Source organism: Rutilus rutilus (genome assembly GCF_951802725.1).
Source record: "Rutilus rutilus genome assembly, chromosome: 11".
In the NCBI taxonomy this organism is placed as follows: domain Eukaryota; kingdom Metazoa; phylum Chordata; class Actinopteri; order Cypriniformes; family Leuciscidae; genus Rutilus; species Rutilus rutilus.
Genome location: NC_140216.1, coordinates 12,021,561 through 12,087,465, shown reverse-complemented (window position 1 = coordinate 12,087,465; position 65,905 = coordinate 12,021,561). Strand labels below are relative to the sequence as shown.

At 37.4% G+C, this 65,905-nt stretch overlaps 3 protein-coding genes across 12 annotated transcripts; 1 reads left to right on the top strand and 2 right to left on the bottom strand.

Moving 5' to 3' along the window:
* Window positions 1–5,207: 5,207 nt before the first annotated feature.
* On the bottom strand, window positions 5,208–27,469 carry tent4a (terminal nucleotidyltransferase 4A). 9 transcript variants are annotated; one of them, XM_084423813.1, is made up of 14 exons: window positions 27,073–27,426; window positions 26,478–26,957; window positions 23,211–23,334; window positions 23,053–23,099; window positions 22,131–22,251; window positions 21,906–22,013; window positions 18,893–19,021; window positions 18,430–18,643; window positions 17,044–17,170; window positions 16,847–16,953; window positions 15,346–15,527; window positions 13,566–13,712; window positions 13,310–13,465; window positions 5,208–7,706 (listed from the first exon to the last, which is right to left on the bottom strand). In XM_084423813.1, exons 2-14 carry the CDS (start codon window positions 26,891–26,893, stop codon window positions 7,557–7,559), a joined length of 2,028 nt encoding a protein of 675 aa, XP_084279939.1. In that variant the 5' UTR covers window positions 26,894–26,957; window positions 27,073–27,426; the 3' UTR covers window positions 5,208–7,556. The 9 variants fall into 9 exon arrangements, with proteins under 9 accessions (XP_084279939.1, XP_084279932.1, XP_084279936.1 ...); XM_084423806.1 differs by having other exon boundaries at window positions 5,208–7,703; window positions 26,478–27,469; XM_084423810.1 differs by having other exon boundaries at window positions 5,208–7,703; window positions 13,566–13,675; window positions 26,478–27,469.
* Window positions 27,470–31,672: 4,203 nt separating this feature from the next.
* srd5a1 (steroid-5-alpha-reductase, alpha polypeptide 1 (3-oxo-5 alpha-steroid delta 4-dehydrogenase alpha 1)) lies at window positions 31,673–38,684 on the bottom strand. 2 transcript variants are annotated; one of them, XM_084423626.1, is made up of 6 exons: window positions 38,507–38,684; window positions 38,243–38,416; window positions 37,951–38,117; window positions 34,900–35,001; window positions 33,757–33,907; window positions 31,673–32,501 (listed from the first exon to the last, which is right to left on the bottom strand). In XM_084423626.1, the coding sequence occupies exons 1-6, from the start codon at window positions 38,551–38,553 to the stop codon at window positions 32,435–32,437; spliced, it is 708 nt and encodes a 235-aa protein (XP_084279752.1). In that variant the 5' UTR covers window positions 38,554–38,684; the 3' UTR covers window positions 31,673–32,434. The 2 variants fall into 2 exon arrangements, with proteins under 2 accessions (XP_084279752.1, XP_084279751.1); XM_084423625.1 differs by having other exon boundaries at window positions 31,681–32,501; window positions 38,243–38,651.
* A 385-nt stretch (window positions 38,685–39,069) lies between these two features.
* On the top strand, window positions 39,070–59,000 carry nsun2 (NOP2/Sun RNA methyltransferase 2). Its single transcript, XM_084423624.1, has 19 exons — window positions 39,070–39,328; window positions 39,554–39,711; window positions 40,951–41,055; window positions 41,156–41,261; window positions 44,019–44,090; window positions 44,225–44,309; window positions 44,415–44,607; window positions 45,867–45,941; window positions 46,540–46,670; window positions 47,140–47,213; window positions 48,334–48,464; window positions 48,730–48,826; window positions 49,056–49,264; window positions 49,756–49,848; window positions 50,326–50,461; window positions 52,068–52,148; window positions 52,825–52,963; window positions 55,747–55,786; window positions 58,303–59,000. The coding sequence occupies exons 1-19, from the start codon at window positions 39,245–39,247 to the stop codon at window positions 58,616–58,618; spliced, it is 2,325 nt and encodes a 774-aa protein (XP_084279750.1). The 5' UTR covers window positions 39,070–39,244; the 3' UTR covers window positions 58,619–59,000.
* Window positions 59,001–65,905: the final 6,905 nt, after the last annotated feature.

Below are 65,905 nucleotides of genomic sequence, written 5' to 3'. Positions count from 1 at the left end.
CAAGTCAGTAACATCACGGGTTGTTTCTCATGGGTCTGTACACTAGAAATGATAATGCCCGTTACAGCTTTACATGCACTGATGCACTAATTTAAAATCTGACCAACCTCAAACTTTTGTACCTTCCTTTAAAATAGGCCTATATGCACGGACGAACACATCTGCTTCTGAATTTAGCTAATAGAAGCAAATTACATTCCCTGGGTCACTCACTAACCCCTAACACCATTAAGTTTGCTCCAGTTGATGTTTCCTACTGATTTCACATCATGTTTTGATGTAACATGTTTCTTGCAACTGGATAATTTGATGCAATTTTAACATGGGTCAAGCATTTGTGCTTATGTTTAGAAATGAACAACATGTTAGAAGAAAGTGGGAGGAAAACAATGTCATTTTCAATTAAATATGTATTATAACCACCAGGCTGTGACTAAAATGGCCACGAATGTGACTATTGTAAAAATGTGCAAAAATCATTTCAAATCTAGCTGCCATTGGCAAGAGTCGACAAAGTTTATGTGGTTTTATCAAACACCGACTCACAAGGTGGAGTAAAGTGCTAGTGTTTCCTGCATCTGCATGAGACACAGCAAGAGCCACAATGTCCGATTCACCCCAAAAAAATCACTCTTATGAGCTGGTTCATTTTAATGAATCAATTGCAAAGATTCACGAACCTGCTTGTTAATTAGAAACTTGAATCAGACTCCAGTGAATCTTTAGTTCTCCATCGACTTCCCCAGTGAATCGTGAGTCAATTTCGGTTATGTTTGATTTGAAATTAAGTGGGAACCGTTACCATGATGTTTAGGCTTGTAAGACTTCAAGCTGTTTACTGACTGGTTGTTTATATGACAGCATAGTTTACAACAGAGTTTGTTGTAAGAATTATTTAAAAAAATGTAACTAAAGAAGATATTTAACAATTTTTAATCATATTTTACAATATTTAAAATATTAATGGTTATTGTTTAGCATGTTTAGAAATGGAAATAGTTGCTTTGTCAAAACACAAAATTCTTACAAAACAGGGTGATCTTGGTACAGCCCTACAGTAAACTGCAATATAATATTAGCTATATAATATAATAAACAATACGAAGACCACAAGGCCAACCATCTCTTTAATAAAAAAATATTATAGCTAGCAGTATGCATATTAAGCTGACGTTAAAATATGTTCCTCCAACGGTAACATGCCAGTGTAATTTTAATACCACTGAGGGATACTTATAGTTTTAAAATTTTATTTCAGTTAACATTTATTTTTATGTTTTATAGTTTTCGTTAACTATAATATCCCTGTAACAAGCTAGAAAGTCATTCTTATTAGAAACTCTTTTGTCCTTAGCTTGTCACGTTCAAACCGGTGGCGTAACGAGGAAGAATTAATTGGATTCTCTCATGGCAATTTTACTGACTCTTTTCACCCCTTATGTCAGAGATACAAAGTAACAACAGTGATGGTATATCTGGTTGGACGGTTGTTTTGTTGAAATTTAAATAATGTAATTGAGGTGTCATCAGTTAATTAGGAGCTGCTTTGTGTTTTATCCCCGCAGCCAAAAATATGTCACAATTAAACGTCACAGCAATCATGTCTAGATTTGAAAGGACTTATCTGTGTGCACCTGCACTGATAGATAAGAGCTTTCCAATAAATCTTTGAAGATTTGGCTTAGTTGCCATATAACTCTCCTCCTCATCATCGTCTGGTTCATTAAGCAAAGTCCACTGTCAGAGGAGAAAGAATTACAAGTGACAGGAGCACATTGAGTCCAACCAGAACTCATTTCGCTCCAAAAAAGGGAACTGCTCTCTTTTCTAAAGAAGCAAGTGCAGCCATAAACTATAATCAATGCGGTTACACTTGTGTGACACCATTCAAAAAATAGGCATGATGGCATAAGGATGAGAAAGGACATTTTAATGAAGTTGTATAAATTGTTTCCCAGCCGCAGGCTTCAGCGTACTCTGAAAAATGGAGCCGTCGAACAACCAGGCGCATGAGTGAGCCTTCATCTTTAGCTTCTGGAGTTTTGCACAGATGACTGAAGACACCTCAGCACCTCAAATTCTTTGTGCAGACTTTCCGTTCTCATCGTAAGCATCATGTTTTGGATGACACATCCTTTTAAGAAGTTGTGGTTTTGAGTTCTGTAGTGATGAGGAGAAGAGACAATGCCAATACTGGAAATTCTCATACTCTCTGAAGAAAAAAGGCTGTTACAGCCTAAGTATGTAGGCAAATCTATTTTTAAACAAATTTCTGTGCAGAAAGGAGGCCAAACCTATCTGCATATACAGCATTATTTCCAAATACGTCTCTCAAAATAGCAACGCATAGTTTATGGCTCAGCAACCTCCGTTTCGCAGGGGTTCATTACTGCTGGAGGTGTTTTGGAGAAGACTTTGATTCGTCTCTTCCCTATCAGCCCGAGTCCAATTCCTCAGTCCTGTGTTTGACTCCATTATCTCTCTAGAGCTTCTCAAAACACCATCTCTGTGAGGAGGACGCAGCGATTTCTATCAACTTCAGTTTTTTTCTCTCTTAACCTCTCCCTTCCCTTCTCTCCAAATCCCTCATGTATTGTTTTTCTCTGTTACACACTAAAAATTTTTGGGTTTACCCGAAAAGTTATCCATGGTAGTCTTAGTTTCTGACAAAATATACACTATAATATTTTTCTACAAAAAAAGTGATGTGATGATAACACACCATGGTACTGTGTGATCAGTATATGCCATAACAGTTTAATACTTGTGCTTAAGATGAACTGTAAGGTATGTAAAGGTATGTTCTTCTGAAGCGGAAGTTACCATGGTACATTTTTGTAAGGGTTAGCGATAATCATTCCCTCATTAACCCCACAAAGCCTATTGTATCATAAGCAGTATTTGAAAAATGGATACAAATAGTAAGGTATTTGCTTGAACCGTGAGGCGTGAGTCTTCTCTCACCTAAGCTTACGCTACTCCTACATCTTATGTCAAACGTCGGGTCAGAGGTCACTCTTCCGTCGGAACTAGACTCGCGCACAGCCATTACTGGAAGCCAGTGATTATAGTTTATAAAGTTATAAATATGCATATTTTTCTTACAAAAAAGTACTTCAGGAAGAAACCAGCCTTTATTCATTTTTAAGAGATTGGGTTTGGGGCTGGGTCCGTGGGACTGTTTCTGGGGGACGAGTCTGAGGGAAGAACAGGAGACAATGGTACTAAGGAGAACGCAGAAGACAAAAGGTAAGTAAAATAAAAAGTGAATCCCCAGAAACAGTCCCACGGACCCAGCCCCAAACCCCATCTCTGCAATAATAATTAATAAAGGCTGGTTTAAAGTAGGCTACTTCTTCCTGCCTCTATATTAATGCTCATGGGTAGCCTAAATGGGTTCCATTCAGACCTTAACATTAAGTATTTTACTGTTATGTGAGATTCAACAAGACATTTTCACCTGGCTAGACCCAATGTTTAGACCTGTTGTGGTATTTCTGCAAATTAGTAGGCCTACATACATAATTAGATTATGCACCGTTTGTCCATGTTAACAAAACAATTTAAAAAAAACTTGTAATACATTTTTTGTTTGTCTTGATGTAAGTAATCAACTCAGTAATTTTCATGGTGATATCTAAAAGTTAAAAAATTTACCCAATTCACGTAAGAAAAAGAATGAATAGGCTATATTTGGGTCCCCTAATGGGATTCTTCGGGACTTTTTTTCCCTTACTCAGGACATATTGAGGATACAAAATCAGTCGAGTTTGCTTCTGTTGCAGTTTGTTCAAGGTTGACCCCCATTTTGGCATAAAATGTCTGGACTAGACAGTCTTTGCCGCCATCTAACGGCGTAATAATGTAACGTTAACGGTTTTTTTCTGTTAACGGAAGGAATTCCTTCCTTCCTAAGGCTTTTGGTGATTTTAAAAAATGAATGAAAAGTTACATTGATACATATTTTTTTTGGCTACGTATATGAAATGGCCGTTTTATAAAAGCAATTAGCCCCGTGAAGCCGTGGTTTACAGTGAATTTATAACAGCTAAGGCCCGGGGGTTTAAAGCTCAACGACACCTCCTCTTTGGGCGCGGATATTCAGTAATAACCAAACGCACGATTTCGCGACATAAAAAATAAATAAAAATGAATTGTTTAAAGTTAGCCTACTCACATTTTCAGATTCAATCCAACTGTAAATTACCTTTTCATATCCAATATTTCCCAGTTACTTTGTCCGTTTTTGTCCCGTCGACGAAAATACTGCCAAACGACACCACAGCAGGACCGCTCGCTGCACACGGTCTCCTGCAACAGTTTTTTAAACCGATTGAATCGATTTGGTGAACGATTCAGTGATTCACTTTTATCACTTATAATAACCATTTAGTGTGCTATTCTAAGAGTCAGAAAATAGTAACTGAACCATTTTCACTGTTCATCCACAGACGTGCATTTTAGTTATTTATTCAGTAGTTATGGTTGGCTGTTCCTTGGATTTAAGACTTTTTTTTATTGAGGTATGGTTTGTAATGTTCAAGCAAAAAAAAAAAAAAAAAAAACTACAACAAAAATGTTCATTGTAGGCTTACAATGCTAAATCATCAGAAGGATTTAGAATTTATGGGTAAAATAAAGTTAATACTTGATTCACATTTTGTTCTACCAGGGTTACTAGTTAACTAACTTAAAACACAAAATTCAACTGAAATTATAATATATAAACTTATTTTATTTCAGTTAGCTGCTAAAGCAAAATTATTCATTTAATTTAACAACAACAACAAAAAAAAAAAAATATATATATATATTTTTTTATACAGACTTAAAACATAATCACTAAAACTTTACAATTAAAATGGAAAATATAAAAATGCAAAATACTACTAAAATAACTGTTCTACAACACACAGTCATGCTTAAAACATGAATTTTTAACTATAACTTAAAGCCTAAACCTTTTTTACAATTCATGCACGTAAACTCACATCCTTGTGTTAGTCGTAGTCCTTATTAGCAATTTGTTAACTTTCTCTGTGGGGTTTTATGAGCAGAAGATCTCTGAAGTGCAAGCTCACCATCTAGTGGTAAAACACCAGTAAGCTTAACAAATCTAACATTTCTCAGTGCTGAGCTGTAAAGCATGACTGAACATTTTAGAATTTGTTCAAACCATTAACAGAGCAAAAATAAACCGCAAGCATGGTTTTAAGATGTTTATTTAAAAAATAAAATAGAAAAAAAATTACATAAAAATATTGAAGGAAAACAAAAACAATTCCTCCGTCTGACCTCTTAGATGCTTTGCGGCCACATTGAGGGCTTTCAGTATAAGGATTGACAAGTTCAGGAGTGCTTTTGGCCACTGCGACATAACAGACGTCAGCAAAAAAAAAAAGAAAAAAAAAGGTTACATTTAAAATCCATCATTGATATTCAATGAGGAGTGTCACACTGTATCAAGCAGTACATCACCTCAAAAGGTCAAACCATTACAGAGTGAAATATTTCCACCTTTCAAACACATCTACAGATTCACTCAGGAAAAACGGAGCCATTTTCATTTAGACAAATCACCAATAAAGTAGGTCCTTATTTGAAAGGAGGGGGAGAGTTGCCTCAATGTCTGACTCATTTTGCAAAAGATGCTGGTTCTATCTAAAAGCAGAAACTGCTATTAGAGTTACATTTGCCCTATTGCATTGATAGGCGGGTGAGTCAAGAGTTACAAGGACGATCCGCAGTCTCTGTATCAGATATGACTTTGTAAAACACATCACACAAGTCAAAGTCATTCAATACAGACTGCAGGACATGGTTGTAGCGTTGTAACAGCAGTAAATGTAGTCCGGTTGATCTCCAGGAGGAAATATTTGCATTGCAAAAACTCCAGACAAGACGTCCAGGTGTTTTTCCACCATTAAAACAGTCTGAACTTGCATACAGGAACTGTTCACATGTGCGTCGATCTCAGGCCTGAGTCCGTTGACGGTCACTCCGATTTAGTTTCTTGACAAGATTTACAAGCAAATGGCCATCGTGAGGGACACAGGAAGAGAGATTTTCAAAACTCCACTTGCATAGTAACAATAACCTGTATGCCTGTGACGTTCTGAGCAACAGCAATACAGTTTTAGTGTGCCATATACAAACAGAACAAAAAAAAAAAAAAAAAAATTCAATTCAATACAGTACAGGAATAGGTTATTACCAAAAAGGCATATATTAGCGCAAGTACCTGGCAATAAATGCACGTCAAGATTCCAGATAGGAATCAAAATAAATTCCCTTTCTCCGCTAGTCTGATTCGGGTGCCCATTCAGAAGTCGAACTAGGTCCGATTAGGGCACCTTGCATAAAGCTGCACTGATCTGGAGTCCGCTCGCACGTCCATTAGAGCTTCCCTAAAATAATTCACATCTCACACTTACCTATAGCGACTTAAAAAGGACAGACACACATATAAATGAAAGCGCATTAGGACCAAGAGCTCAAGCTTTTTTCCGATTCTCAATCTGATAAACCCAAGTCCTACAGCCTCAATGCCACACAACTACGACCTTAATGACAAAACGAACGAGACGAATAAAAGAAACAGCTGAGATTCTGAAGCTCAATGTGGGAACACAGAAAGTGAGAAATGGCGACACCTGTTGGTAAAGAGTGGAAAGTCGTTCTGCGAGATCTAGACTGGCTGCTTTAACTTGCTCTTGTCCAGGTGCAATTTATGCCGAGAAAAAGGGGAAGAGGGAATATAAACTCTCAAAAAACTCTTTTAAAACAGACTTTTTTTTTTTCCCTTAAGGAGCCTGTCTGACAGGATCTGTAAACGATGAACAAAATTAAAAACATTACAAAAATAAAAACATTTTTACAAAACAAACAAACAAAAGGCTGGACACAAAAACAACCAAAAAAGAAATTAAATATGTTTCCAGAGTGAAGGAAAATACAGAAATTAAGAAGTTATTGCACAAAAAAAGTAAAGGTTGCGTGATGTATACAGTCAATACGGTGGGGGTCTCTGGAAGCATCTTTGAGTGCAGAATTTGAAGCCAACGTTACACACACACACACACACACGCACGCACACACATCACCTTTGAAACACACATCCTCACCCGATACAACAAACACTTGAAATCCACTGAATCTAGTTCGTCCCACAAGTGAAGGGTGTCACGTTTAGACCAAAACTGTGAAGCATGAAACACATACAAAAAAGGAACGTTTCACCTGTCAACCTGGAAGATGTGGAGTAGACGACCGAAAAAAACAGTTCCTGTTCTCGAAGCTTCCTCAGGAAGATTGCACAGGTCAAAAAAAACAAATGTCTCAACATATACATGCACAGATTCAGTGGCAGACTGAACTACTTAGCACCACCATCACCACAACTACTGAACGAGGAGCTGGGTTTCAAACGCTGGTCTCTCTGTGCTCACACCATCAGTAGGAGGGCTAAATGAGTTCTCATCGTTTTAAGATGGGACCAGAGGGGTGAAAGAGGAAGCAAGTGGAGAGGGAGCGCCCATAGGGGAGCGTCGTCGTCTTTATCTGCTGACGCTAGCCGGCAGACTGTCCCTCTTCCTGCGGCGCCAGGTGTTGCGGTTGAACTGAATGTGGCTTCGGTTGGAAAGGACGGGACTGTGCACCATGGCGGGGTTGTGGAAGCTCTTCAGAGGGAACTTGGGACCTGTCTGCTGGAGATAAGACAAGATAGGGGAACTTAGAATCATGCTAGCATCAAAAAAAAAAAAAATTTTTTTTTTTTAAATATACATAATTTCAAATACAAATGCACTACCATTCTAAAGTTCAGCGTTTAATTACGGTAAAGACAGTAAGACATTGATAATGTTACAAAATATGTCCATTTCAAAATGCTTTTCTTTTGAACTTTCTATTAATCAAAGACATGAACAAAATGTATCTAAATATTAAGAAGCACAACAGTTTAACACTTATAGAAATGTTTCTTGAGCAGCAAATCAGCATATTAAATGATTTCTGAAGGATCATGTGACACTGAAGACTGGAGTAATAATGCTGAAAATTCAGCTTTGCCATCAAAAGACTAAATGACATAAAAAAAAAATAAAAAAAAATTTATATATATAAAAATGTATTTTTTAAATGTCATTTAGTCTTCAATCTCAAATTGAAAACAGTTATTTAAAATTATTTCACTATTACTGTTTTTACTGTATTTCTGATAAATTACATGCAGCCTTGGTGAACATGAAATATTTTTCATTAAAACCCACCCTCCTAAATGTATGAAAGGGACTGGCGTATCCTAAAAAAAATAAATAAAAAATAATAATAATTACAACATGTGAATGGATTTATGGAATTCTCAGGAATACCGGATACTGGATAGCATCATGTCGAGAAGACGGCGCTGTGCTCTACAATGTGAAGGTAAAGCCAGTTTTTTTTTTTCATTGCCCAAGGACGAGCATGTGAAGAATCAGTGGTTAAAATTCATCTTTACCATGATATCACAGCAGTATAATCCTAAACTTTAGCTGTGTTCCCTTTATTTTACTGACGACTGCTTCTCAAATCTCTGAGTTCAATGCAGGATTCGCAAACCGCTTGCTCTTGAAAGATGGCGTTAAAAATACTTAGTTTTGAGTTTTATATTGTGTAGGTCTCCTGCTAACTGGCTAACTCACGTTATCACTGTCTTACTGAAATACTTCTGCTAATCAGTTGTGGGCCACTATTACCTAAAACTGAGTCTATGCAGATTGTCGTTCTCACTACTTTGTGTAAAGATTAAGCATGGAGCAAGATTTGTTTTACCAACGTTTAAGTTACATCAGTCATTCACGCTAGAGCTCGGCTAATGTATACATTGCATTTATGCACTGTTATTGATACAGTTTCCACGTGTTCACTGCAATATATTACAAAAATACTCTGTAAATAAATTATTACAAGTAAAATAATCGGTTTGTTGATGGACATGCACTTGTTCATGCTGACGGTGAGGAATTACAGTTGCAACATCTCATAATGTGCCTCAAACTGATTAGTGTACCACTGAGAAACACTGAGTCCTGCTCGAGTCGTCCTTGCGATGGAGGTTCGGGTTGAATAACTAGTTCTTCCAATGTTTCATCATCGGACTCACGCTTGGATTGATATGGTAAAATCAACGTCATTGTTCATTACTGTGTTTAGTTTTGTTCGATTTGTCAATTAATCGTTTTTTAAAATGTGGTCGATTCAAAATCAATTCTCAAACGCCATGAATAGATTTTTTTCCATATTTATTTATCTATTACCCAAAAGCCAGTATTAGTTTTCCTCCACTGTTCATAGGCTTGCAAACTCCATTTTATAGCTAATGCTGTGAGATTTTATGTTTGTTTTATCTTAATCATGAAATAACCTCAACTAGTGCTGCACGATTAATCTTATCGCAATCGCGATGTCAAGCCTATGCAATTATGAGACGCAAAATGCTGTGATTTTATATGAAATAAACAAATTTGGGCTGTTAACACAATTAACGCAGCATCTGTTATTTTTTGTCATCCTTTGGCTAGTGTTACATGATCCCGCTCTTATTCATGCAAATGTTTTTAAACCATTCATGTGTGACAAGACAAAAAAGAGCTGGCTGCCTGTGAATGTCCTGACTGTGACACACAGAAAGACTCGCACTGATCGTGCGTGCGCACAAGACAGCCCAGAACAGTTCTCTTTCGCACTTGAACGAACAATAACACACACAATTATGCCAAAATGTCTTTTTGTCGAGTATCTTCATAACATAAGAGCAGTCTTATGATGAACGTGAAGAGCTGTGACTTGTGAGAGAATGAGGCGCGTGTGAGATCCGCGTCTCTGTCAGCAGCGGCTGCTCTTAAAGGTACAGTACACAGTAGCCACTAATTACCTCTGTCGTTAAAGTTAATCAAAGAACAAAGGGAACAGAGAACAACACTCACTGCTCTTGACTAAAGAACTTTTGTAACTTTAATAAGGATTAGACTATATATACTTTATAATTAATGCATCGCAGACTGTTTGATAACTTTATTAAATTTTTGTATATGTTCTACCTGTTAGACAGGAAGGGCACAGGTAAATATGATATGCAAGTTTTTTTTAAATGGGTTTGTGAGGATTGTTAACCTGTTTGATCAAGGCATGCGACTGTTCTGACTCAGGGTTCCAGACTGCGACCATTTTTTGAGAATGTGCGAGTTAAAATTTTATGTGGTCGCATTTGTGCGAGTGCATGGTCATGTAGCCTACTACTCACGCATGAATTTTCCTGCACTGAACTTGTTTTAGCGCCCGCCAAAGTGAATTTTGTCCCGCCAAAGTCTTATTTGATCGGTGAGTAATGTAGATGAACTGCTGCGCTTGTGACAGGGCGCATGTTTAACTGAAAGAACGAGCAGAGAGAGAGAGAGAGCCGGTCGCGCGCGCGCACTCTCTCTCTCTCTCTTCAGAGCCAGGCGAAACAAGACTTCACCGTCTCCAAACTAAGCGCTGTCTTGCTCTCTCTCCCTCGCACATATTAATCAAAATAAATCGACATGGTGGTAAAAGGTCGGAAGACCAAAGTTTCATGTGGAGCATTCAGAGATTTTTTTTTCCTGAATTACCGCTGGGTGTGAATTGTGCTAAATAAGGGCCCGTCCACACGGAGACGCGTTTCGCTGTATACGTATAAATTTTTTATCGTATTGGCGTTTCGTCCACACGGATCCGGCGTTTTGGGAGACTGAAACCGCTATTTTTTGAAACCGGGTCCCAAAGTGGATAAATCTGAAAACGACACACTTGCGGTTTCGTGTGTACAGCCAATCCGTATATTTTGTGAAACGATGATGTCATCACATCACGTGTTGTCTGTGTCACGAGTAACAGCAACAACAATAAAGGCGGACTTATATGATTGTATTCGTGCTGCAGAAGCTACTAAGCCTACTAGCTTTATTACAGCAAAATCTATTGCTTCTCTGCAACTGTGGTGAGCAAAAAGCGATAATCTTTGTCTTCTTCTTCTTGGTTCGTATACAGCGCGCAAGGTTATGCGCATGCTCAAAGTCTTCTTCTCCGTGTATAGTGTATCTCTGTGGCAGAATTACAGCGCCCCATACTGGTCTGGCATATATACTACACCGTTTTCAGTCGGTTTCAGTGGTTTCGTGTGTACGCAGATATTTCTTGAGACGACGCCGTGTTTACGGATTTTTTTTTTAGAACGAGGAAAAAAAATATCGGATCGGGAACGCACCGGCTTCGTGTGGACGTGGCCTAAGTTGCCTTATCTTCTCTGAAAAGCGTTCCAGACATTCAGCTGACATAAAACAACACTTTAATTAAACAAAACAAAAAAAAAAACTATCCAGTGATGAAATGTTTTCTGTGTTGACAGAAATCTTGGATGTCCATGTCCTAACTGCTGGGATAATCACACAACGCGCATGACACGTCCAATTCGTAAACAACTGATCTTTCCAACAGTGAACTCAGGAGACGTCTGAATCGGTGTATAACTAATCAGTAACACTTTACGATAAGGTTCTATTTATTACATAAATTACATAAAAAGTACAGTTTGCTTACTCAAGCTTTAAAATAAATAAAACCACTTGTTTTTTTTAAAGTATATGACTACATTTTTTGCTATCAAGAATCGATAAGAGAATCATTAAAGAATTGGATCGATAAGCAGAATCGTCAGTGGCATTGATATTGATAAAATCTTATCAATTCCCATCCCTATGTGAAGACAGTAAAATTATAAATCAAACATTAAAGAACATACATGTTTTTTTTTTATTGTTTTTTTGAGAGTTAAAAGATTAAAACATTTTGCTAACATGAGGTCTTGTGTCACTGTCAGTCTTTTTACATCAGTGCAAAACTAGGGTATGCAGATTAAGACCACTATTCATCAGCATGCATTGATTAATCCCATGGCATGTAGCAAAAAAAAAAAGGTGCGACCAAATCATATGCTGGTGCGACCAACTGAGAAAGTTGGTAGCACCAGTGCAACCAGTGGAAAAGTTAGTCTGGAGCCCTGTGACTTGTCCAATTTTCAGCATCAATTGTTCATCTTGCATCAAAATCCTGTCTATTCATTGTATGCATTTGAAATATAGAGCTGGGTTCTGTTTTAATGTACCCAAGTTTAATATACAGGTTTGTAGCTCTTAATTTCTTTTTATTAATTAACCACTTGTAAACTTATGTTCACTGTTCTTTTTTTTTAAATATAAATATAGGATTTGTATTAAATCTATATTCAATGAGTGGAATCGAAATCGAATTTATAATCGAAAGCTTGCGAATCGAAATCGAAATCAAATTGTAACATCTGAATCGATACCCAACCCTTAGTGTAGGAAGCCTCAGGACACGCAGACCTGCCGTTGTTATGGCAATGGGCATTTTTGTTTTTGCGCTGTACGCTGTAGACTGAGCTGTCTGGCCAACCAGAGCAGAGTTTCTCACGGGGATTTAGGGATTTAGAGAGATTGATTCATCTGACGAGTCATTTGAGAATTATTGAAAATGTGGTGATGTGCAAATGTATATTATGAGGAAATTAAACAGTTTTTTTTTACCTTTGATGCATGTAAACATGTTGTAGGAGACTCCAAAACAACATTAGGAAACTTTAAAATAGCATAATGGGGCACTTTAAGCACGCACTAGTGCGTCAGACTATATATTTAAATAATTACATCACAACCGTTGTGATTTGATGATTGCACTAAGCCATATCACATTCTTACAACGCATTGTCAAAATTCTTCTTAAAAAAAAAAATTTGTACCGGGCAAGGCTAACGTGATAAGAGTGTTCTGCAGATGGTACCGCACGTGCAGCACTGTCACAAGTAATCCATGAATGAAATAAAAGTATTATAAATAAACTGCAAAATGTTATGTTTTCTAAGTAATTGTTGGCCATTTCAATCATACTTATTGTATGGCATTGTTTTAGGTACAGCAGCTTTTTAAAATGATATTTATTATGAAAAGTATTTAATTGAAATGAATGTTTCTCTAATATTAATTACAAAAATATATACATACAGAGCAAGTTATTAAATTGATTAAATATTCCTTAAAATAAAATTCTCAAATTTCTTATTGAATGCTCCTGTTTGGACATTACAATTAACACCAAGGTGGGCATTAAATTTCATAATTTTACCCTATCCTGTCATTAAACTAGTCTGTGAAGTCTAGACGAAGGAGGGAAAGTTGGGCTCACTGTCAAGATACAGCATATAGAGGAGAGCGCACGTGGGACAGCCTACCTTTGGATGATGGTGGGGACTGGGTAGAGGGCTGGGGGGAGCTGGGGGGACTGCAGGGGGGGGCATGTGGAGGTATGAGGGTGGTCCATCTGCCATACACACCTGTCTGCCAGGTAGAGCGTGGAGAGAAAGATTGCCTGGGATTGACACTCTCGCCTACAGAAGCAGAGAGAGAGGGAAAGATGGATTCAAGAACATGCCAGTCATCATCATCATCATCATCATAATTAGCTACCAAACCAAAATCACCCCTCACCTGGGTGGCCGGAGGCATGGTGAGTGCTGCCGTGATGCTGGCTTTGCCCGTGCCCATCTGAAGCGTTGATGACAGGGGTCCCGCCGGCAGAATCTGGAGAGGGAAGGGGGCTACAGGTGGAGTGACATACGGTGTGGAGTCAGAGTCCTGGAGGAGCAGAAGTCAGTTATGTGAGAGGGAATGACAATCTAAGGCATATTAGCCCCTGTAAAGTCTGACATATGAATTTTTATTTTTTTATTTTATGTAACAGTTTGTTGAACCTTTAGACAAAAACAATATCTATATTTTTGTTGAGTATCATGATGGATTAGGCTTTTATGGTTTATATAATATAGTAAGAATATGAAGCTCAGTTTACTCATAGCACACCTCAATTTTATTCAGAGGCCCCAACGGAGCAGAAATATGCAATTTGGTGCAGTCGATGATATTTATATGGCCAAAGCGTAAGATGAAATCCTGATAGCTTGTAATGTAAATCAATGAGATCTTACATGAGACCTTATAACAGTATAGCAGACTACTTACATAAAATGCATATAAATATAATATTTTCCTATATCTTCCAATAATGGGTAGTAATAAATCTAAGCATTTAAATATCATTTTACTATCAAAACTCTGTCGTTTCTATTGTGGAGGGTCAAAACATCCAATCCATTTCAATACAATTGAGAGATTTACAAATGAATGTTCCTCAACAGCCTGATGTATCACTAGAGCTGCACGGTTAATCGTTAAAAGATCACGTTTTCGATTCCAACACCCACGTGATCTAATTCCTAAATGACAATGAATCAGCTAGGTTTATTAAACCTGACAAGCTCGATCAGAGCGGAACACTCAAATCTGCGTTCGCACTGCCGCTGAGCCAGAGAGAGCAGTTGTCATGTAGGCTAGGTATGAAACATCTTCACAGTCTGTTCAACCATACATCATCATTACTTCTGTGATAATTTTAATTATTGTAACACAGAAGTACTAGGATAAAAGTCATAGACACTAACGTCTACGGTTGGGATCAAAATAGAGTAAATCGCTTTTTAAAAGTAATGATGCTTCATAAAAAAGATATATTACATTGTTACACCAGTAGGTGGCGACAAGTGACTTAAATTTATTTTATTGAATCATTCAAGAGAGTCATTCAAAAAGGCTGATTCATCCAGTAATGAAACAAGTGAAGTCTGAGTAAGTCATTCATTCTAACATTTTATTTTTATTAATTCAATTTAAATATATATAATATATTTATATATATATATAAACTGCAGGAATTAACATTTTGTCAGAACCTCTAGTAAATTACGTTTGTGTTTAGTTGTCTATTCAGAATAAACAATATATATATATATATCACAATTCTCAATTTAACAAGAATAGTGCAGCCCTATATTTAACACTCACATTTCAGTATTATTATATAAAAAATAAAAACATAAAAAAGTTAATTAAGTAAACCTAAGTTGTTTCAGTCCAGTAAGTGTTCATCTTGGAAGATTACTATAATATAAATGTTATTCTTATACTTACTTGTAAAAATATCCACCTTAAGTTTGTTGTACACGTCTTTTTTTCTGTGAAAGTATTACTGATTTTTATAATTATACTAAAGCCCTTTTAGTTGTGGGAAAGCCCTTTCGTACAGTGGGATACAGAAGAGATGTATAACAGGTTTAAGTTATAATCATTTAAAGGATAATTTGGCATAAATACGATACACTTGAGTAGGCTTTATAGGGTGAAAGTACGGACACAGATGAAGGATGATGCTTACGATATCGCTGCCTGACATCGAGGACGCAGAAGAGGCAGAGGAGTGCTGTTGAGGGCTGGACAGGGACATGGGTGAGTCTGCGCTGTGAGGGGACACAGAGTCCCTCTGCTGCTGGTCCTCCACACCTACACCCAGCAGTGTGACCGTCTCCACCTGATCCACTGAGTCTTTATGAGATGGACCTGGATGCAAAAGCCATAAAAACATCAGCCAAATCAAAGCAGGTTTCATTTGAAACATGGCTGAATTGAAATAAGCAGATTCACTGCAAAGCACCTATCCGTCTGTCAAACCAGACTTGGACGGCCACATTTCAAAAGGTCACATTACCAAATTGATCTATCAAGCTTTAGTTTAATATAACATTAATCACAGTCAAAGTCACGAATAAGATGCGTGAAAGGGATAAAATGCTGTTGAGGAGGACACTTTCTCAGTTCTAGGGCACCTGCAAAGCTACACTTCGTCAGAAAATGTTTCAAATCCAATTTATATTAATGCATTGCAAGGACAGAGGACAAAATGAAAGGGTTTGCCAAAGTGACACTCCATCACTGCAATCAGAAGTTCTGCAATGCACTAGGCATTCATTGACCAATGAAATGTTAGTATTTTATTGGGCAAAATAGCAGGTTTAATTTATTTGAATTACTTTTGATACATTCATAAGTCATATCTTACTTCGACCAACATCTAGGACAGCGGCTTCCACTAGGGAGCCTCAAAACGACTTGATTTATAATACGGCAAAACAAGCATTAAAATAATCCAAAATAGATATTTCATGTTTTATTTCACACCCTTTTTTTGGGGCTCTGAAGAACCAGGATTCCCACGGTCTAGAAAAACCTGGGTAACTTAAAAAGATTGAAAAGTCATGTAAATTTTGAAAACACCTTAGCCACTTTCATAAGGAATAAATGTTTTTCTAGTCATGCGAAGCTACATAATATTTTGAGTGGAAATTGAGTTAAAACGATTTTCTAAAAACCTTATCCAGTACATCACAAACGTCTGAAGAAATAACCTAATTTCATTGATTAAAAAGAGTGGGATCCCAGAAGAACATTCAGCTCTTAAAATGTGTGGCTTCTAAAACTTTGAAAGTTTAAACTGTAATTATAATTACTTTAGTTACTTATTTTAATCTATGGTCATTGCTAGTTTCTACAAATAATAATAAATACATGTTTTAAACGCAGCAGAAGGACAAGTGGAACACCTTTTTGTATTCACATTCTGGGACTGCCTTTTCTTAAGGATCAATGCTATGCGGCCCTGCATGGCCTTGCAACATCTTAAAAGGCATCATTAAAATGCTGTAAAACGTTTGGAACACACTCCACCCCAGGACATCAGTGACTATCTATAATGCCTTCTCAATGAGAACTTATTGCACCGGGAGACATTATGAAGTACAATCAAAAACAAACAAATGAAATTCACCTAGTATCTGCAGTCATTAGATATATTCTGAGAAATTCTTCACATTGAGACGTACCTGGATTCCTCTCCAAGCGGGAGTTGTGTCTGCCACCCCACTTCTTTATGATCCACTCTCTGTAGTCAATGACTTCCTGGGTGACTTTGATAATGCGGCCCAAAGTGCTGAGGGGACAAGATAAATGACAAATTAAATAAAACTGAATGTTGAAAAGAATTAGGGTGAACATGTTTGCATGTCCATGAGAGCTGTACCTGTCGCTGTCTTTGTTGGGGTAAGAACGTGCAAGAGGTGAGACGGCGTGACCCAGTATTATATACGCATAGTCGAAAGCCTCCTTCACCTGCATGGCACCATAAGAGCTTCTGCCCACATCATTACCTGAGCAGTCACACAAAGAAAAAGGAAAATAAGTACATATATTAGTTCTTTATACTTAACCAAACAACTTGCAGTAAATTACTTTTTCTTATGTTTAAAAGAAATTCAGTAATGCCTAAATGCAAATAAAGAGACAGAACATCTCATTTTCTCAAGCAATTCCTAAAGTGTCACATCAATGACAGCATCGCATCTGAAGCTAACCGCTAATGATTCCTTAAAGTCTGTCCTAAAATATAGGCAGCTGCCTTTTAAGAGATACTGTGTTTTGACCAAATTTAGATTCCAGGAAAAGACAATACAACAAATGTATTGTGGAAAGCATGGTGACTAAGTAAAATCCAAAACAATAAAAGTTGAGAGAACAAAATATACCAAAATATATGGTGAGAATTTATTTAGTTTGAAATGTTTTTATGTGCTAATATTTTTTATTATGGGAGTGTAAATATTTGGGTAGACAATGAATCGATTCGATTTACAATTGATAGATTTTTGATTCAATTCAGGAATGATTTTTCAAACGCAGAATATTCGATTTACAATGAGTTTTGATTCAATTAAATTTCGATTAACGATTGATTCTGTATTGAAGTGCATTCATAGGAATATGTTAATAATTCTCATTTTTAAGAACCGATACTGATTCTTAAATCCCAAGAATCTATCTTTTAGTCTATGCTGTTTTCATCTGATGAATAAACATAACATTGTAGCACACCTTGCCGCCTCATATAATAAATCACAATAAGCTTAGTTTTTGATTACTTTTCATATGAATTATTATAGGAATATGAGAATTGATATGAATATACATTAATAATGTAGAACCAACTATTTCCCTGTAAAGCTAAGAGCGTTATATACATTGGATATAGATCCAAATGAATCAATATCGAATTGCAAGCTTGTGAATACCCAGCCCTGCCAAATAGTACAATATTATCGGACACAATTTGTTTCTTCAAAGTCTCATTCGCAAAAAAAATCTGCTATATCCTAAGACCCCTTAAGCATAAATATTATGGACAAGCAGATATCATTTAAGGTGTTACCTTAGCAACATGCTAAGACCAAACTCTATTGAAATCAATAGCGGGATAAGTCTCGGTGTGCTTCATGAGAGGAATTAGTTAAACTGGTCACTTATAAAGTTTCAATTCAGAAAGGACGCTGCCTCAGAAGGTAGTAGACCGTAAGAAGCTCGCTAGGTTTTGCATTAATGGAGCAATTTTTGAATAAATAGCTTGTAATTGTACCAGGAAGAAGAGGGTCCTCAATACACAGCATGGAGGGCCTGTAGCCATTACTCATGGCCTTCATGATGTCCTCTTTAGCCATGTAAGCACCACCGTTCTTTATCCTGATGCCTGTCTTCAGGTAGTTGAAGTGTCTTCCATACAGCTCAAAAAACTCAATGAGCAGAATGCCAAGGTTCATGTTGGGATTCCTGGCATCAATTCTTGGGTGTAACTGCAAGTGTAAACCAAAAATCAGCAGGCAAGTCGAGACATTCTCTTTGTTTGTTTGGCACAGTCATTTATGAAATGAGTGATGGCTGATGCAGTCAAACAAAGATAGGAAAATATGCTTGACAATGACAGATCTCCAAATAAGACAAGAACAAGTTATTTTTGATGTGAAACACTATGGTTCTTCTCTTCGCCTAAATGTAGAAACAGTTTACACGCTTGAGAACTAGACTGGCTGCTAATGTCGCACCTGTAAGAAGCTGATGACCATCAGTATGAGACTGTAGGAGCTGATTCCTCCTGTGAAGACTTCATTGAGGTCTCGCTGTAGCAGGAACTGTTTCAGCACGAAGATTAAATAAGGCAGCACGGTATACTTCTGTGTGGGAGGGGAAAGAAAAGATATTTAAGACTTTAAAACATAAAAAAAGACCATTTACACCAGGCATTAAGAAGCAACTCAAAGGCGACTCCGTGACCACTTGAGATGAGATTACATCAAAGATTTCACCATTCTAGTCTTTTTACGAAAACAGTGTCATTACATGTTGACATCAGGAATATCAAACGGGTTTCTGTGAAGTCTTGCACATTTATGTGTTTTCAAAAGCCTAAAACATGGCAATTGCATATGCAGCTGTCCTTCACTGGAGATAACATCCAGCTGTTCAGAAGCAGCAGAAATATTTACATGAGGTAATGTGTTATGATAACTGGAGACAGGCCAATAAATCGCACATTCCTCCATGTAAGATCGACATCGTCTTAAAGACTTTGGGTCTCATTCCCTAATGATGCGTATAATTGAGAGTATTCTTATTATTCCTCCCCAGTGGGAGTGTATGGCACCCTTATGAACCTTGGATAGGAAAATGATGAAATTTGGCATATTTATTGGGGTGGTTTTGAATAAAACTCTGACCAACTTTGGGGTCTCTAGGACCAAATTTATATACACTTATTACACCCGATTACTCTCCTCATGCTGATCACATTCAACACCTTGCATTAAGACCTATTACAGTAATCGGCATTTTAAAATGTACTGTATTCAGTTTTCACTTCTCCAAATGACCATCACTTTTAAATGACCAAAGAAAATTAATATTCCTTTTTGTTCAAAAGTTATGATGGGAAGTTAACCCAAAATTAGATTAAATGCTATATCCTGGCAATACTTATATCTATCAAAGAGAAATTTGGTACACTTTATCAGCACCACAATCTGTAGGTGGTGCTGTTCCAAAAATTTGGCATGTACATTCAGGTCATGAGATTTTTGTTTATAACATTTGAAAAGTTTGTTAGAAAATCATGATGCCTATGGATTGCTTGGGTCATGCTGAATCCACAATATTATTTTGCCAGGATCTGTCTGCCATTTTGAAATTTGTTTTATGATTTTTTTTTTATTTGCAACACCTCATGGACAGCATGTCCTTAAAGTGCCGGAAAAAAACTTGAAGACAGCGCCACCTGGTTTGGCTTTTAAAAAAAAAAAGAATTCTCTCAATGTCTTCCTAGATTTATGCCAATTTCAACAACATCTTATTTGTCATTTTCCAACATTTTGCTCACCCGCCATGTGGAAGTATATGAAAAGCAGTTTACCACTCCTACAAATTATAACAGGCCTACGTTGAATACGGATACAAAACATGCTATGTGATGCACATTGCAGTCCTTCTGAAAGCTCCTTGTGTTGTTTGATGTGCTTGCTGTATTTGTTGTACCTGCAGTGCCTTTGGTGTTTGGCCCAGAATTGCTGCTTGTAGCTATATTCGCCTTATGTTTTTGTTCAATTTATGAAGGTGCTGTAAATTGAATCGTCATATATTTTATTGCAACTGTACAATACTATCATATAGTCAATGGTAAGAAAAAAAAAAATCTCCTCTTGTGGTTGCACAGAAGAGAGCTATGAAGGTCATCTCCTTATTCAAAATTCTGCGTTGAAAGCTTGCTGACAGATGTTTAAAGTTATGCTTCACCCTCCTCCTCTAGTCAAGCAATGACACTATAAGACTGACACGAGATCAGCAAACAAGGACACATAGAACATGTAAATACAAGCAGGATCCAAAAGAAAAAAGAAAGTTACTTCTTGCCATTAGCAGGTGTGGCAAATGAACTGAAAAACTTTCAGGACATGAAGTATTTTATATATGATAAATCAGTATTTTTGTGAATATTTTGGACAAACAGCACATCATAACCAGCATCACACACACTCAGTGGTCAGTTGCAAAACACCACTTTTCACAACATTAAGACCATCGTGATTTTTTCATGCTTTTCTATTAGCAGCTAAACAATTCACAATTAAAACAAATTAATTTTGACTAACCAAACTTTGGCATTTTTGTAACTACCACAAAAGTTGTAAGAGACATAACGCATTATAGTCCTTCACGTCTCTATTGCAATCTCAAAATTCTGGCCAGTTGATAATACCTAGAATTTCAAAATCACCTGCAGGCAGTAGATCCTTTTCCTATTTAGTCTTCCTAGCCTTGTTTGGGAAGCAGACACACGCTGTCAGCTTAAATCTAGACTAAAAACACATCTCTTTACGCATAACACATTATCAATTTCTATTATTCAAATCAGTTAAATGATTTGTTAGGCTGCATAAATGAGGTCACCCGGAACCAAGAACACTTCCTATAACACCCAATGTACTTGTTACATTGTAAGAAGAATAGCATCAATGCTAATGTTAGTGTCTGTCTGTCTCATCCTTATCCCGAGGTTACCGTAGTCAGCCGGATCCGGTCCAGATCAGATGGTGGATCTGCACCTAGACACGACCAAAACCCAGCCCTGATTGTCAGCAGAGACCGCGTCTACTAGACAATCCCCTGTGAAGGCCTCGTTGACACGACAGCCATCGGCACAGATCCTCAGCAAAGAACCAGACAGGTCCTCCACACAGACCCTATGGCCAGCTTTGGCTCCATACCGGCATGATGAATCTGATCTTCAAGCAAAAGGAACTGGGTGAATATTTGAATGCTACCGATCTAAATTCTGACATGTGATGCAGCCTGAATCATAATGACACCGTGTTCGTTCGTTGGTCAGAGGAAAACGAGCCCCCCTCCCAAGTTTTTTTTCTCCATTCTGTCACCTGATGGAGTTTTGGTTCCTTGCCACTGTCGCCTCTGGCTTGCTTAGTTGGGAATACTCAATATTCAACAATATTACTGATCTGACTCACTCCTGGCACTATACACAGATTTACAAAATGAGCTAAACATTACCTTCACATATTCTTTGATGAAGCTAGCAGCTTTGATGCCTGTCTCCACATTGAAACTAATGTCCACTTTCACCTCAGTCTCCTGATCTGTCAGTTTGATGATTGGTACCTTCAAAATTCAAAAGATATAAATATAAAATTATTAATTGCCAAGAAACCCACAAATATGTTACAAAAAACTGAGTTTAGCAAATGTTAAATCGACAGTAAAAGGAAAAATACATACCGTAGCTTTGTCGAGAACTTTGATGGAATAGGGTTCTGCCACACTGTGTTTTCTGAGGGCCTGCTCCAACTGCTGGAGGGGGGGTTTCTCCCATTTCCCAAACACCACCAGGTCAATGTCACTACAGTAAAAAGAACCAGACAGAATCTTTCATACAGCCCCACATACAAATACCTTGCAATTTTCTGTTTAGGCAATTTGTTAAAAAATAAGCCTAAGGGAGGCCTAGATCTCCACATGAAAACAAAACCACCTTACAGCAAAGTGTTTTTGCTGTCAAATAAACTCACATTCATTGTTTTCTCAATAGTGTTCAACCAAAAACATGGGGCCTAACACAAGGAAAATCTTTCAGGATTCAGAGACATACAAACCAAAAACTATTTTGGGACTGAAGAAGTTTTTAGAAAGCTACACACACAGAGTCACATTTACCCCTGGTTTCACAGACAAGGCTTAAGCCTAGTCCCAGACTAAAATGCATGTCTGAGCTGTTTTAACTGAAAGCAACTTGCACGGACAAAACTTAAAGTCACTGCTATTGTTTTGTCTCAAGATGCACACAAGTAATGTTTTTTTTTTTTTTTTTTTAAATAAGGAACGTAGGTCTAATCCTGGCTTAATCTAAGCCCTGTCTGTGAAACTGGGCCACAGATTTAGCAAATTATCATAAAATGTTTGCTCAGTTCCTGAAAGACAGCTCAGAGCCAAAAAAGGCTAGCACGCTATGATTGTGATGTATTTGGTCGCATCCCATCCTTCTGTGAGAGTCATCTTACTGAGAATAGTGTTATGACCGTACAGCAACAACAGATCACAAGAGCAACATTGTGCGTGTTGAAAACGGCTTAGGGTTCTGTTCAAAATATCACTGTTGTGTTAATGTGCAAGATCAAACACACTGTTGCACATGTTCATTTACCTGGTTGGGAGAAAGAGTCCAGTGCTAAAGCTGCCAAAAACCTGGACCTAAATACATAAAAGTAACAACAATTACATTTGTATATTTGGGCTAATCATTTATAATGCCAATAGCCCAATTTTTTTATATATACACACATCAGCTCTAAGCTTGCTTACATCAGCAGTAGGCCACAACTCCTTGATGACCGACTCTATCCTGTCCACCACCTCCTGTCTCATGGTGGCCTCCTCAGGACGAGGAGACATAAAATTGTAAAAGTCCATGATTTCTTCATGCAACCTTGGAAAAATGAAGGAAGGAAATTATGGAAATGAAGTTGGTACAATTTAAGAAGCCATTCATGCAGATCTATCACATAAACAACTCATGAAGCAAGAATCTTGAGATTTGTTGTGATTTTTTTTTTTTTAATCCATTAACAACCTGTACAATAAGTATACCTGGGCCAAAAGATTAAGAACTTGATTGGTTAAATGTGTACCAATAAGGGTTTAGGCATTTTTAGCAAACTCACATTCATCTGGCTCCATTTTGGTATGGAAACAGCCACGTTTCATAATCCAATCAATTCCCGATGGATAAAATCAAATGCCAGAGGTATTTAATGTTTGCAACATGGAAAAGATCCCCCAGTACAATACAATAGAGTAAAAATTATGATGTGCTGACAAATTCATGTGTAAAAACCCATTATGTAGGTAACCCTAATCAATTAAAAACTTAACCAAACAGAAAAAATAAGCAATAAGAACGCTGAAATGCAAAATTTAGTGCCGTGGTTAATTAAAATTAGTTATATAATTACTAGATTCATGAACCTTTACATTTGGTCCCCCTCAATGTAGAACATCTGGTGAGCTTTGATGAGCTGACTAGATTTTTATTAGGTGTTTTTTTAAACAATTTTTTTTTTTATTCTCTCAAAAAATCTATCATATTCAACACTTGTAGTCTGACCTGACCCACTGTCTCTGAATTTAAACTTTAAGCTATCTTACAGTTACTTACAGGCTAACTTACACTCAGAAACAAAATAATTGGAGTAAACAACAAAAACTCGAATCAAACAAAGACTGCTACGAATTTTAAAACGCAGCCTATACCTAAACAGCCTTTTGCACCTATACACAGGAATGCTGTCTAGGAATAGATAGGCCACTCACGAGGTTGAGAGACACAGTTCCGGCCTCACTTGTTACAAGAATCTTTTGTGGAAAAATTCCAGAGGTCTCCAACCATCCACCACAAATATAACAAGTTCATGCAACAGATTCATCCCTTCTTATGCAAGCCTACAATTGCTGGGTTACTAAAGACTCAAACATGTATTGTATTAAGTGCCCAGTGCAATAAAGGCCCTGTACCAAATGGCACACTTCATATGCACTTTCGGTCTTGTGGACTGTGTGGTCAATGGCTGCCGCGTGCGTGCATCCGTTAAGTCCATGAGACCTTAGGGTGTCCCAGTTGTCATTTTAGGTCTCAGAACAGAAGGGTGCTCGCGAGTTGCACATATCAAATCTATGCGGTTGATATGCCCTCGATACGCACTTTTGCCGAGCCCGCACTGATGCGAGCTCCGCAACAGACTTCTTCCCGACAGTCAAAGCGGCGTTACGTCACGAAAGTGCAGACTCGTAGGAAGACCGCGAGTGCTTAGGCTGCCATTTGGGACAGGGCCAATCATAAATCAGCAAACACTAAAATCATGAATCCAGCCAACAGCAATAGATGGATGACAACAAATGTAATAAAAATAAAGTTAAAAGTAGAGCTGCACGATTCTGAAAAAATTGAGAATGACGATTCTGAAAAGACAACTGAACAAAATAGCATAACTTAGAGGTTCTGACAAAATATTAACTGATGCAGTCTATTTAAAATGCTTAATTCATTTGAGTGAATTACTTCATTTGTTTAAATGACTCACTCAAAGACTTCACTTGTCGCCACCTAGTGGCGTAACCATGTAATCAATACAATCGTTATTTAAAGTGCCAAGTTACTTTCAAAATGTGATTTGCCCCTATTTTGATCGCTACTGTTGACAGTGTTTATATCGAATTATAAACTTTGATAGCACTTTATTTTACAGTCCTGTTCCGTGTATACACGTGTATGTATATACTATGTACTTAAAGCAATTATAATAAGTGGGTTATAACCAGGTACTAACCTTAAACCTATCTGTAAAACTAACGGTAACTCATGCAGTTACATTATATTACCAGTACTTTCTTCGGTAACTACACTGCAAGTGCACGTACTGTAAAATAAAGTGCAACCTAAACTTTTATCCAGGTACATCTGTGATAATGTCAAATAGGGCTGGACAATATGGCAAAATAAATAAATAAATTTCTTCATATTAGTCGATATCGATAATTATCACGATAAATGTCAAATCTTTATTTCTTTCAAATTTAAAGGCAGATTTTTGCTCCTGAGTGGAAGTTGTAAAAACCAGACAGTTAATTCAGTTTTCACGTGATGTGTTACCCTTATAGGAACGCCCACCTGGAGGGCAAATCAAGGCTTTCCTCCGCTGCCTGCCAGTCATTTTTACCAGATTTGTTGTAAGTACTAAATAAGACAGGGATATTAAAAGACTAAAATTGTAAAAATAATAATAATAATAATAATAATAATAATAATAAAAGTATATGTATATATATATATATATATATATATATATATAGAAACTTTTTATATGTAATTTCTCAAATTAGAATAATCGCGATTATAATTTGAACAAAATAATCGTGATTATTGGTATAACTATTATCGTGCAGCCCTACTCGTAGCTCACAGTAGATCGGTCTTTAGGTTTATATAAGATACTGTAAAAAAATCAAATCCGCTCACGAAGAAAATGTAACTTACAGGATTTTTTTCCCCGGAACCAGCCTGTTGCACTTTACAATGTTCCAAAACGCCTATTCTTAGTTTTAAGGCTTATTAATAAGGATGTTTATTGTAATTGGATATGTCCCATGTTAGTTTTTTTTTTCTACTATGATTCAATGCATTAAAAGAAATTCGCTTAAATAAAATGTACATGGTTCTTAGTTCAGCGAATCAGTGGGTGTTCACTCAACGTCGTAACTCCGAATGATTCAATTCAATTCGTGAATGAATCGTACAGACCGGAAGAGATCCGACTCAAAAGAACGATTCGTTGACGAATAGGACATCGCTAGCCTACAACTGCTAACACACGCACAGTCACACACATTCCACAAGTGACCCAACCCACCAAACATAGGACAACCGGCTATCGTGCTAAAGCTAAAGTCCCAGTCCAACACGTCAAAAAAGGCCCAGTGACACTTTATCACACGCATAAGGCCACAGAAAAAAAAAAAAAAATAGCGTAACATTATAACGAGCGCTGCTGCTGTTATAAATCAAGCTCATCTCACCCGTCAACCCCTGGGTTATATTTCCTCGTCTTCCACGGCGTGCCGGAGTTCTCATAATTGCCGTTAGTCCAGTTAGAGAGCAAGTAGTTTATCCCATAGGTGCTGGCCTTATTATCGCTTTTCCTCCGGCCCGGATGATGGTGGTGATGATGGTGGTTGTGAATCGCTGCTGGATGGGACGGGTGGCGCTTCATGCAACTCTGCTGCTGCTGCTGCTGCTCTTGATTGAAATGCCGTATATGAGGATGAGGAGGATGATGATGATGATGATGGTTGACATTATTCAACACGTTCTCGCTGCAAGTAAAAAATGGATGGCCCTTGTTCATATTCCCAGCGATCACATTAGGGCTTGTAGTCCTTATTTTAGAGCAACTGGACGCCAAATCCACCACCGAGCCGGTCTTTTGGGTCATATCGCCGTCTCCCGTGTTTCCATTTAACGGGTGAGCCACAGAGCCGCTACCCGGGATCGCAGTGCTGTTGTTTTTAATGATAGTGCTGTTATTTGCATTGGACGCTACAGTCTTATAAACGTCAAACGCAGGAGAATTGACACATATGTTGTTGTGGTGATGGTGGTTCTGGTGCTGACCTGTGTTAGTCCGGTTTACCTGAGACGTTTCCCACACACGCATCCATAAAGCGTTCGCAGGACCTTTCTGTTCCGGCTGAATCCAAGCGACCCTCGGATCCATTCAACTTGTCTTTCTAACAGCCCTGTCAAACAAACGAACGCCTTTTCACCCCGTTCAGCGGATAAGTTTGAGTCCGGACTGCGAGAATGTGCCTGTAAACTGGGTTACGCGAGACGACAGGGAAAATAACGACGTGCCAAACGCCACAACCGACCAACGGGAATCAATTAGTGGCTCTTTTCCCCCCGCTAGCTAAACTGTTAGCTAAACTATACAGTGTTTCCAATATGGCGTATATTCCCTTGAACCCCGAAATCCAGTACGCATGTGTAGGATTTAAACCATCGGGACAGCACACACCCCCACACAACTCCACACCGAGCAGGCGCAATCGGAGTCTATTCAGGCTCAGCAACCCCACCCTTCTAACCGGCATCCAAGCGACACATTTGAATTTACAACCCTGGCTAAAACCAATCTGCATCGCGACTCCGCGACACGATAAAACGCAGCGCGCGCTCAGTGAGCAGTGACGACGGCAGCTTCATGATTGTAAATGGCCGCGTTCTTGTTGATGTGCGCAATAATAATGAATATATGTCTCTAGAATCTTTGTTTAATATCATAAAGTTGCATTGTGTGCATTGATATATAATATTATACAATGTTGCATTGTCAAATATTGTGGAAAAGGCAAAAATAAGTTGACGTCTACTATCTAAAAGTAGCCTAATTAAATTGACTATTTTGAGATTAAAGAATAAAATCTGTTTTGGTGGCTAATCTTACTTCAAGGTCATTAATCAAACTTCTAGTCAGTAATCGAAGGCTTCCATATCAAGGCGGATTTTCTCTCTCTCTTGTAGGCCTACTTTTGCTGAAATTCTTAAAAGAAAAAAACTAAACAGAATTTTTATCAACAGAAACTATGGCCTTAAAAATCTATAGAGATTAATCATGATTAATTGTTTTGATGGATTAACAATACATCAAAAATAATTATGATTAATCTATTTTTTTTAATACATTCTTCTATTAAAAATAAATAAATACACGCAACAAAGCTGTTTTCTTGATGCTGCAAAAGTTCTCCAGATGCAGAATGTGTTACTAAAAAAAAAAAACATCCATTTCCTGATGTAAAGGTCAAGCTGAAAACCAGTATTTTAATGGTAAATAACATGGTAAGCAAATCCTTAAAGGGATAGTTCATCCAAAAATGAAAATTCTGTCATCATTTACTCACCCTTATGTTGTTCTAAACCTGTATGAGTTTCTTTCTTCTGTTGAACTAAAAAGATATTTTGAATAATGTTGGTAATCAAACAGTTATCAACAGTAATCAAACAGTTGACGGTATCATAGCAACATGAGGGTGAGTAAATGATGACAGAATTTTCATTTTTGGCCGAACTGTCCCTTAAATGACATTTTTTAAAGATGTACACAGAAATATGCAAAAGGAAGCAATGCCAGTCTGATAAAACTATGAAAAATATGCATTCATTTCAAGGAAGTAACAATTTCACGGTCTAATTTAAAATAAATTTTCCTTTTATTGCAAATGACATTAAAAAAAAAAACTAATAAGCAAGCAAGACTGGAAATAAAAGGCAAGCTTAAATGTTAAATTGCCATCATGCTTTCGAGGAAAGAACAGGGTTTCTCTGTTGGTAATAATAAATCATAATCTGACATGCTGAAGAGAGCAGATAAGCTCCTCCCACTGTGATTACGCAAGGAGTGCTTTGCCTTCAGCTCACGTGCAGCATGTGTGTACGGTGTGGGAAGGAAGCCACTCACGTATGGGGTGAGACATCTTGTGTGCTCATTGTCACAGCACATGCAGAAACGCAGAGATGGTTAATCCATACAGCGGATTGTGCATCATGCTGCTCTTCAGTGTTATAACAAGCTCTTGCATTCTCCTACATTACTCAAAGCCTTAAGCCCAAGTGAGGGGGTTGCTCGGTGTTGCAAAAGGTCATGTATGCGTGCAATGTGGTTTGCAGGGGGATTTCATCATTGCTTTGCCTGAGGCTGGGGTTATTTATCCAAAGAACGGTCTGACAGATTGCTCACTGCTCCACCTGACTCTTCCAACAGATTGACCATGAACATCTGAGGGGAATAAACTAGGATATTTTGAACTTCAATGTCAATAAATTAAACCTGAAATATGTCTTGCATATGCTGAAGTAAAAGAAAACAGAGGAGCTGAACTATTAAAAAGATGGATAAGGTATATTATACAATTGTACAAAATACTTATTTCACACAATATTACTGAACAGACAATGGGATATTTAGAAGCAATTTATATGACCTTCCACATTCCATAGTAAATGAACACTTTCCCTGCTGACAGTGCTGACATACAACACACAACCCTTGCCATATTTCATACATTGTGCCTGAAGGTATTATGAGAGCCAACCTGCAGCATGTCAAAACATGTCAGCGATGGTAAATGATGATGTTACAAGCATAACTTATATACAAAAAAAAGTTGTAGCTATAATGGGAATGAAGAATCCATGAGTTTGTGATAATATTGTTGTACAGTCGATGTAGTAAAGATAGTAGTATTATGGTAAATTTACCATGACCTGCATGATCTCTGTAAACATACAATAATTATCTTACAATGACATCGTCCCATATATTCAGGCATTTCGAAAAATCAATAACCATTGCCTTCCTTTTATGGCAAGGTATGCAGTACTTTTTCTTTGAGAGTAGCATTCGGACTTGGGATACTTCTGGTTATTGATCTTAATACTTCATTTTGACAGCTTCATGTACTGAGCCTACAGTACATTAACCCTGCCATCTGTTGCCTGAAAGTTCTTGGTAAACATCAGGGAAAAACCTGTTTGACAGATGATGCATTTAATTGTGTTAAGATCTAAGACAGTCAAATCCATTCATTGCTATGACAATATAATTTACACAATGTGCCTCTGTTGGAATTCATTAAATGTCATTTCTGAAACCTTTAAAGTAATCAGTAAACATAACACCATTACACTTTTGAAATCTATATAGATTTTATTTTAACACTCTTTTTTACAGTAACCAGGAACATTCTGAGTTTTGACACAAATGCAAATTCGCCATGAAGGGCTGAACATTTTGGATATGGGCTGAACCTAAAATCACATAATTCCCAACTATATAGTAAGTGAAAATCAGTATATAAAAAGAGTAGAGTGTCTAAATTCACAGTATTCAGAAAACAGTAGGCAAAAAGTACCCATATGACCTACTACTTCTGGCGAGATTCTGAAGTGTGCATCCAATGGACACTTTACTATCCCATGAGGCCGCAGAAGAGGAGTTATCAATAGCAGTGAAGCGATGCAAATGGTAGGTCACATGACAAAGACAACATGATATATATAGAATTTACTTTTTTACAGTCATAAAATAATTACTCATTCAAAAAAGAAGTACCTACTCAGAGAGTAAGCGATTTCGGATGCAGCCTCTGTGTAAAATGATAAATGGCCACACCTAAAGTACTCACTCTTCCAACAGATAAATCATGTGTACCTTCACCTTTTCTGAGGCCTTACTCAGAAAACCTTGAATCCAGCATGACCAGCAGCACAGTTCAAGAAGTCCATGTTTTGCTGACCCAGGGTTACACAGTTAAAAAAAAAAAAAAACACTGAGTGACTTTATCGACCCAGACGTCATTCACTAGCCTCCCCCTCATTCATTTTTTAAAGTTAGACATCAACCTTCTTAGTATTTCTCAATCTAATCATCTGCTTTCTAATTTATTTTTGTAATAAGTGTATAGGTATACCCGAGGTAATAATAGTGTGTTTTTTTCTGCAATAGTTAAATCTCTGATGACTCAATAAGTGCAATTCACCTTTATTCCTTAAGGTGGCACTGTCTGATACACAATGATGAGTGATGTTTTGTCAAATTGAACCCTTCCAAGTTCCAAAAGGTAACAAAATATGCTTATTTATTCTTTTGTAATAGTCATTAAAATATCAAGAGTTTTATACTATTGCGGCAGTTAGAGATCCATTCGTGTTAGATGTAGATCGGGGTCGCTAAAGACCCGAATATGTAATAATTGCCGCTTGTAGAAACGTTCATGCATTTACAGTTTTTCGCAGTCGCTTTTTACATTGGCACAACAGTTAATGCAGTTCTCAAAACAATTAGTACAAACTGCAAAACCTAGTTGATAACCTGCAAAAGCGTGTCACTTGCTCAAAATGGATAGCTCATTCCTCAAAAGCAAGTATTCATGTCAATGAAAGTATCAGTGTCATCAAGATGAAAAGTCCTGACACCATTATTTATGAACAAGATAGTCAAATGGCTTTGTCATGTTTCCATTATGACAGTTTACTCTGTAAATGTTTTCCAATGCAAAAAAGTCAGATCTTGGTGACACTACCTGAAAATGCTCAAGACAGCACTATATACTATTTGCACAGCCATTTGAAAAATACAGTAAAGTGTTATGGTAAAGTAAAGTAAAGACATTACTGTATTTAGTGAGGTAACTGAGTACAAGACACTGAATATGTATGTTTCACATATTTACTGCATATGCTCTTTGCAATTGTGCAAAAGAAAAAATACACCCTTATTTACAACAAACATAATCTCCCTTTGAGTAGAGCTGTGCACAACTGTAAACAATATTGCAGTACATATTGGAACTGAACATACAACATACATAGTACTGTAATCATTCATGCACATCCAGACGTTCCTGATCAGTGAAAGCTGAGATTCACCTGAGAGAAATTGTTCAATTTAAAAAAAAGATATATGGAATGACTATTCAGCATTCACAAGTATAGTTCATTTTGACTGACATGACATAAGCAAATGATAATGTTATAAAACAGCAGAGAGTTGTATGAAAGCAATTGATGCATGTCCAAAAGCATTCGCAATTTGTTGGAAGGAATGAGAAACTGCTACTATGATGTGCACAAATGACTAAATGTTGTGGAGGATGAACTAACTGTTGTGCAAATGTAAATAGTGATGTGAGAAATGCACCAAAGCGACTGAGAAAAACTGTACGAGTTAATAGGCAAGTTCTGCATTATGGTAGCAGCTGTCTGCCATGTGCATCTCATCTGATCTCTCCATTGAGAAACTGTGAGATCTCACAGTAATGCTGTTTTTGCACTTCATAAATGTAAATGCTATAAAACTTAAAGAAAAATGTGTCTTGTAAAATTGAGTTTAATGCATTTTCCCCAGTCTCTGTATGTTACGACACCACTTCCTTTGAAACACTGTGGGAGTGTGGCCGCTGGGCTTACCACGGGATCAGAGCACAAACGGTATTAAAGCTTTCCTTGATTTTGGATAGTCTTCAAATTTTGTTAGATACCACCTGTAAAATAAAATGGCATATTTTAAACAACAATCTGTCATACTGATATCAAAAAATTTATTATTATAGAACATATCTAGGTCATATTTCATGAAAAATAAAATAAAATATGATTTAATATATTATTGCAGATGTGAAAGCACTTCAATAAATGAAAGTGTAAAAACATTATAGAAGTTTAAGTTTAATGTAAAATCAATCTAATAGACAATTTTTTTTATACAAAAATTAAATAAAAATTATATTTACACACACACATATACACACACATATATATATATATATATATATATATATATATATATATATATATTTATATTTACACATACACACATATATATATATATATGTATATGTGTATGTGTAAATATAAAAATATATATATATATATATATATGTGTGTGTGTGTGTGTGTGTGTGTGTGTGTGTGTGTGTGTGTGTGTGTGTGTGTGTGTGTGTGTGTGTGTGTGTGTGTGTGTGTGTGTGTGTGTGTGTGTGTGTGTGTGTGTGTGTGTGTGTGTGTGTGTGTGTGTGTGTGTGTGTGTGTGTGTGTGTGTGTGTGTGTGTGTGTGTGTATATATATATATATATATATATATATATATATACATACATACTACACACATATATATATATACACATATGTATGTATATATGTGTGTGTGTGTTTATATATATGTGTAAATATAATTTTTATTAAATTTTTTGTATATAAAAAAAAGGCAATATGACATTTTCACAGGATGAATTTTGAGCGTTTATGCTTTCGATTACCGGTATACCCAATTTATGATGATTACTAAAATATGTGAAAGGAAAATGGAAAAAGTGCACCAATGTCCTGCTACCAGGATACTGTCAGTTAACAAGTTAAATGTTTAAATAGTTATATGTCATTGTAGTAGCTGTTGAAATTCCTTTATGCTTATTGAAATCAGTTATTTATTATATAATATTACAGGAATGAGAATCTAATGAAAATAATCATTGGGAAAATGAAAATTACTCACATAAATCATCTACAATTTATGGGGGAAAGAATTTGCTTAACTGTGATGAAAATCTTGACTGTCCTAAAATAGGCTTCATCTTTTAAATTTATGAAATATTATTAAAATATATATTTATATTTCTTATGATTCTGGAATTAAATCAGACACATGAGAATTGATAAATTAGAACTGAAAGCATTTTTTTGGGGATAATTGCAGTCACATTGAGAAAGAATCCATTGTTTCAGACTGTAATGCCTTACTTGTGGTGGGCCATTCCTCTGCAGGACAGCACAATAAGAGTGAAGAGAGCGAAAGCTGCACTATGGACCGAGTGACCGGCCAGAGCAAATCCAGCCCATTCCACAATCTCACCTAAGAAGTTCGCTCCAGATACATACTTAAACATGCCCCCTATGAACAGAAAATAGTTTTGAAGAGACACTCAAATGGAAGACATCACACAAACAGTCTGTTTGCAAAGCAATAAGAAACTAATTTCAAGTCAGTTTTAAAGCAGTGAAACTGCATCACATGTGTCTAATGAAGTGTGAAACCATCTGACCAGCATGCTGTCTGGTTTAATTTGTCAGAAATAAAGCATGTCTGATTCGTCATGTCAGTCATCACTTCTGCATCAAATAAAACAAGAACAAGCTTTTGGATCTAAAACAACTTTGACATACCACAATAATTTAAAATCCCTTTGAAGGCTGACTGACTGAAAAAAAGCATAATATTTTTTGATAATATCATCTGAAGTTGTGATGTTAGACAGCTTTAAAATACTTTTAATAAAAAAGAAAAAGTTAGTGATATAAGAGATGATTTACATGATTTATATTTTGCATGGACTGAGTGTTTAGGAAAAGAGATAGAAGTGCATGTCACAAATTATTATGATCTCTGGAGCTGGTTGGTCCTGACAAGTTGCTGAGGAAATGAGTCATGACCAGCAAGGGCATCTATTTTTATTTTCACTCCGAGTCAAAGCCAAATTCAAAAGATGTTTTAGCATTACGTCAACACTCAAACCAGCACTGAAGAGGACGCCCTAGTGTTGACCACCCATCTGAGCTGAATGCATGTGGTATGGTTCAAATGATTTGTGTTCTGTTCTAAATACTCTTGAATTTTTATGTATATTGGCACTGTGCGTTTATGAACATTTTATGAATTGTGAGCATTTAAATAGTGTGATTGAGTCAAAACAGTCTATTCCTAAAATCTAAAGCTGCATGCCATGTTCCTAAGCTGTCACTCAAAATGTTGTGATTGTTTTATAATTACGTGGAAAATGGTAAACATTTTAGTCCATTTCAATTGAACAATTTAGGCCACATTTCTCTCTCTAACACATTTCCAATCCATAAATGGTGCTGTAAGTTTAAAAATTATTGTCTTACCTCGAGGTATCTTATAGCCAGTCTCTCCAGGCTTGCGAAGGTTCCTGAGGATATGGTCAGAGTGAATGTTAATGATCCATCCCAGGAACCACATACAAGACCCTGAAAAAAAAAATAGATTCAAAATATGAAACATTCTGCACAACTGTTTTCAACATTGATAGATCAGAAATGTTTCTTGAGCAGCAAATCAGCATTCAGAAGGATCACGTAACACTGAAGACTATAATGATGCTGAAATAGTCAGCTTTGCCATCACAGGAATAAATTAAATTTTACTATATATATATATATATATATATATATATATATATACACACTAACAGAATTTTGTCCAGATTATTGAATACTGTAATAAAATAATAGCTACAAAAGCATGTAGGGAATGCAGATGAATACAGTGAATGACAGCTCATGTTCAGTCAACCATGACATGTCAGCTAGAGTTCAGAAAGAAAAACCAATATACTCTGCAGTGGTCAATGTTAAAGTAACCAGGTCAGGTGACCTAAGGATCAGGGAAAAGATCTAGAACGTGAGAGTAACAATAATCCTGATAAGTGATTTTTTTTAATGTCTCTTCCTTGACGAATAGTCATTGAATGTGTCGTGTTCTCTCATATCCATGCTGATGGTGGCCTGGTGGTGATGGATGAATTCCAGTGTCAGCTCTTAAAATGGAATATTTCAGTATTTATGATGAATAATTAATCCGTGCAAATCATATATTTAAAAAAAAAAAAATTCATATGCTCTACTAATCTTTAATCAAAATAACTTCCCCCTCCCTTCTACAAAAACATCTCTTTTCTTCTCTCATGACGTGTTTACTGGTGCGAGGGCGGAACGGTCCGTGTACTTTTTGATCATTTCACTTCCTGTTTGGAATGGAATAAGGAGACATGAAAACAAGCTCGTTTATTCGTTTTTTAGTTGTTTAAAAAACGAAAAATGAGATTTTAGCTTGATTTTTCATTTTTCGTTTGTGGTTTACAAATCGGTTCATGGGTTCGATATTTCATTTGCCCACGTGAGCGGCGCTGAAACGCCCCTTTAATTTGATTGGTCAAAACGCTCCGCCTTCAGTCGGCTACAAGCTTTTCTTTCTGTCAGGCAGAATAAGAGTCAGTACGAACCACAAACGAAAAAAAAAAAAAAAAAAAGAGCCAAAACCTCATTTTTCGTTTTTTAAACTAAACTAAAAAAACTAATAAACGAGCTGGTATTTCATTTCTCATTATTCCATTCCAAACAGGAAATGAAATGATCAAAAAGTACACAGACCCGGAACAACCTGTCACTCACATGACATCACAGCAATAGCGAACAATAGAGATCCAACAATCCAATCAATTTCCAATAGACAAAATCAAGTCCCGCCCTGCATTTTTTCTAGTTCGAGAAGCGGTTTCACCAAAGCCCGTCTACGGAAAGCCTGTTCACTCCAACGCCCTATTAAGTCCTATTGGTTGTAGTTCCAATCAGAGTTCCACTGGGGGCGCTCGCCATGAGTGCAAAATTAATGGGAGTCAATGGGGCTAGACGGCTAAATTTGTCTCCCTCACCCGATTGCCGTTGAGAAATCTCAGATTTGATTGTAGGTTTTGCAAGTTCAACATGGGTTATAGATCGAAAGTTGAATGAACGAGTACTTATTTCTTTTCGATTTCTTACAGGTTGAGTTGTTGTTGCCCATAACACGCTAGCATTCTGCTAATGACGTCACGTCATTGACATTTTGAAAGACTTTTTAAAGCAAATAAGTGACTCTAAAAAAATCTAACACCAAGCAATGTGTAATTTCTTTGCATCCCCTTTCGAAAACAACATTCAAATTACTAGACAAAAAATTATATCCTAAGAAAAGTGGATTTTGAGCGGTATAGCTACATAGACCTAGCCTGACGTCGTCATACTCAATTCTAGTCAGAATGTGAGTCTGATACTTTTCCATAGAGATTTGATTATGGGGCGTGTCTCAACCAAACCAGGAAAAAAAAAACACTCTGCACTCAATTGGATAGACCTACAACCAATCAGAGCAACGGAGTAAATGACGCATGTTCTTCATTCATATTTTCAACCAACAAAATGTCGCGGCTCTCTGTTCCTCTTTTAAAATGAATGCGCTGTCGATATAACAGACGCGATGGCGGAATCTACACATGATGTTTCATAAACAAAGTTCGGGAGGAGCACGTACAAATAATCAATCCAATATAAACTTGTCATCAAACAATACCATGTCTAACGTTACCCTATCTATCAGCATGAGGAAGCATATTCACTCTGTAAACTTACCTAACACTCCTTGACAGTTTTTCAGCATCCCTCCACCACCCCGAATCCTCACTCTTGTCTTGTTCTCTCACAACCAGGAATACGGGGGAGCATGGCTACCGAGCCCACAGCCCTCTCCTCGGACAGCACGTCATATACGCATTTATTCTATCGACTTATTTGTGTGAAATCTTATATACGCATTTATTCTATCTGACTTATTTGTAAATGTGAACTCGTGAAATCTCAATTCTCCAGCAGCAGTCGTCTTTGTTGTAAACTAATTCAAATCAAGCGCTCTTTGGTGACGTGGACGATTACGTTGCATTGCTCATCTGTCCATCATCGTATAAAGCCCGCCCTGACAATTTGATTGGTCCGAACAATTTTTGTTCGGGCATAATAGCTCCTCAACGGAGCGAGTCCAGACCGAACTTCCCGACCAAAAAATATTGTGGGCGGGGTTCGGGCTGGCACCCAGGCTAACATAGACCTCCATTCATTCTGCACTCGTCATGTGAGCGCCCTCATATGGAACAAGAGTGGAACTGCAACCGGAAGTTTATTGAGTGGCACTTCTCCCCTCATTAGACTTTCTCTGGTTTCACTCACATATAAGTCACAATAAGGAGATTTCAACTTTAAAAGGTTGAAAGAAATCAACACTAGATTCTATCATATATGAAAGAGAATAAGGATACTAGGATCCTAATACTAGGATGATTGAAAATGAAACTTATACACTGTGAATAATTACTCACTAGCACCCACCTGTGACGAAACAGGGATGTGTAACCCAATCAGGTGGGTAATCTGCATAGTGACTCAAGTATCTTGCCTGCAGGTATCCATTATAGATGCAGAAGACAAAGGCAATAGCAAACGAGATGAATGGTGTTGATTTTCCTCCTCGAATTAAAAATGGGTAGATGAGGGACCTAGGAGAAATACATGTTTAATATAAAGTTGCCTCTTGCAAGACAATATAAAATAATTTACTGACACATGTATGGACTTTTCCTCACCCCAATTGTATATGTTGCGTAACAAAAACAAATCCTACCTTTGCGCGTAATGGCAAAAGAACATGAGAAGAAGCAGTTGGTTGGGCAGGTGTATTATCTTTGCACATGGACTCCATAGTACCAAACACAAAGGCACCAGAAAAGCCGGCAGTTCTTGAACGAACCAGGCGAACTTGACATTCACAGGGAATCCAAACCTGCTGGATGCATATCTCCCATAGGGCACGTGCTCAAAGAGTAAAGTCACAAAAGTTATGAATGCCATCACCATCATCAAGTACGATAAACAATCCAAAACGTACCGTTCTTCCTCCTCCGAAGAAAATAATATCTTCAGAATAGCGTCCATAGTTGCTAATGGAAATACTACTTATAAGCAGAAAAAAGGTTTAGGTAATGTTTGTTTGTGTGTAACTCGTTCTCGTGCACGAACTGACTCCATGGAAATCTGGGAGACCCGCCCATCAACTGTTTGTTTTTAGCCAATCAGGAGAGCCAATGGGCGGGGTATAGGTCAAAACACGCCTTCATATATGCAAGTAAATAAATTAGAACAGCAAGAAGCAATAATATTTAACTAAAATGTTGACCCAATTTAACCAGTTTCTGAGAAAATACAGAAAATCAAATCTAACTTTCTAAAGATGTCACGGGTGAGACTTTTGTAATATGCTGAAACCTCAAATTTTAATTAGGCATATTTTTTATTTATATATATATTTTTTATTTTGACATCATAGAATGTTGTGTTATTTTTATCTGGCAATACGTTTATTTGGATTGAATGCCAAAGGTTTAGAATAAATACTACTGCATTTAAATTTAAATCCGACAAAGAAGGAGTCTTTCAGTCGGGCAATATTGCGGACACCAAAGAAGGGGTCTTTCAGTTGAATGTGCGCTTGTTTGGACTGCGTCACATACACGTGAGTTGAGTTCAGCAGGAGCTGAGGAGAAGAAGTACAGTTACTTAGACATTATTAAGACATTCAGTAAATACGCAACGCAGGTTTATATCCAGAGTTGTATGCGTCTGCAACATGGGCAGAAGAAATAGAAACAGACAAAAACCTCAGCAGTTCAGAGATGGAAAACCAGAGGCGAAAAGGAGCAGAGATGATGCTGTGAGTTTGCTAACTTCTCTAGCTTCTCACTTTTCTGCTCAGTGCCAATGCTGCACATTCATTTATACATTTAACATATGCTACATTGTAAATACACACATCATATAGTCACATCAAAATTATTGTAGATATATATTTATATAACAATGTAATCTCGTGGTTAATGGGATGTGGGTAGTAATAGTATACTTAAAATTGGTGCACTCTCACGGGTTCTTTTTGCAGGGTTGGGGAGCTGGATACTCTGAGATCATCAAGGAAAACAAACTCTTTGAGCATTACTACAAAGAGCTGAAGATTGTCCCTGATGGAGAGTTTGAGGAGTTCATGGAGGCCATGAGGGAGCCACTGCCAGCTACAATACGAATCACAGGATACAAGAGGTGATTGACATTTTCTGCAGGTCCAAACGTTTTACGTTACATGACAAACAGTGTTTTTACTGCCACACAATTTGAATTATGATGTTAACTGTCAGTGCTAGTATCAAGACACTTGGCATGCTTTTTTTATTGCCTCTTTTCCCTATAACATATTCTAGTAATCATCAAAAATTAGGTGTTGTTCGAAAGTTACTATTAAATCAAAATGGACAATTATTAGTTTTGGTGGAATGTTGCAGTGTTTATTATAAAACATTTATCCGTGCACATCGTTTTTTTCCCCCAATTCATATGCACTCATAATCTTTAATCAACATAAGCAACAACATCTCTTTTCTGCCCTGATGGTGCCAGGCCAGTACAACCTGTCACTCACTTGAGATCACAGAAATAGCAACCCACAATGATCAAATCTATTCCCGACAAAATCATGTCTTGCCCTACTTTTTTTCTTGTTCAAGATGCCATTTCACTCATATATATGTCACAACGAGAAGATAAGACTATCACAGCTTCTGTTTCATGCCAACTCTAAAGACTCAAATTTCATCATGAAACTTGCTTTACATTTACAAGTGTTATGTTTCATATTTTACAAAATTTGTTGGTCTATTTTAAAATCTAATATTGACAAAACACATTGTTGGATAGGTCTGAGACTCAAGGTTCCATATTGACCACTGTTTTTTTATAGAAGAGATTTTGTGACAGAAATGTATTAATTTGTAAAAGGAGGTCAAAAACATTGTATGGAATGCGGGTGTTAACCCGCTGGCTATTTTTGGTATAGTTCCTAAATAAATTCTTGCAGGAACCAAAATTTTTGTGATATCAGCTTCAAATTTGGAACACAGCTTTGTTAAACATGATATAACTTGGATTATCTAGCAATTTTAGAGTCCCATTTAATTTTGTACAAAGTATATTTTGTATTAAATATAAAACGTTAAATAGTATCTTCATTAAAAAGAGACCAACCTTAGGTCTGTAATTTGAAAACATTCATGAATTCAAACCATTTAAGTTCAGATCTATGCTCAAAAACAGGGGTGATGGTTAAAAAATGGTTTAACTTTGATTTACTTCTGAAAAACTTTTTCTGTTTATTCGCCATTAGCCATCCTGCTTTGTTATCAGCATTGACAAGGACATATTGTTTAACAACTTTCCTGGATAGTTCAGAGGACGATGCAATTATACAATAATGTTTTTCCCTTTCTCAACTCCTTTAATATTCAGTCATGCAAAAGAAATCCTTCATACTCTTAAAGAGAAATACTTCAAAGAGGTACAAGATCTTGAGGTGGATGGGCAGAAGATTGAGGCTCCTCAGCCCCTAAGTTGGTAAGATGGAGAACAATTTGTTTGTGTTTTACTTGTGAGTTGGAAATCTGTAGAACATCGTACTTCAGATCTGATTTTTACTGTCATCATGCTGTTATAGGTATCCTGATGAACTGGCGTGGCACACTAATCTGAGCAGAAAGATCTTACGCAAGTCTCCACTCCTGGAGAAATTCCACCAGTTCTTGGTCAGCGAAACCGAATCGGTAAATAAAATTTTTGGTGCACTTCTCCAAGGCGTGTGTCTGCAGATATTCAATAGTGTATACTAAGGGTGGGAGAAAAAAAATCTATGCATCACGATTCTGGATCAATTCTGAGAATTTCAGAATTGATTCTGAGCTTCGTTTTTGACCCCAGAAGCGTGACGACGCTGACACATTTCTCCATTTTTTGGGTCAGTTTTTCAAAACTCTTCACCCAGTGAGCACAACAGCAGTCTATGTGGGTTAAACTGTGGATCATTTATCATTGCTTTGGCATAAAATGCATTCAAATTACATGAATACATTTCTCACTTAGACACAAACACCACCAAAACTATATACCTACAAAACAATTTGTACAAGTTTACATACATTTGAAAACTGTTAAACTTAAAGCTGCAGTCCGTAGGTTTTTTGGATTAAAAATTATCCAAAATAAATTTGAGCAAGTACATAACCAGCCAGTGTTCAAAACTGTCTGCTTGCCTTAGCTCGATTCAAAATGGTAAGCTTGTAATAATGTATTTAATTCCAGTGGCACTGGTGGATTTCCACGGGAAATTCGAGCATGTCTTTGCGTCATTACGTCACATCTGTACACATAAAGAAGGAGTCTCGGCTAGTAGGCTATATTGCGTTTGAGGATGTTGGAGGTGGAGATTTATAGCCTTTTCTTGCAGCACTTGATATAATTAAACTTATCAACTTGATGGCGGATCCAGAAAGGTTCAAACGACAATCACCAGTGACAACTGGAGATTCACCCGTTGTAAAACGCGAAAGACTTCGGAGAAAAAAAAGAGACTGCAGCAAAAGTGGTTGTTACTTGTTCAGATGACATTTTCCGGTGAAAATTCTTATGTTGGTCATACTTCCAAAAAGTAGAATCTGTGATTGCGAATGACAGTATCCACACCATCAGCACGGTGATTGACAGCCACACATTCTCCTCAAAACATTGGATTCATCCGTGCCGTGCCATGCCGAGGCACAATGCACGTAAAGTTGATCATTCCGCGAATAACTGCAATTGCAGATTTCGAACAGAGATGGCGACAAAGAGGAAAAACTGCGGACTGCAGCTTTAAAGGGTTAGTTCGCCCAAAAATGAAAATTCTGTCAGTAATTACTCACCCTCATGTTGTTCCAACCCCGTAAGACCTTCGTTCATCTTCGGAACACAAATGAACATATTTTTGATTAAATCTGAGAGCTGGATCCCTCCTCCATAGGCTTCTAAGACACTATAACTTGCTGGCCCAGAAAATGTATTAAAGACATCGTTAATATAGTCCAAGTGACTCCAGTGGCTCAATCTTAAGTTTATAAAGCGACGAGAATACTTTTTGAAATACTTCGCAAAAACAAACAAAAATAATGACTTTATTCCACTTTTCATTTCCTTCTCTCTGGGCCTCGAGTCTTTTCACGTAGTGTTTAAGCGTAGCGCGTCTGTGTTGCACGTCACCACGTATCACACACATGACCAGCGTCGCCCAATAGTGAGCCTACGTGGTGACGTGCAACACAGACGCGCTGCGCTAAAACACTACGTGAACTAACTCGAGGCCCAGAGAGAAGGAAATGAATAGTGGAATAAAGTCGTTATTTTTGTTTGTTTTTGCGCACAAAAAGTATTCTCGTCGCCCTTCGAACGAAGGTCTTACGGGGTTGGAACAACATGAGGGTGAGTAATTACTGACAGAATTTTCATTTTTGGGTGAACTAACCCTTTAAGTTAAAAACCTAAAATAATAAAAAATTAAGATTGCAGTTTGATATATTTCTACAGTAATACCATATTGAATTGTATACTGAATTTAAAAAATGAAATTCTATCAAAACAATTAGATGTAGCTGAACACCTACGCAGGGGTTGGTCTTTTTAATTTTTGAATGAATGCATACATGATTTATTGAATGAGGCATTTATATAGAACTCTACTATGTACTACTGTGCATCCAAAGCGCTATACACTCATATCAGGGGGTCTCCCCTCAAACACCACCAGTGTGCAGTATCCACTGATGTGACGGCAGCCACAGAACAACGGTGTCAGTGCGATCTCCACACACCAGCTATAGGTGGAGAGGGAATTGAGCTAATTCAGTGGATGGGGAATATCAGGAGGCCATGATTGATAAAGTCCAGTGGAGGGAATTTGACCAGGACACCGGGGTTACACCCCTACTCTTTACGAGAAGTACTATGGGATTTTTAATGACCACAGAGAGTCAGGACCCCGGTTTAATGTCTCATCATTAGCTTCAGTGGACAACCATTCTTGGGCTACAAGGTAATGTGGCTGTGGGGAAAACTTTTGTACTGTAATGTAAACATGGACCATGTAACACATACTGCAGTGAATCCTAAACTGCAGAGAGTGTCATTCTTGTTTTGTAAAGAAATTTCACAAAAGAAAACATTGTATAAAGCTACCGGATGTTAGTGTTTTTAGGTCATTGTTTTATGAGGGACAGTGTTTGTTAGTTGACAACCTTTGCAAGTGTTATGGAAGAATGAGTTGATTTGAGACATGTATGAATTGTTTTGGTAGTTTGTGTATTTTGAATGTGAGGTTAATTGCTGTGCTGAGCTGAAAGTTGGTTGGGAGATCTGTATGAAGAGTTTTGAAAAAAGTGACCCAAGTATTGAGAAATGTGTCCTAGCGGTTATAAAAATAAAAAAACAAATTAATGCAAATATAATAGATTTTTTTTTCTTTTTTTTTTTCTTACTGTTATTTACTCCATCAGGGTAATATCAGCAGACAGGAAGCAGTCAGTATGATTCCTCCTCTTCTACTGAAAATCGATTCTCAACATAAGGTACATCTTCAACAACATCATCATGAGTTTCCTAGAAAAACCAACTGAATGTTTTCTCTATAGCATGTTTTCTTCACTGGGACATTTTTTTATAATTTTCTTATCTCTGTCGTCTTTCTGGATTTTATAACCAGATTCTGGACATGTGTGCTGCTCCAGGGTCCAAAACTGCTCAACTAATAGAGATGCTTCACTCTGATATGGATGTGCCTTTCCCTGGTAAACTGTTGCTTATTAGTATGGGTTCATATGTAATGAATTCAATACAGATGTAATATGATCATCATATCTTATAGTTGTCCTCCTCCTCTTCTGTGTCTCCAGAGGGTTTTGTAATTGCCAATGATGTGGATAATAAGCGCTGTTACCTGCTGGTCCACCAGGCCAAGAGATTAAACAGTCCATGTATTATGGTGGTAAACCATGATGCCTCTAGCATTCCACGTCTGCACTTTGATCAGGACGGGAAGAAGGAGGTCCTGTTTTATGACCGGATCCTGTGTGACGTACCCTGCAGGTGAGGAATTTTATGGTGAGGGTCTCGGCTTAGACCCAGAGATGCTACTTGAGTTGTTTTTTTATTGAGTCTTATGAAAATGATCTAGTTTTTCAATAAAAATATTAGATGGAAAAATGTATGTGAAAATTAGAAATGTTGCCTTGGCCAGTAACTGAAATGAAATGTTTATTTTAATTAAGTTAAACTTTAAGTACTAAAGTTAAGTGAAGTACTAAAATAAGCTAATAAAAATTACGAGCACATCAAATACTTAAGCATAAAATATAAAAATAAAAGCTAATAATTCTAAAAAACAACAACAAAAAAAACCATCCAAATCACCTTAAAAATAATTAATATTGTGGCAAGGTTTGAGCTAATCTGAGCTATAAAGGCCAGACAGAAAAAGTCTGGTTACTTTTAAGTGTCTGGAAAAAAACTTTGCGGAAGCTTCAATCTGATAGGCTGGTTTCTATGTAATTATTGGTTGCTTAAATATTGTCGTCAGATGGTCAAACAGCAACATTACACACTAAAGAAAGTAAAAAAAAAAAAAAAAGGATAATAGGACCCCTTTAAAACCACAAACACTGTAGATTTTCTTGCGATTTTTCTAGAGCCATTGTGTGTTGTCATACCAAAAAAAAGAATGCTGTTTTCTTGTACAGAGAAGTGAAGTTTATGATTATGTAAATATAGGCATCACAATAATAGAGGCACACATAAACGCCAGAGCGCTGTGTTTTTGGTTGAGCGGTGAGTCTCTTCCCAGCATGTAACATATACTAGAGTAAGTTTATAATTGGTGGAGTCTATACTTGGCCTGCAGCAGAATCAGGTGCCAAGCATAATACAGTCTGCTCAGTACCAGCAGGCCAAACATCTTACACATACACAGTGTGGTCAGCCTGGTTTCTCTCCGGCGATGAAATTATTTGAAGTTGACTTTAAAGGTGTAATTATGGCTTGTGTTTTGGCCCATATAGGACTGTAGTTTCCTTGATTCAAAATGTGCTGCCTTGTTAACCAAACACTGATGTAATTGATTTTAAAAATACCATATGATCTCATATTACCACAGGAACTCTCTTTAGTTATCAATTCCAGTTTAAAATTACTTAAAGGAAATAAATGTGGTGATGACAATCTTTCATCTTTGCTTTATTGTGAAGAACCACTAATTAAGTCTGCTTTATGCCTGACAGACACATGAAATGATCTGATATGGAGTTACAGTTAAACTGCAAACAATAAAATCAGCACCTTTATCTATACAGTGGAGATGGAACAATGAGGAAAAACATTGACGTGTGGAAAAAATGGACAACCAGTAACAGCCTGCAGCTCCATGGGTAAGACCAGTATAATTCACTTGGGCTATGGTCAGAATATTGGGGTGGGCGATATGACCAAAAACGAATTTCACGATATGAGAAATTCTATTTCACAATAGCGATATATATATCATGATAGGGTTTTTTTTTTATTTTTTTTTTTTCACCTGTGACTGGTGGTCGTGTGTATGTATCTATCAATGTGTGTTAATTGTTTTATTATTTTTACAACTACTTTTCAAGACCAATAACAATGCATCATACTTCTGTACTACAGTACAGAGTATACTGTTCTGTTAGCAGTACACTAGTTCTCATTCTGAACACATCCTAGAGCCTTCATGCTCTGAGATAAACCCAAGTCTTGATGCATGATGATCATTGTGTCTGGAGCTTTAGCTATTTGGCAGCGGCAGTGAATTAGCAGTGATGTGTTTTCTGTACGTGATTACTGAAACGGGATGTTGCATCTATTTCTTTGTTGCTCTGTCAGCATGGGTCTCTGTGTGTGTGCGTGCTGTCTCCATTCTGAGGTTGCAGTGGTTGCAGAAAAGAGCAGTTTGTTATGCTCTAAGTGTGTGTGTGTGTATTTTCAATTTGTCTCCTTGTCTGTCAGGCTGCAGATAAGGATCGCGGTGCGAGGTGTGGAGCAGTTGGCTGTAGGGGGCAGGATGGTGTACTCCACCTGCTCTCTGAACCCCATCGAGGATGAAGCAGTCATCGCTGCCCTGCTGGAGAAGAGTGAAGGTACGTGAAGGAAACATTTCTGCCCCATGAATTTGATTTTATTTGTATATTTTCTTTTAAGTTAATTTTAAAGTTGTATTTATTTTGTTGTGTTTGTCTTTTTCAGTTTTTAAATGTCTATGTAGTTTATTCATTTAATTTTTGTTTTGTTATTTTAGTACTTCGTTAAACTAAATCGTGATAAATATTGAAATGTTTTTTTCTTCTTCAGTTATTTATTTAATCTGTATAATTGAAAGTGTATTTAGTTATATATTTTGTTCCAAGTAACTGAAAGGTTTTTTTTTTTTATGGTTCACCCTCACACGTGTTATGTGTATCTTCATTGATATAAAATACAAAACGTGGGAAATGCAATTTTGGGTCAAGCATTTAATACATGATAGGATGTATTTACCTCAACTTTGTTCTGCTTTTTCTTCCCTCTCCCTCCTGTGGTTTCTTCTTCACTCTTCTGTTTATTTCTCAGGTGCTTTAGAGTTAGCAGATGCCTCTGCAGATCTCCCAGGACTCAAATATATGCCTGGAATAACATCTTGGAAAGTAATGAACTGTTATCCTCCACTCTCTGACATTAATTTCTGTTCATGCTGTGCCTGCTTATGAATGTTGAGTCTGCATTGGTTTGTCTTTTGCAGTAGCACAGTCATTTCTCTTCATTCATTGCAGCAGGGGCATTAGACTGTTGGTAACTGGGGCTCTCACTGGAGCGAGGGCCACAGTAAGGCTGTTTTGATAGTCCAAGATATCTTGGTAACTTTATATTAAAATAACATGTCTACACCTGTGATAGTCCCCCTAACCATATATACTGATATACATGTATACGAATATATGCTGTCTAAAACCAGAGAAAATATGACCTGATTGGCAACGTGGTGACTTTTCTTAAATGTAGCTACAAAATTAAGCTGGTCCAAAATCAACTTTGTCACACATACTGGCCATAAATATTAATGAAACTGCATTACTGTTTGTTTATTTATTTATTTTGATCTTTGTAAAGCTGCAAAACTCTTAGACCAATTGTGATTTTGATCCTTATTTTCATTTTGATTGCTTATATGAGAATATTCCATGTGTGACGCTGCATCTTAGAAAATTTCCCTGAGGTAGAAGTGCAGGTTAAATATCCATTGATGTTGAAATTTATACATTGTAAACTTCACACCATTGGTGGTTTATACTAAAATAAGTTTCCATGTTTTGTTTTTGAAAGAAGGCTCACCAAGGCTGCATTTATTTGATAAAAAAATACAGTAAAAACAGTAAAATATATTACAATTTTAAAATAACCATTTCTATTTGAATATAAATTAAAATGCAATTTATTTCTGCATCATTACTCCAGTCTTCAGTGTCACATGATCCTTCAGAAATCATTCTAATATGCTGATTTGGTGCTCAAGAAACATTTCTTATTATTATCAATGTTGAAAACAGTTTTGCTGCCAAATATTTTTGTGGAAACCATGGTAAAAAAAAAAAATCTGGATACTTTGACGAATAAATCGTTCAAAAGAACTGCATTTATTTGCATAAATGCCTTAACTGTCACTTTTAATCAGTTTAATGCATGCTTTGCTTAAAATATAATTGTATTTCCAAATAACTGACCCCAAACTTTTGAACGATAGTGTAATCTTGCTCTGCTCCTATATAGGTAATGACGAAAGAGGGTCAGTGGTTTTCTGACTGGTCAGAGGTGCCAAAAAGTCGACACACCCAGATCAGACCCACCATGTTTCCACCAACAGACCCCGAGAAGCTGGCGAATATGAGACTGGAGAGATGGCAAGTTTCTTTTGATCATATGTGTATGTGTATATATATGTATGTATGTATATGTATTTGTATGTTCCTGTGATACAAAATGCTTTTCACAAGCCTCTAGGGCTGCTGTGTGTTGTACCAAAACCCTCCACCAGATGGTAGTATACCACCACAGTACTAGTGGAGCAATACGAATGTTGAGTAAACTCTCACAGGGGTGTGTGAACCCATTTTACTCTGATTTTAAGTTGTAACAGTGTTATGGTGCTTTGATTTGTGTTTTCAGTATGAGAATACTGCCCCATCACCAGAACACTGGCGGGTTTTTTGTGGCTGTGTTAGTTAAGAAGGAGCCCATGCCGTGGAACCGCCGTTACCCAAAGGTATTAGAAAATGCAGACTTTATACATCATATTATATAAAATGCAAACAGAGCAGAAGTTGTATGGGAGTACATTTATGGTATCTTTTTTTATTTTTGACTGCCGTTTTACAAGCAAGCCCATTTTCTTGGATGAATCCACCTTATTTTTCATTGCATTTGAAATGGGAAGCTAGCGTATGCTCATCGATGCCTTTGTCTCTGTCCTTTCTTTGTCTGTGTCTCTGTAGCTTCGTTTTAAGGATGTGAATGCCTCCAGTGATGTGGCTCCCGCAGAAGAGCTACAGATGGGGGCGTCTCCAGCTGAGGTCTCTCCATCAGACGGCTTGTCTACTGACACCCCTGTTGAAGCAGTGGAGGGAGAGACTCCTGCAGAGGGAAACCCGTCTGTCCCAGATACGCCTGACCTTTCAGAGGTCAAGAAAGACAATGTCTGTGGGTGAGTGTCCTTAGCCAGGTGTATATGTGGGTGTACGCCAGCACCTTGTTCAGTCACCCTATTGTTCTCTCTGCTGTTCATTAATTTTGTTCTTTCTGTGCTGTGCATTTCACTTGGATATACGTCATAATAGAGAAGAAGAAAAAAAACCCACAACATCCGTTTCATCCGACTTTGAAATGGCTCCTTAATGTGAAAATAAAAGTAGTATTTAAGAAAAACATGATGCCATATTACTTTGAGTTGCAACTGGCACAATTTCATGTGAATAATACTTGTGATTTTGACTACATTTAAATGCCTACATCTTTGCATAATCTGTTTCACATACTAGGTAGGCATAATAGTAGACATGCAGGCATCAACCATTCCAAACAGCCATATTCAGGCCTTACTTGTAGTGTTGATGTCAGTGCCCCCTGGTGGACGGTGTTACATTCTTCTGCACTTACTGTGCTTTCTATTGACATGAAGTGCTCTGTCTGTTCCAGCCCCCCTCCTCCAAAGAAGATGAAACTCTTTGGCTTCAAAGAGGATCCTTTTGTGTTTCTGACAGAGGATGACCCCATCTTTCCTCCCATCCAGTGAGTGCCTCTCCTCTCCATGGACAAAACCTCGCTGCTCAACACACATACTGCTTTTACAAATGCTCTCATATCTTGCTTCTGTTTTTTTATTTTTTTATTTGTCTGATGCCACTGTGTTCCCGATGCCTGAATATATTCACACTGAGTAGGCTGGAGCTTTATGTGTGTAAAAATATGAGTGGTTATCTGTTATTGCGCTATTCATCCTATGTGACCAATCACATGAATGGATGATGTGATCATTATCGTTCAGTCATTGTGACTCCGTCTTTTGTTTGTGATGAATTTTATTTATTTTCTCACACAGATGCACAGTGCCACAGCGCTGGCACCCCGCCATTTTGACTTGTGGGAGACAACGCCTCTGCTCCATATGTCGCAGAATGTTCAGTGCTGTGCGCATATGTGCATTTTTTTCCCCCTCTGTTTAGCCATCATTTATTTTATCCTGTGATATTTCTTTGTCTGTTCCAGAGCTTTCTACGACCTGTCTCCAGATTTCCCCAAGCTTAACGTGTTAACTCGAACCCATGAAGGGAAGAAGAGGCACCTGTACATGGTGTCTAAAGAGCTCCGCAATGTTCTGCTCAACAACAGTGAGAGAATGAAGGCAAGAGCTCTCTCTCTCTCTCTCTCTCTCTCTCTCTCTCTCTCTCTCTCTCTCTCTCTCTCTCTCTCTCTCTCTCTCTCTCTGAAGGTCCTTCATCAGTGCTAGTAGTGATTGAAGATGGCGTATAGGCAGATGGGGACAGCAGCCTCGCTATGATCTCATCTCTATCTGTGCTCTAGTGCCTTCACATTCATCAAGTATGAAACAACCATCTGCTGCTAATGTAAACAGACATCACTGGAGATACGTTAGAACAAAGAACCGCACTGTAAACACTTAAACACCTCATCCTTTGATGCTTTATTTGTGCTCAGAGGAATTAACATAATATGGTTAATTAATACCATTAATATGGTATTTGGGTAGTTTATCTGTCTGTCTGTCTGCTTATTTTGTCATAATTATATTTGTTTTTATAAATATATGAAGAGTGAAGAAGCACCAAAATGTTAATACTATAGTACCAACTTGTCTGTATAACATATTCTTTAATGTTATGAGATGATAATGTCTTTTTATCAGGACAAACTTTTAAGGACTTATTTATGGATCCAGTTTTTTTTTTTTTAAAGAATCTTTTATATAATTGTACTCATTTTGTATTATTATTATTATTATTATTATTATTATTTTTGTTGTCCAAGTTTGTTTTCATTATGTTGTACTTATGATATTATGTTGTTTAATGTTTAAAGTCCAACTGAAATCAAAATGGACCCTATTTACTTTGTTAGCGCATATTACTAGTCTTGTGGTGAACAATTAATCCGTGCAAGTTAAAACACAGACATTTTTTTTTTTGGCTTCGTAATCTTTAGTCAAAATCTGAAAATGCCCCTCCCCTCTGCATTGGAGGACCTTCCCTGATGACGTAGGTTTGACGGCTTGGTTTGGGAAACGCTTAACCACTCCCCTCAAATCGTTAGTCTGTAATGAGCGAGAGATGGAGAGGAGGAGCGCTAGAGTAAAACCCTGCCCTCTGTTCAATATTCCTTTTCACTGGGAAATACGTCACAACACTGGAGAAAAGTCGTTTGCAACTTCCGGTTCACGCGGACTTTAATATGTATCTGCCATGTAATAGCCAGTGATGCTGATATGACAATACTCAAATACTACTTTTATTTACTTAAGTATTTACTTAATACTTCAAATACTACTTTTATTTATATATATATATATATATATATATATATATATATATATATATACATATACATACATACATACATACATACACACACACACACACACACACACACACACACACACACACACACACACACACACACACACACATTTTATTTATAAATAACAAATGTATTAAATGTTTATTATTATTATTTTATCCATAAAATAATGTTGTTACTATTGCATATTATATATATATAAAATGTGTGTATATACATATAAACATTTTATTTATAAATAACAAATGTATTAAATGTTTTTTATTATTATTATGTATTATTTTATCCATAAAATAATGTTGTTACTATTACTTGTAATGTAATGTATATAATAATTAATAATAAAATAATAATAATAGTAAGAAGAAGAAAGTAATAAGAAAAATAATAATTTCACATTTTCTGTCTTTCTGCAGGTTATAAACACAGGAGTTAAGGTCTGGTCCAGAAATACTGATGGAGAAGAGTTTGGTTGTGCTTTCAGACTGGCGCAGGAGGTGTGTGTTTAAAACAGTTTGATTTAAATAATGTTTTATGTAGTAGTTGTGTTTGAATAACGTACGTGCATTGCATACAACCAAAATATTGAAAAAAGTTAATTATTTTTATTATATTAAAATCAATAATTTTTTAAAAGATATTTCTGGAAGGTAAAATGGTTGAATTTCACATGCAATTTTAACCAAAAAGGCTTTAAGTCGTACAGCAATAATCTGTCTATAATTAAAGCAACGCTCAGATGTCTCAGATGTTATTTTGCTCAAAAACTAGGTTCAGTGGTCTAAAGGGAAACGAGTTAATCTCAACATGCCGTTAATAACCTCAGCTTGCCTTTCTGTCTGCTCTAGAGGGAACGTCCATTTCCATTTTCCACAACAAAGTATTGATTTTTAGCTAAAGGAAGATCTGTTATGTGAATTTGTGTACGTGTATTTATTCCATCTTCCCATAGATGAAGAAATGGATTAAAATGTGTCTGCTACTTTCCATGGTTGAATTAATGGGAAAGAGAAATGGAAATGCATTTTGAACTAGACTTAATCATCCTGAGGTTACATGCTTTTTTGTGTGTGTGTGTGTGTGTGTGTGTGTGTGTGTGTGTGTGTGTGTGTGTGTGTGTGTGTCAGAAAAAGAAAATTCAATCCTTGACTCTATACTGATGTCTTTCTCCAGGGTATTTACACACTGTGCCCCTACATCAGAGCCCGAATCATTAACATCACTGTGGAGGACGTGAAGGTTCTTCTCACGCAGGAGAACCCCTTCCTCAGAAAGCTTGGAGATGATGCTCACAGTCACGCCAAGAAACTTGGTCAGTGCTATTTATGATTTCTTGGCCATGTTAAAATTTACAGGTTTGCAGTTTTGAATGCTGAGAAGATGAGTGAACTCTAAAGATGTCATTATGCTATCATAACAGACACACACACTAATTACAGGGTTCCCACAGGTCCTTGGAATCCTTGAAAGTTTGTGAATCTGAAAAAAAAAAAAAAAAACTTCAAGGCCCTGGAATGTTTTTGAAAATAAACATACATAGATACAGGTCCTTGAAAGTGCTTGAATTTATTTTGTGCAAGAAGTTTTCTGGAATAAATTCCATATTATTCCCTCCAGTCCACTAATGTGTTATTTCGCCAACACTTCGTGGCCTATGCATACTAGCTTGCTTGATTTTCATTACTTATGCGCATTTACGCATTACGTTAAGTGTTTCCCGCGTGAGGTACTTTGTGTAGTACGTTGCCGTGACATTCAAGCGCACGAAACTACTATGATGGTACCTTAACGTTTCACAAGACACACTGTGAAACATTGCAAAAATAGGCTGGTTACATGAGCCTAAGCTCTTTTCAATAAAATCCATGCAAAAGTTAATATCAGATCAATACAGCATAGGATGTACTGAATATTCTTCAGTTTTATGGAAAACAGAAATACGACAAATAGAATATCAGATCTCTGTCATTTGGCCAAAAATAAATGCAAAAAAAAGCTTTTTTGCATAGTTGTGTTTGACATGAAAACTGCAACATTGTATCTTACAAGGTAACACGATGTAACCTTGCTCTCACTTGAAATGTGTCCCCACATTGAGTCCTTGAATTTGAAGGTATTGGACCTGGAAAGTCCTTGAAAGGTCCTTGAATTTGAAGTTAACCAAGATCTGGGAACCCTGTAATTAGAAATGTAAGATGTTAATTATTGATGCATTGCTACATTTAATGTGTGCATTTATGTATAGAAATTTATAGAAAGAAGCTCTAAAAAGAAAATCTGAAAAACATAAGAGTGTAGTATTATGAACAGTATCTCACAAAAGTGAGTACACAACATTGCAGCAAACATTTTAGTATATCTTCTCAAGGGTCAATACTATAGAAATGAAACTTGGATATATTTTAGAGTAGTCAATGTGCTGCTTATATAGCAGTATGTATCTACTGTTCTCTGAAAATATCCCAACATACAGCCATTATTGTTAAAATAGCTGGCAGCAAAAGTGAGTAATGCCTGGTCAGGCCGATATTTCCCACCACTATCCTCGGGAGCTGTGTCTCCTCCACTCAACGTGCACGGGCTTGGGTAGGGTCGGGCTTTTTTAAAAGTTTTTTTGGGGGGCACGATCTAAGCTCAAACAGGTTGTTGCTAGGATCCTCTTCCACTCCTCAATGACATCATGGAGCTGTTGGATGTTAGACACATGGCGCCTCTCCACCTTCCACTTGAGGATTCCCCACAGGTGCTCAATACGGTTCTGGTCTGGAGACATACTTGGCCACTCCATCAGCTTCAGCTTCAGCTTCCTCAGCAAGGCAGTTGTCATCTTGGCGATGTGTTTGGGGTCGTTATGGCGTTTGGCCCAGTTTCTGAAGGGAGGGCATCATGTTCTGCTTCAGAATGGCGCAGTACATGTTGGAATCCAGGTTTCCCTCAATGAAGCGCAGCTCCCCAGTACTAGTAGCACTCATGCTGCCCCAGACCATGATGCTACCACCACCATGCTTGACTGTAGGCAAGACACAATGTTCTTGGTACTCCTTACCTTGGGTGTCGCCACACATGCTGGACACCATCTGAGCCAAAACAAGTTTATCTTAGTCTCATCAGACCACAGGACATGGTTCCAGTAATTCATGCTCTTGGACAGGTTGCTTTCAGCAAACTGTTTGTGGGCTTTCTTGTGAGCCAGCTTCAGAAGAGGCTTCCTTCTGGGATGACGGCCATGCAAACGTACTTTTTGCAGTGTATGGTCTGAGCATTGACAAGCTGACCTTCCGCTTCTGCAACCTCTAAAGCAATGCTGGCAGCACTCATGCATCTGATTTTTGAAGCCAGCTTCTGCACCTGACACACAGCACAAGGACTCAACTTCTTTGATTGATCCTTTCGAGGCCTGTTCCAAGTGGAACCCGTCTTGGAAAACCTCTGTATGACCCTGGCCTGTACTGTAACTCAGTTTCAGGCTGTTACCAATCTTCTTATCTTTGTGGACAGCAATAATTCTAATTCTCAAATCCTTGCCATGAGGTGCCATGTTGAACACCCAGTGGTCAGTATAAGAGAATTGTACTCAAAGCACAAATTTTAACTGCTCTAATACAAGATACACAAATTTGTGTATGGTCCTGTCAGGCAGACTTTGCATGGTTAAACGACGTACAGCTATTATCACTTACGGTGTACTCACTTTTGTTGCCAGCTATTTTAACAATAATGGCTGTATGTTGAGTTATTTTCAGAGGACAGTAAATACATACTGCTATACAAGCAGCACATTGACTACTCTAAAATGTATCCAAGTTTCATTTCTATAGTATTGTCCCTTGAGAAGATATACTAAAATGTTTGCTGCAATGTGAGTGGTGTACTCACTTTTGTGAGATCCTGTATGCGTGTGTATATTACTTTTTAATATATATATTTTTAAGTAAATTAATATGCAAATACATCATGTCATGTAATAATTGTCATAGTAGTTGGTATTGCCAATGTGTCCAGTACCATTTGCTTTGAATCCCTTCTATAAAGTTCAGCATCATCTTATAGACAACAAAGTTGTGATGTTTGTCATGTTGTTCTCTCTTTCTCCAGAAATGGGCAGCATTGTTTTACGATACTTACCAGATCCAAAGTAAGTGCTCGTGTTTATAATCCATAATACCATACTGTTTTGTTTTTTTTGGAACAAGAGTAAAGAACCTTTTAGACTTGAGTTCTAATCTAGCCTGCAGTCTATGCCTCATTCTTCCATATGACAGACCATAGCTCTGTGAACTGCCTTCTAAGGCAACATCCTAACCAAAATACCTATCCTAACCAAGTAACCTATAAGTGACTGGTTTGGAATACAAAGGCCGCAGCTCTAAATGAAGCACACAACAGACATGACTCTAATTGATTCCAATAGAGTTTGATGTTAGCGTGTTGCTAAGCTAACATCACAAAAAATGAATAGCATGGTACACAGATTTTCCTAAATGTATTGTGATGAGCTCAGTGAAAAAAGATTCTGAATGGAAAGGGATTAATATGCGATGGCTATCCACCTTTTTTTAACGCAAGAGTGGGCGCAGCCATTTGTACATTGAATGTGTCTGGGTTCCAGTGTCATCTCCAGTTATTTTTAGCTGTGCAAAACAGCACGTTATGCTGCTTGGTATTGCAAAGGGGTATTTCTAACCATATTTTATTGTCGTAAGTATAAACACACTGGTTTATAGCGCAGATAGTTTTACAGTTTACTGCATATATTTCTAGTTACTTACCTATAGCAGATAATGAATCGGAAGTCTTGCGTATTGACAGAAACTAGCTTATTTCCTCGTTGCAAAAAAAGGTTTTGATCAAAATGAGATTTTAGGGAGCAGCTTTGTTTCCTATATTTTCTTTATTTCTGGAGCGGCCTCTTCATCAGTTGAAGTCTTAAAATGCGTTCTAGGTAGACGGCTCGCTAGGTGGGCAGGAACTTTCACAGTGTTGTACGTACACAGAGGGCTCTGCGATGGCATTCCTGCCATTCATCAGCCAGTCAGGAGACAAATGAATGGAGATTGAGCGCTTTGTAGCCATTACGCCCCTTGTCTGATAATTAAAGGGCTCGAACTGATGCACCCGGCTTCCTCTTCACAGATAAATAGCTCTTGATTGTCTCTCTCAGCAGAAAGCTCATTGTTTGGCCAACCAGACAGTCATGTTTCACATTGATGGCCCTTACTGTGTGGAAAACTAGTCAATCCAGCTGGAAAGTGTGTCCTATCTCTCTCTCTCTCTCTCTCCCCACCTCTATTTCTGTTACACACACAAACACACCCAACATTTTAATCGGTAAATCTAATCTGCAACAAACCCCAAATCATTGTTAACTCGCAGCACATGAGACATGCTCGGTACTCGCAGCAGCTACTACTAATTTCTTGTTTAAAATGTACCTGACCGATTGTGGTTTCAAATCTAGGAAATTATTCTAAAATATATACATGCCGCAAAAACCTCATTCATTAACTTGGATATGTTTATATATTTGTTTAACTATTAATTTTATATTTTAAATGTATTCATTATTTGTACTTTTTATTTTATTTTTATATTTATTAAAATTATGATTTAGGTATTTGTTTTATTTTATATATTTATTTTATTTACTTGGATGTTTATTTGAAAAACTTAGTTTTTTATTTACTTAATTATTTGAAATGTATGTATTTTAGACTCTGTATACAATTGATTTATTAAATTGAATACATGTACCAACATGCTGTGTTGTATGTTGGACTGAAGTGTCATTTATAAATGTTAATTACATTAAAATTATTTCAAGGGGGCAAAATTTTTAAGAAAAAAATCACTAGCAGTGGGCACTTTGTCTCCATGTAAAAGTTATTATAGATTACAATTAGCCAAGCCATAATCCAACTACAGAATGAACTTGTACTGATGCACTTAGTATCAGTGTACTGTACTTAGTATCAGTATACTGTACTCATTGTACTGATGCACTTAGTATCTCTAGTATACTGATTAGTTGTTAAACACCAAAATGTCAACAAGATGACAGAAAACAACTGTATACTGTATGGTTCATAAATGTTTGCTGCAGAGCATCATTGCTTGAATTCCTTTTGCAAAATACAACGTCTAAATTAGCCTCGCACCATCAAGGCAATCTGAATATGCCAGTTTATTTTTGCATTAATACAAGCCCCCATAAAGCACTTATTTTCTCATTGACGTGTGCACACTTGTTCTTCAGTTTCATCACAGTGAGTGACTTAAGTGCGGAGAGCAGCTCTGATGTCACTGTGTTTAGCGGCGCGTGGCGCTCTGGTGTCATCCTCCTTTGTTGGCAGCGTTCTGCTGGCTCCCCATATGAAAACATGACTGCCTGTTCCAGCACAGCGCGCCTGATCATCTTTCACTCTCTTTTTCCATCCATCTGATCACAGACGCTCTTAAAAGTGCCCCAACCGCCACCGTCACACTCCACACCGTTTCCTGGCGCTGTCTGCGCTGCAGCTGATCAATAATTTGCTTGTTTTCCTTTCCCCTTTTTCTGTCTTGCCTTCTCTCATCCTCCCCTTTGTCTCTAATTCTTTGGCTCTGTTCCCACTTGTATCAACTTAAACTTAATTTTTTTTCTCATCTCTCCAGGGATCAGGATGCTCCTCAGTGTCCTATAGATTTGTGCGGCTGGAGGGGGAAAACTTCCATCAGGGCTTTCGTCCCACGTAATGAGCGTCTTCATTACCTCCGCATGGTGGGAGTGGAAGTCTTCCGTGACAAACAAGGGAAGAGGACCGACGGTTCAACAGAAACCCAGGAAGGAAGCACAGAAGATGCTGAGGGCCTGAGCCAAGAGTCTGATCTTGTAAAACAGGAAGATGCAGAAATGGAGCAAAACGGTTCAGAGTCCAACACTAATAGCACAGAACCTGTTGGTAGCTCTTGTGATGGGCTTATAAGTTAGATATCTAAGTGGTTAATATGGGTCTGGAGAAAAATGGACTGGACCTTCAGTGTTTTTCCTGTACAGGAGTACCTTGTTGGCTAACCTCTGAAGAACTGATTTGGAAACAATTATTTTATCAGAGCTTTTTTTAATATTGATTAAAAAATTTGCTGTCGCATATGTTTTTATTATCATTTTTGTTTAAGGGACAAATTCACTTTTCAGTCAACTTTGTTAAACTGTCATTTTGCATTTATAGTGTTTAATGGTTGCACACCAGCTCAGTCCTACAGTGCATTTTGATTTCTCAGACACTTGTACATGATTTACACTGTACATTATGCCAATTTATTCATTGTTATAATTCTTGAAATAAATGGCATTTGTCAATATCTTAGTACAGTTTGGCACTTTTTTTAAAGTGGTGTGTGCGCATGCCATTCATCCACATTCATAACAGTAGATGAAAGTACCAGATTCTGGAGTGCACATCCAGTGGACACTTTGACAAGAGGAGAAGAGCAACACATACTGGTAGATCACATGACAATGGTATCATGATGAATGTAGTACACCCTGGATTACATTCATATAGAATGTACTTTTTAACAGTTGCAAAGTTCGTTCCTCATCAAATGTAGTACCTACTGATTTTGGAGGGCCACAGTCCTGCAGAGTTCAGCTCCAACCCGAACTAATCTCCTTGAAGCAGCTAATCGAAGCCTTCAGAATTACCTCCCCTTGAGAGCTGTTGAAACTGCACACTAAAGTTATGGGTTCCTTAGTTCGAGACCAGCAAGTTTTTGGGGCTTGTTTGGAACCAGGATTTGTGCACTGGTAGTTTACACAACCCTGCAGAGTGTAGCTTCAACCATGGTCCAGCTAATCTAGTCCTTCAGGCTTATTTGAAAACTAGGGGTATTTGTGTTGGCGCGGGAATGGAACCAAACTCTGCAGGGCTGTAGTATGTTGTAAATTGTCTGGTTGCTAACATTAATCTCATGTCTTTCTTTAAGCTACATGATTTGAGGTGTCTTTCGTGTTCACTGTTCAAAAGGTTCAAGATGAGTTTGTGGCAAATTTTAACGCTTACAGTAATAGTAGGGGTGTAGCTTCAAACTGCTCCAACATTCTTGTCTGGAAGTTTAGTTATCCTGAAGACCTTGATTAGCTGGTTCAGGTGTGTTAATCAGAATTAGATTTAAACTGCTGGATGGTAGCCCTCCAGGAGCAGGAGTGGACACACCAGGGTAATGGATTCGAACAAACTCACAACCCTACATGTGAGCAGAAGTGCCATCAACCTATTTTTAAGCACATTTTGGGATATCCAATAAAAAAACAGTGTAGAAACGCCAAGATGTGCATAAATTCTAGAAAAGTGCATTAAAAAAAACGTTTGCGCTCAATTCAGTCGGATAGTTTTCTTATCGGATAAAAAAAAAAGATAAAAATGCATTTAACGAATAACTTCCTCTATGCGCATCAAGAAAGTCATGTGACTGTGCAATGGGATGGCATAACTGGACTAGCCAGAGGACAGATATCGTTGCACAGCATCTGAAATGCTGCGTACATGACTGCGTTCCCAAACAGCAGGCATTCGCCTCTGAAAGCAAGATCACGTTTATTGCACAAGAGACACAATTTATTATATACAAATATTATTAAATACAGTGTCTACTCCTACTTTTCTTAGTGATATTTAGAGCCAGGTACTATTGTTCTCTTCGACTCACTGGATGGAAATTGTGCTTTATTCGCAAATGTTTTATGTGGTATTCCAATATAGCACAGGTTTTGTGCAAGTTAAATTTGCATCTTTGGGTGGAAACATAGCTAGTGATGCTTACCTTAAAGCTACACTGTGTAGGATTTTCTCCCATCTAGCGGTGAAATTGTTTATGATTACCAACTGAATATTACTTTCTAGCCCCTCCGATTCCGAGGGCGTTTTAACTCCTACGGTGGCCGTATTATTTCAAATCTGCCGGCAGTCGCGAGTAATCTCCCCCTCGCATTCGTCACGGTGCAACTGAGTGTAAAAACGAGAAAGGCGAAGCTTGAATTTCCAGGTATGTCCCTCTTTGGCTAATGTATTTTCAAGATGGAGGCGCAACATGGCTGCCGCCATTCGAGCGACTCGCTCGTATGTATTCTAAATGGCAGATTCTACGCTTACGAGAATACTTGATTAGTTGGTAGAAGTAATTACACATTAATGAGCACGTATCATTTTGAAAGAACAAAGTGTTTTTTGCTAAGAATCAACTTAAAATGACGCAGTGCAGCTTTAAAGGGGTTAGTTCACCGAATTTTTTTATTTCTGTCATTAATTACCCTCATGTCGTTGTAAACCTGTAAAACCTTCGTTCATCTTCAGCACACAAATTAAGATATTTTTGATGAAATCCTACATAGACAGCAATGTTATTACCACTTTCAAGCCCCAGAAAGGCAGTAAAGACATCGTCATACAACTCATGACCTCTATAAAAGAGACTGCAAGACCTGAAGTGGGTGTGTCAGATAAGGGAGATTTACAAAATGTGCAGTGCAGGAGCTCCTCCAGGATAGGTTAGAAAACCCCTGTTCTAGTGAGCATGTCATGCAGCAGTATAGGGATGGGCAAATCTGTAAAATCTTATCTGTCTCTTAAGTATCCATCTTCTGGTTTTCACACAGATTCATCAGGGTCGTGGTTCAATCCCGTTCAGTATTATTTCACTGTCCTTCCCTGACTCAAACTTGTCGGGTAGGGTAATGCATGATCACAATCTTGCCCTTTTTTAGCCTTTAATTCTCTGTCTGTCTTGGGTTGAATGCTAGCCGTTTGGTTTATCTCCCTTCGTTAGCTCATAGTGATTGTTTCCCTGCAGCCATCCATCTCACTTCCTGTTTATCAGTTAGTGTTCTTTCTCTCGGACTGACAGGAGCTGTCTGGTCTCCTGCTTTGACTGACAGACTCAACCCTCTCTCTTTTCTCTGGCGTGTTGGTTTGTTCTAGAGACAAGGCAGTGATCCTACAGACCTTGGAGATTGTTACTATGGTCACTGCAGAGAGCTCGAACATAATTAACCACACAGACACAACCACCACATGCAGGGAATGTCATAGCACAGCACATGAAAGAGATCTAATATAACCCTCACTAAAACCTAACAATTTGTTCCTAACCACGTTCTGATGTTGTTGAATTCGGAGTATTCTAAATGAGCGACCATGTGACTGAGGTTAGTAATTTGCATAATACATGTCCATACCAGCTCCATTTAAGGGCTTTCTGCAACGCAGAACTTTTCCAGAAAAACTTGGTTTGATGCAAAAGGAAGCTTTTCAGTTCAACAAAGGATGTATCTGCCTTTGACGAAAGGATGACTACAATAATAGGACATTCAAGCTTGAGTGGCATTATAGAAAGGACTGCGGGTGAAAGTGACCTTATACATGAGCAATTACAACATGGTCATTTTAATCCAAAATAAATCTTTAAGAAATGCATTTAAGTACTGCACATCACAGCTGAGAACTTCCATCAGCCCTTGCAGAAAATCCACTCCCAGCCGACGGGAATGAAGAAGCTGAGGTCCAGCCATCTACTTCCCAAGCATCCACCTTCCAATATGCCCCTTAACAGAGTCACACCGACGTCCTGACCGACGAGGTTCTCGCTAGTCAAGATGCCCTCATTATTGCCATAAAAAGGGTTAGTTCACCCAAAAATGTCTTTCGTTCACCTTCGAAACACAAATGATGTTTTAAATAAAATCTGACAGATTTCTGTCCCTCCATTGACAGTCCACGCAACTACCACTTTGACGCTTCAAAAAGTTCATATTATACAGTATATCCTGTACCATTTATGCACAAGGTCCTTGAAGTATCAAAGACTTTTTACTGCCTTCAATATTGAAAACTGATTTAAAGTCCCCCTGTAGTCAATAATTGTATCCCTTAAAACTCATCTTTGATCACTAAAATGACATATTTAAATGTTTTTTTCCTTGAAAAAGATGTCTTTGTGCTTTAAAATAGCTTGAATGTAACTCTACACTCTTGCCTCATTTAGTATATGCAGTTCTATAAATATGCAAATTAGCCCTGCCTCCACTCACTCGCACCAGCTCAGAGATCCACACGTTGAAGGTATCGGCTAGCAAGGTAGTTTGTGACGTCAGAAACACCAGCGACTTTTGAGACCGTCTTTGGTTCACTGCGGTTTTAAAGAGAAAATACTCAACAATGGTGTTGACTTATGAATTTGCACATGGTTTGTCTTAAAGCATATTAAAAACACCACATAGACATTTAAACAACATTAAAAACTTGATTTTCACCACAGGGGGACTTATTTAAACATTTATTTATTTATTTTTTGCGGAGACTGATAAATTCACTCTTTCATTCATGTATCTTTTGTATCAGAAGTTTTCATATTGCTTTCATATGAATTTCTTTCTTCAGTGAGAAATTTCACAAAATATCTTTTTATGTTCCAGAATTTTTTTTTTTATTAAATATCATCAAAAGGCTAAATCATCCTCATCTCCATCATACAAGAACAGCATTGAATGATGTGGTGTGTACAATTATGTTTCCCTGTTAACACATCACCATTTATCAGCTTTTGTATTTTTATTGGTGTTGTAGATTAGTCTTAAATTCTTTTTGAAATTTGCATTAAAAGTCTTAAATTACATTCCTTTAAACAGGCAGAAACCCAGGTGCAAAAGACTTGAATATTACATCAAAGCATTGCAACACCCCAACCCGATCTCATGAGAAAACTCAACTATTTTATGTTTTACCGAATTTGTATAATTTGTAAAATTTTGCGTTTTTAGTAAGAGTAAGCGTAAAGCTCCATCACCCAACCCCTAAACCTAACCATCGCAGTTAGCATACACAGTTTGTACGAAAAGGCAAACATCAAACATATTTTTTCTTCTGAATAAATTATTCTTCTGAGAAAAAAAACACATTCCAGCTTAAAGTGGTTTTTCAATGTTGACCTTGATGTCATTGGCTGGTTGTCTTGCTAATCCACCATCTAGAGCAGTTTGGTTCAGTTCATTAGGCAGTTTTGACTCACTAGAAACCATGTTTTCCCTATTGCTTTCTCTAGTTTAAAATCTTTAAACACCAGCCCCAGACAAAATGATTTTTGGAAGATATTATATTCTCCAGCTTTAAATGTCTCTATTTCCTGAACCGAACGCCCCCACGTTCATGCTTGGTTTTGTCATACTCTTATTTTAAATTCAAAGCAATCCTCGTATGTGGGAAGAGGGTGAAGCATCACTCGAGCGTCCCCCTTATCATGATGATGCTTCTGCTGCTAAAACGGGACGTTCGGGGGTGTTGGTGGGCCCGTTTTTTCTCTCCCCTTCCCCTCCTCTCATATAGGACACTCCAGGATGCCTCATGCTAAAAAGTGCTAAAGATAAACCTCTGTCATGAATGTACATTTGGGATTATGTAATGAAAGGGTTATGCAATGGCTGCCAGCCACAGAAGGAGAGCACCGGCGGATGAGCTTGTGTTTTTTTGTGAGGATTAGACACATTTTTCCTCCATGTTTTCAGTCGTTTAGCAGTTATATCCATGCAGATTTCTCACGTTCACTCCCCTTTCTCCCATTTCACATTCACTCCGTTCCGCCCTGTACACCCAGTCACACCTGTTCAAACATCACGACTCCAATTGTAAACATTCCTAGACATCCCACTTTAACTTTGTAAAATGATCAGTATTAATCACTATTATGCCTCTTTTGACCATCTAGAACACGCTAGAAACTACATATCAACACTTTTTCAACCATCAATCATTATGGTATAAGTTTTGCTATGCTGTCGATTAGTTACCGATGTTTTTTGTGTTCCCAAAGTCTGTGATTGTTGTTTGTTCTTGTTCATAAGTACTTAAAGCTGCAGTACGGAACTTTTGCCTCTCTTTCATTATCTCTGTTTGAAAGATTTTTACATGGGTTGTTGCTCCTCTGCATGGATGAAAGAACTACCAGTATGTAAAATCTTGTGTGTGACTCCCATCAGATGAACTGTGACGAATGACGATCTAAAATGACGTAGAATTTCGCATGGAAATTCTTTTCAGACTGAGGTTGCATTGCAAAACATCAGACCTGGATCTGATTTGGAAGTGGGCCAAATCAGAATCGAAAAGATCAGATTACATGTTGTTTGTGTTGTTCACACTGTTATGATTTTTTGGTGTTTTGGACCACTTTTCCCTGCAGCCTGAACATAGCCAATAAGTATGCCCTAGTATGCATATCTGAAAATTGTAATCTGAACAAGCAAGTAACAGATCTGCCACTTTTGTTCTGACCAAATGAAAGTTACTTTTTTTTTTATTCACTACTAACTATTAGATCAAACGATTACTCTGACAGATCAGATCACATGTAGTAAATTAGCTATCTTTTGAGCTATACTCCAAAAATGTCTTGGGTTGGGGAAAAATCTCTGCGTCAGTCTTCAATCTCTTAAGATCTCGAAGTTGGCACCACCTCTCAAAAGCCATGCTGATGTTTACTCTCTTTTTAGCACGGTTCTGTCGCTTTCCTCTGTTGGCTGCAGGCTCTCCGCAGTTCAAGGTTTCTTGGTTTTGACAACAGGTGATTAGATGTTTAGACCTTTCTAGATTAAAAGCAGCCAACTAGATGACAAGTCATGCATTGACTTGTCAAAAGCAGCCATCTAGATGACAGGATTTTTTCATGATAACCGTAAAAATGCTTTTGTAAAATAAAGAAAACAAGCAGCATGCGCTCTCTGCTGTCTCGGTATCCGTGAACCACTTCCTGGAGCGTGTCACAAAAATGATCCAAACTTGCCGCACAGACATGAGAGACATTGAAATGTCTGCTTTTAAAATGAACCAATTCAAATCGAAAACAAATATTCTCTGATTATGTAATCCATTTGAAACCAACAGGAGGTAACTGCAACACACTCATATAGCTTGGTCTTCTTTCTGTTTACGGACATAACGTAACCATGCAAAGATGATTATATTTATAAATCATTTTTATAAGCTTAGCATTGCAAATTGGGGTAAGGTAGACAGCTTTGTACACTCATGTCTTATGTACTTGCCATATATGCAGGATACAAATTATAATTACATATCTGGTCTAGCATGCTATTTTTTCCTCAGGAACTAGAACATGTGCTTTTGGCTGTTAATCTGTAATTTTAAGAAAGAGACTGTGAGGTGGACGAAAGTTGTAAGAAAGCAGTAGCTGTGCTTTTGTCTCTTAGAAGCCTTTACATTGCTGC

Coding starts and splice junctions, on each gene's coding strand:
- tent4a (XM_084423805.1), bottom strand. CDS start 27,175: ATGGATCCGAGGGTCGCTTGGATTCAGCCGGAACAGAAAGGTCCTGCG. Junction 19,022..21,905: donor TCATCAAAGAATATGTGAAG/GTAATGTTTAGC, acceptor CCTCCCACACAG/AAGTATACCGTGCTGCCTTA. Junction 18,644..18,892: donor TGGTCATCAGCTTCTTACAG/GTGCGACATTAG, acceptor TTACACTTGCAG/TTACACCCAAGAATTGATGC.
- srd5a1 (XM_084423625.1), bottom strand. CDS start 38,553: ATGGACGCTATTCTGAAGATATTATTTTCTTCGGAGGAGGAAGAACGG. Junction 35,002..37,950: donor ACATCCCTGTTTCGTCACAG/GTGGGTGCTAGT, acceptor TTTTTTTTTCAG/GGTCTTGTATGTGGTTCCTG. Junction 33,908..34,899: donor TGGCTATAAGATACCTCGAG/GTAAGACAATAA, acceptor TTCTGTTCATAG/GGGGCATGTTTAAGTATGTA.
- nsun2 (XM_084423624.1), top strand. CDS start 39,245: ATGGGCAGAAGAAATAGAAACAGACAAAAACCTCAGCAGTTCAGAGAT. Junction 50,462..52,067: donor ACAACAGTGAGAGAATGAAG/GCAAGAGCTCTC, acceptor GTCTTTCTGCAG/GTTATAAACACAGGAGTTAA. Junction 52,149..52,824: donor CTTTCAGACTGGCGCAGGAG/GTGTGTGTTTAA, acceptor GTCTTTCTCCAG/GGTATTTACACACTGTGCCC.